Source organism: Electrophorus electricus, chromosome 15 (genome assembly GCF_013358815.1).
Source record: "Electrophorus electricus isolate fEleEle1 chromosome 15, fEleEle1.pri, whole genome shotgun sequence".
In the NCBI taxonomy this organism is placed as follows: Eukaryota; Metazoa; Chordata; class Actinopteri; order Gymnotiformes; family Gymnotidae; genus Electrophorus; species Electrophorus electricus.
In genome coordinates, this window is record NC_049549.1 from 18,607,869 (window position 1) to 18,679,591 (window position 71,723).

The 71,723-nt window shown below is 42.1% G+C and overlaps 5 protein-coding genes and 1 long non-coding RNA gene across 6 annotated transcripts in view; 5 read left to right on the forward strand and 1 right to left on the reverse strand.

Annotated features, from left to right (window-relative positions):
* LOC113587641 (odorant receptor 131-2-like) overlaps positions 1 to 4,315 on the forward strand; it is a 7,948-nt gene extending 3,633 nt beyond the window's left edge. The window contains exon 2 of the mRNA XM_035533983.1: positions 3,302 to 4,315. Coding sequence (XP_035389876.1) covers positions 3,302 to 4,315 — 1,014 coding nt within the window. The remainder of the gene's footprint in view (positions 1 to 3,301) is intronic.
* Positions 4,316 to 10,386: 6,071 nt separating this feature from the next.
* LOC113587640 (odorant receptor 131-2-like) lies at positions 10,387 to 11,289 on the reverse strand (the record flags this gene model as incomplete). Its single annotated transcript, XM_027026399.2, has 1 exon — positions 10,387 to 11,289. A coding segment is annotated over exon 1 (903 nt), but the record flags the coding sequence as incomplete, so codon positions are not given.
* A 13,244-nt stretch (positions 11,290 to 24,533) lies between these two features.
* diabloa (diablo, IAP-binding mitochondrial protein a) lies at positions 24,534 to 27,502 on the forward strand. The gene is made up of 6 exons (XM_035533922.1): positions 24,534 to 25,031; positions 25,152 to 25,287; positions 25,449 to 25,574; positions 25,793 to 25,903; positions 26,683 to 26,779; positions 26,876 to 27,502. The coding sequence occupies exons 1-6, from the start codon at positions 24,904 to 24,906 to the stop codon at positions 27,079 to 27,081; spliced, it is 804 nt and encodes a 267-aa protein (XP_035389815.1). The 5' UTR covers positions 24,534 to 24,903; the 3' UTR covers positions 27,082 to 27,502.
* A 4,005-nt stretch (positions 27,503 to 31,507) lies between these two features.
* On the forward strand, positions 31,508 to 51,326 carry nectin3a (nectin cell adhesion molecule 3a). The gene is made up of 6 exons (XM_027026419.2): positions 31,508 to 31,618; positions 42,758 to 43,105; positions 46,000 to 46,299; positions 47,967 to 48,084; positions 48,268 to 48,419; positions 50,366 to 51,326. The coding sequence occupies exons 1-6, from the start codon at positions 31,531 to 31,533 to the stop codon at positions 50,977 to 50,979; spliced, it is 1,620 nt and encodes a 539-aa protein (XP_026882220.2). The 5' UTR covers positions 31,508 to 31,530; the 3' UTR covers positions 50,980 to 51,326.
* Positions 51,327 to 69,030: 17,704 nt separating this feature from the next.
* LOC118240070 lies at positions 69,031 to 70,948 on the forward strand. Its single transcript, XM_035534382.1, has 4 exons — positions 69,031 to 69,424; positions 69,542 to 69,692; positions 70,292 to 70,461; positions 70,662 to 70,948. The coding sequence occupies exons 1-4, from the start codon at positions 69,154 to 69,156 to the stop codon at positions 70,910 to 70,912; spliced, it is 843 nt and encodes a 280-aa protein (XP_035390275.1). The 5' UTR covers positions 69,031 to 69,153; the 3' UTR covers positions 70,913 to 70,948.
* Positions 70,949 to 71,666: 718 nt separating this feature from the next.
* LOC113587638 overlaps positions 71,667 to 71,723 on the forward strand; it is a 1,941-nt gene continuing 1,884 nt past the window's right edge. The window contains exon 1 of the long non-coding RNA XR_004776908.1: positions 71,667 to 71,723. This exon is cut by the window's right edge and continues 192 nt beyond it. This is a non-coding gene — a long non-coding RNA (uncharacterized LOC113587638).

Sequence of the window (71,723 nt, forward strand, 5' to 3'; positions counted from 1 at the left end):
CCCTGCGACAAAATTTCAGTGATCTTTTTGTTAGCTCAAGAGAAAGTGTTAATGAGGACAAGGTAGCTGTTCAAGAATTTATTGAATCAACCATTTATCGAATTATCAACAACTTCAAGGAGAGAAGTTCAACTGCAGTGAAGAAGGCTTCAGCGTGCCCAAGAAAATCAAGCAAGCGCCAGGACTGTCTCCTAAAGAGGATGCAGCTATGGGATCAGGTCACCACCAGTACAGAGCTTGCTCAGGAATGACAGAACGCAGGTATGAGTGCATCTGCACGCACAGTGTGGCGAAGGCTTTTGGAGGATGGCTTGGTATCAAGAAGGACAGCAAAGAAACCACTTATCTCCAAGAAAAACATCAAGGACATACTAACATTTTGCAGGGAGTATAGGGATTGGACTGCAGATGACTGGGGTAAAGTTATTTTCTCTGATGAAGCCTCCTTCAGACTGTTTGGGATATCTGGACAAATGATTGTCTGAAGAAGAAAAGGTGAGAGCTACCATGAGTCCTGTGTCATGCCAACAGTGAGGCATCCTGAGACCAGTCATGTGTGGGGTTGCTTCTCATCCAAGGGACTGGGTTTGCTCAAAATTTTGCCTAAGAACACTGCTATGATTAAGGAATGGTATCAAAACATCCCCCGAGACTTCTCCCAACGATCCAGGAGCAATTTGGTGATGAACAATGCTTTTTGCAGCATGACGGAGCACCATGTCACAAGACAAAAGTAATATCCAAGTGGCTCAGTGAACAACACATTGAAATTTTGGGTTCATGGCAAGGAAACTCCCCAGATCTCAATCCCATTGAGAAACTGTGGTCAATCCTCAAAAAGAGGGCGGACAAACAAAAACACAGAAACTGTGATCAACTCCAAGCACTGATTAGGCAAGAATGGGTTGCCATCAGTCAAGATTTTGCCCAGAATCTGATATCCAGCATGCTAAGGCGAATTGCAGAAGTGTTAAAATAGAAGGGTCAACACAGTAAATATTAAGTCTTTGCTTAAACTGGATGCATTTGTCAATAAAAGTTTTTTTTTTAACCTATGAAATGCTTGTAATTGTACTTCACTATACCTTATCTGACAAAACGATCTAAAAAAAAAAAACTGAGGCAGTAAACTTTGTGAAAACCAAAATTTGTGTCAGTCTCAAAACATTTGGCCACGACTATACATGCTCAGCCCAGGTTGTGCTGTAGATGACATCAATATATGCAGCTGCAAAGTCATCCGTGCCTTTGAGCACCTTGTTCATTAGCCGCTGAAATGTCACTGCCACTACATGTAGACCGAAAGGCATAACTGTGAAGTGACACGGGCCACTTGGTGTGCGGAATTCCAGAATTTCTTTCACTGCAGGCATCAGAGGAACTTGGCAATAGCCCTTATACAGGTTTAACGCTGTCAAATACATCACGCTACAATGTCTTGTTGAATCTTTCAACGAGGCCGTTGGTTTTTGTTCGCTGCATGTTGTAACATGCATCTCTTCTCTCCAGCAGTTGACATGGTGATGGGACAGGTTTCTAACATCATCACACCATGGTCTTGCCTAATAAACTGAACACTTTTGAGCATATACATTAAATTACTAAGTAGCTACGCAGTATTTTCCACTAAGTGATCTAGACATCTCCAAAGTGCCCAAAAGCCTCTTCAAATGCACAGTCACTATACATTCTTTCTGCTAAAACACCACAACAATGTTCATCAACTTACTAAAAGACAAAATTAGCTTCATAGTTAAAGGCTAAAAGGTTATGTTGTGGGAAGATACTGTAATACTGTAAGAAGGTAAAGAAATAGTGTGCTTTCTCATTTAGACTTATTTTGTAGTTTGCATTGAGACTATTTTCTGTCCTGGCTCCAAGATGGTAGAATGACCTCCTACTTGCTGTCTGGACAGCAGAGTCCCTTGCAGTCTTCAAACGCAAACTGATGACCCATTTATTTGCAGAATATTTAAAGGACAACTGACCCTGTTCCCATATTGACTGACTAAATTAGCACTTATTGTAGGGTATTGTTTATGTTATTTAATAAACTCTAGCACTTACTGTTTATTGCACTTATCATTGTTCAAGATAGAGCTTATGTATTTTGTACTTCTAGGTATCAGCATTCATCCCTGTATAGTTCATTGGTATGTTGGACTCTAGCCTACTGTACTGTACTAGGATATATTCTATGAGTAAATGACAAAGCACTTTTGTAAGTTGCTCTGGATAAGAGCGTCTGCTAAATGCCATAAATGTAAATGCTGTAAATGTAAATTTCTTCCAGCAGTGAATGGAAACATCCAGAGATTTGCGATGCAAACACTGTAGCTAGTCAATGCTAGAAGCCACTGAACTGTCCCTCCCCTTCCAGCTCATAACTGCACCCAAACAACTCCACATAATCTTCAGCTAAAATAAGGCTCTTCCTTTCCATCATGTCCAATAGTATTGCCAATCAAATCATTAAAACTATTTCTGTGGCTGCACCAGTTTCACCCGTGTCACAAGATGCACTTTATCTGATTACAACATGCAAGCGATGGTTTGCTACATGCTGTAGCTGACTAGAAGGGTAAACAAATAAGGCAAGTGAGGAGTCTACATTTGCATCCAAATGTCCTCTATTTGTTTAAATAGTTGCCAGTCATGCAGTTTGTACCTGGAATACATTTGTGAAGAAATCTGATGTTTAATGTCAATAGATAGATTTTTAGAATATTCGGTGCCGTCAAGTGATTTATTTGAGTAGGCTAGAGCTTGCAGGTGCAGTAACCAGTTAATGAGATGACCATAATTACCATGCTAATTTATTCAGTTGGGGCTGCTGGATCCCCACCATGATTACTCTGCTGTTTGTAATCCTAAACCTCCCAGTGGTATGGAGGACATCTTGGTCCTACTTTCTGATTAGGGCCTTTTTATTTTTAACTCCAGATCTTTTCCAAAAGCGTCACGCCCCCCAGTACACTTACCTATTGCTGGTAGGTACATAAAGCTTTGCATATGTCAAAAATTATATATTAAAATCAGTCCACACCAACACTATATATGTTTGCCCACAGTCTGCTATTCAACTAACTTCATTATTCTACAGGTAATGCATTAATGACAATATGAGTTATGACAATATTCTCATGTTTATTGTTATTATGACTTAAATGTACATTTGCATAGATATAATACATTTTATTTGCATACAATATATAGGATGTTATTCTCTTTACCTTACTGGCATTTTTCTTTCTTAAATATCTGCATAATTTTTGTGAATGTCATGCAACAATATTCTCAGGCTGGTCACTTCTTTTCTCCCATAGATATGTGCACAGCTGAGTGTAACAGCAGCCAGGAAGCCAACAGCAGCAGTTATCAGCTACAGCTGGTCAGCTCCACACCTTTGAGGATCAATTTATCAATGGCCATAACTCAGTTCCTCGTGTGGCCTTTTATATACATTGATGTGCTCATGCTTGTCACTTTCTCCAGGAAGCAGGCCTTCAGGACTGAGACACGCTACATATTGTTTGCCCACACCTTACTGGTTGATTTGATTTTTCTTTTGCTGACTGATTTTGTGGTGCTCATATCCTACAGTGATGTCCAGATGCCCATGGTGTTCTGTATTCCTGTGTGCATGCTTATGGAGATGGTCACTATATGCACACCTATGATTATCACTGCCATGTGTGTAGAGCGCTACGTGGCCATCTGTATGCCTCTGAGACACAGTGCTCTCTCCACCTCCAGCAAGACCCATACTGCCATCCTCATAATCTGGACTGTAAGCGCTGTAAAGCCGCTCATGGATGTGATCATCCTTGCCTGGACTGTCTCGCAAGCTTATCTGTCACAGCTCACCCATTGCTATTATGAGATCTTGATTCCTGATACATGGCAACATTACATGAGGGGCTTCCTTTGCATCGTCAGCTTTATAATAATTTTTCTTGTTGAATTATTTTGCTATGTGATGATTATGCTTGCTGCCCGAGCAGCCTCTGTTGACAAGAAGTCTGCAGCTAAGGGGCTCCGTACTGTCTCAATGCACATGCTTCAGCTTACACTGTGTACAATGGAGGTTATATGCCCCTATATTGAAGCTGTGGTAATAGAGATTGACATCCAGGTATATCTGTCAGTCCGCTTTTTTAACTTTGTAACATTCAGTGTCATCGCCAGGGCAGTCAGTCCACTTGTCTATGGAATAAGAGATGAGAAATTTTACACTGCCTTTGTATACTACATGCGATGTGGACAAAATCACATATCTTCTGAACACAGACAATCAAACCCAGCACAAAAGTGAAAAACATTACTACTTAAGACAGAAAACCCTCCTAAAAGGCACTTTAAAATGTGCTTGTTGAGTTACTTATTTCATTTGTAGATACATCTATGTAGTTCCTCAGTGGGAGGTTACACCATGTTTAGCATTTTACCACTGACAAAATGTAATCAAACACTAATTTAAAGCTGTGAAATAAATAAAAAAATTAAAATCTTATTTCAGCTATTTTTTGCAATGTAATGTTCTTTTGAAACTGTTACCAAGCAATCACAAATTAAGAAAGTGAACTTGTATTTTTCATATACATTCATAGTAGACATGATCAGTGTTTCTCTTCATTATCATTATCATCACAGGCAAGACTATAAAATTTAAGATTCATGAAAATCTCACGCATACTGTGGTGACTACTTCCACTATGCCACCCTGGAGTGCACAGGAGACATAAGGGCCTGTAGCCTGTGCTTCAATTATATGTTCAGGACTCTGCATTAGGCATTTTCATGGTTGTATGTATAGTTCTGCCTGTGTCTTACAATACTGAGAAATATGGAATTGCAAGAGGACTTGAGAACTTTGAAAACTACTATGTCAACTGGACAGTGAACATAAACCACCCAAGATTAATTCTTTATTAGTAGGCTGACAGTAGATTTGTATTAACCTGGTAACTCACTCACTATTAAACATACTGTTTAAAAAACTCTCTTACATTTTAACAGTTTTGTATGATGCTGTTTTGGCTCTGTAGTATGTACCCTGTTAAAAACAAAAGTAGCTCAAAGTTATGTGTAAAACTCAAAGGTGAAATGAAAGAAAAGGTAGATGTACACGTCTCTCCGTGTACATAGCCCCGCATGCTGTTTTTCCAAGCAGCCCTACTAGCTGTCTGTCCATTTGCACACAGCTCTACTTTTGTGTGTATGACAAAACTACAGGGGGAGAGATTATGGGATTGTTTTTTGCATGGCCTCAAAAAAATGTCCTCAAATGTTTTCAAAGCAAACTTGTTGCAAAAGACACCAGCATGTGTATGCAGGTATATTATCCATTTCTTCCTATTGTCTTCTCAAAATGTGTCAAGCTCTTTATAAACCTTTAAAAAGCGCTATAAAAAGAATGCTTATTCTTTTGTTTACATTCATAATCTTTTTAATATAAACTCAGTATGTAAAAATCAAATAACTGCAATGTTTTTAAGTTATTTAATAGCAGATTGGAAACCTTACATCCATAATGATAAAAGAAGGGTATCATGTTCACCTTCCCATGTCTTCACCATGCAGGTGTGTTTGCTTTGGTTTTGACACCTGCTCCTGCCCTCATCATGTGCAACAAATCACACTAGATTTCTCTCAGGTGTTTCTTGTTTTTGTTTAATCTCTCTGCATTTATTCTGGTCTCTGTCAGTTCATGTAGTTGTACACCACGTCTTGCTCTCTCTGTTTTTTCCCCACTTTGTATTTATTGTTCCTTTGTTTCCACCCTTATAAATACAACATCCACATGCAGTTGCATTCTTCCTTTCACATCACCTACATTGTTGCAACAAAGGGGTTTTGGAAATGGAATACATAGCAGTCTACATATCTGTTGGTCTTGGCATGATTTTCTTTCTTAATCCATAAAATGCATTCCAGAGAGGGAAAAACCTTTTCATCCTTCAGTCTATGAATGTGTAGACACAGACTCCACTGGACCTCAAATTTTCAGCTTTATGGCCATATTTCTTTATGCAGTGCTCTAGGTCATATGGTACCGCATGAGGACGAGAGCTGAGATCAGCCTGAACATTTTGATATAAAACTTGGGTATCACGCTACAAGAACATTTAAAGTGAATTTACGAAAATATGCAAAAACAGAGGAAATGCCCTTAGACTTTGGGAAGTTAAGGAAATGAAACGTAACCATGCACAAAAACTGAACTAAACAAAGCCAACAGTTAATGACTGACCATCGGTCATACTAACACAAAAGGCACTCCGACCCATGTCAAAACCACCAGATCTGTCCCTCAACACAGCCAAACTTCCAGCAGGAGTGAGCCAAATTAGAAAATTTTATTCTACCCACATCTGAGCCTTATATGGAATGCTTATACGGCCATGCTCCATTAACGTCTAATTGGCATTATATGGCCCATACATAGTTGTTAGAGGCTGTTGAATTTAGACCAAAAAACTGTATTCAACCTACATCAGCCCACAGCAAGACAAAATAAAATCAAAACCACAAAAGATTATTTCGGTGAGCAGCCACAGCTGGACAGTAGAGGGTGCTAGGGCTCAGCCCTCCTTGATGAAAAATTTATTATTTTTGAAATATCCAATATCTATTTATTTGAAGTATGAACATGTTAAGAAATGAACAACAACATATAATAAATAAAAAATATGGGAAATTAGCTTCTTGTTTACCTCCCCCCCCCCCCTTTCTGAGGTGACAGAAATATAGTCCAGTCAGTTCGGGAGCACAGCCAATAGCTAACAAGATACGCACATACCAACATACATTCAGCATCCTCGAATTTGATATATAAGGGCCATTTTTATGTCCCAAGCTACGTCAGTCAGGGGTGGAGTAGGGACAACTGACCTTATCGACAACGATGAACAGATCAGTCACCCTCAAATTCAATAAGACGTCTTTTCCAAAATACATCCAAGAGAACTTTCCTGGAGAAATGTCAGAGAGCCTGGAAAATATACACATGACAAAATCACAAAAAGTAAAACGTACAAGCGAAGCTTCTCCCCGTAATCGTTACATCAGAAAGGCTCTGCTAGCTGGATGTAGTCATGTTAACGCTAAAATTACTTAAGTTTCCTCTCCTTACTTTTTATAACGTTGGGGACTGTTAAAGGAGACATGAAATATTTAGCCATCTGATAAGAATTTTTTTTTAAATACGAGGATACACAAGGATAATACCGTTAAGATAGCCATGCTAAGTTAGAGTTACCATCGATACGCAACTGGCTAAAGGCCACAAGATCGCACAAGTGTGGCTGCAGATCGTGTCCCTCAGCTCCTCGACCAGAAACCTGCGAAACTGCGACAATCATACCTGACTGACATGGCATTACTACTTGCTAAGCGGAACTGATAGCCATTAAACAAACTTTTAAATATTTGGGACAATTTAATCTGATGTAAATTTAATGTTTTCCTACTTACAGTTAGGTTTGTTTGCATTAAACCCAAGTTTGAACTAGTGATGGCTAACTAAAACCGCTAACTAGCTAAATTGTCTGTCGGATTTTACAGTAGCAGTGAATTAAGATAGCTAGGTTAGCTATATATTTGCCCTGTCGTTTGTATCAAGTTGTACTGGTATGGTAGCTGAAAATGACTCGATTTTACAGAGTCCCACCTATAATAATTTTCACTAGCGTCCACGATCAAAGAGACCGTTTATTTTGAAATTATATGTGCAGGAGTTTACTTTCCTCTGTTTTAATTAGCAGTTTATTCACTGTGTGAGGCAAGGCCGCAGCTATGAACAGAACATTGTGGGGGACCAAATCTACCTGGGGACAGGGAGTTCACTAACTCATGGGATGAAATTATTATTATTAGGGACTAAAAAGTATAACCATAATCATATAAACAGAAATCTTTTTATTGTTATATGAAGACATGTCCAGATATTATGACCAAGGTTTAGGAAATGTATGTTTTTATTTACTTATAGGTACACTTGGGAGGGCATCAGGGACATCTGCTCTGCTCTCCTCTCATTTTCACCTCTCAGCTTATCTTCTCTCCATTCCTCTCTCCTCCTCTCCTCTGATCCTATATTCTAATCTCCTTTTTCAGTTATATCTTGTCTTTCCTGTCCCCTGCTCTCCAGTCATCACTTCTCTCCTTTCTGTTAGTTCTTTTCTGCTCTCCATGTATTTCTTCCTCTCTGCAGGTACTATCGTTCTCTTTTCTTCCCCAGTCATCTATTCTCCTCTAATTTTTTTATGTGTGTGTGTTTAATTTATTTTATGTATTTAATTGTAAATTTGTAAATTGTTTTTTATTTCAAATTATGGGTTTTCCTTATCACTCATATTTAATTTTAATCTATTATTATTATTACCTTCTCCTTGCCATAATTACTTGGTTTTAAGCATCAGTATGTGCTCCTTTTCTCACTCACCTCCATATCACCTGCTCTCTGTGACCTGTCAGTATCTTCATACTCTCTACTTCTCTCTCTTTACCCTGAATGAACCAGAGTGGACAGGAAAGAAATATCATCCCTAAACCTTTGACAAGAAAGAATCTTGATCCATATATGAAGGCTAACAGTAGTCTGTACATGAGGATGAGACTAGTGTAATGGCATTATGGAATCTTCACTATCAATATTTGCTCCTTTTCTCACTCACCTCCAAGTCACCTGGTCTCCCTCACCTGTCAGCATCCTCATACGCTCCCTCTCTTTCTCTCTCTGAATGAACCAGAGTGAACATAAAACACATACTAACTGTAAACAAATGCTATTTCTTGCCATGATGTTCAGGAATGTATTATTGACAGTTTCGTATTGTTAGTCAGTGTGTGATGACTGGTCATTATTACATCAGAAAACGCTGAATTCTTGTACAACTCTCCTCTGTACTTATATCATCTGACTAGTATTCATTTTCTCACAGCTTACTTTTCTTTTTTTCTGAGGTTTCTCCAAAACTGCTGAATGTCATTGCCACCCTTTGTCACATTACGGCCCCTCTCCCCAAACGTCTCCCTTTGTGTACATGTGCGCGTGTGTGTTCGTCTGCATGACCACGCCCTCCTTGTGTTTCACACCTGCTCCTTATTGTGTGTCATTAGTGTGTATGTATATAAGTCCTGTGTCTACGTACAGGTTTTGTCGTTCTTTGAACCAGATTAGCTTGCTAACCATGTCATTGTTTATGTGTGTAATAAAAAGTTTCGTTGTGTTAGACACGGCCTGTCCCCGCATCTTGCTTTGCCTCTGAATGTTTCACCCTTCCTCTTTATCATGAATTGCTGTGAATGAAAGCTGACAAAAGCTGACCAATACAAATCTGCTTTCACTTTAATTAAACAAACAATAATGCCATTTATCACAAGCAAGCACAGCTACACAAGATACTTATCGAATATGAGGGGACATTGTCACTGAATATTGGGGGAACACTGAAGCACAATTTATCCATGTATATACTGTATAATGTATTATTGCATTATACATGTATATACTGTATAATGTATTATTGCGTTATCTATGTATATACTGTATAATGTATTATTGCATTATCCATGTATATACTGTATAATGTATTATTGCATTATCTATGTATATACTGTATAATGTATTATTGCGTTATCTATGTATATACTGTATAGTGTATTTTTGCGTTATCCATGTATATACTGTATAATGTATTATTGCGTTATCCATGTATATACTGTATAAGGTATTATTGCGTTATCCATGTATATACTGTATAATGTATTATTGCGTTATCCATGTATATATTGTATAATGTATTATTACGTTATCCATGTATATACTGTATAATGTATTATTGCGTTATCCATGTATATACTGTATAATGTATTATTGCGTTATCTATGTATATACTGTATAATGTATTATTGTGTTATCCATGTATATACTGTATAATGTATTATTGCGTTATCCATGTATATATTTTATAATGTATTATTGCGTTATCTATGTATATACTGTATAATGTATTATTGTGTTTTTCTAAATATACCATCATATATACATAGAAGTCCCTTTGCCAAAAGCAGTCTGGCTTTTGCCTGAAAGACCAAACAGTTCAATTAACCCATTAATTTCATTTGTCTCCAATGAAATATTGCATTTTTATTAGAAAAGGTTATACAAATGCCACAGAAGGTCAAAAAAAAGGTGAAAGAGAAGTAGTGCACGGAAAGTAGTTCATGTTTTTTTGGGGGGAAGTGGAATGTGGAGGTGTGAATGGACTTGTTCCAAACCTGTGGTGGAGTTCCTCTAGTGGAGAACAATGTTTTAACATTTATTCATTTGCAAACTATTACTTGAAATTACATTTGTGTATGTCTATGTGTGATTTTCTTTCTTAATCCACAAAATACATAATATTTCACGGCAGAGAAAAACTTTTTATCCCTTAATCCATAAACAAGAGGACACAGACACCGTGGAGCTAAAATAAATGCAACATAATCAAAATATCTCACAAACACATACAGTTCAACATTGATGCTCAGCACAGCTGGTTCCACAAATGGAGTCCAGAACTGAAACAGACCAAGAAAGAGCTGCATGCCATGCAGAAGCACTGTGTTCCGACCCTTGGTGATGGATTTCTTATGGCCTGATGCTGCCATTTTCGCAGCTGTCACGATTTTAACGTAAGTGAACAGGATAGTACATGACATGATCAAGAAGTAAAACAGAGAGATAGCAGATCTAACATAGCTCTGCCACTTGAGAACAATGAGCATTTCCACCATGCAGACTTTATACATCATATAGAAGCTGTGAGAAACAGAAGCAAAGAAGATAGAAAGCACAACAAAGATTTGTATAGAGCTCAGACCATGGATGAAGAGTATGCAGTAGATAGTCCTGCGGCTGGTGGAGATCTCAGCATGGCGCAGGGGCAAACATATGGCTATATAGCGCTCTAAGCTCATGGCTACCATCGTGAGTGGGGTGCTGAAGGTTAAGAGTGACATCAATATGAGCAGGATGATACATATCCAAGCAAACATAGGCATACTGAAGTAGGTCAGGATTAGCAGAATATTTGAAATAAATAGATATATCCAGTCACAAATTAAGGTGTGGACAAAAAACACATAGCGCATGCTGGTGCGAAAATACTCTTTTTGGAAGAACGTCACTATAAGCAGGGTGTCGATGTAAAGAAAAATAGACAGCAGGAACTGAACTATGATGACTTGTACTTTCTGCCTTGCTGTGACATCCACGTATTGAGTTGTCGAGTTGTTCATGGTGTGTCCAACAGTTCATGTCAAGTGGCGTTGAATAAGAGAAGGAGCAAGTTCTTCTTCCCCTCTCAGTTAAATCAAAGGCATCATGCTTACCAAATTTTATTTAGCCTGTTTAAATACATGTAATGAGACAACACCCAGCATTAAAACTCATATAGTATTATCAAGCTCTTGCATAATTTCCATTAGGAATTTAAACTGTAAGTGGAGGTTCAACAAAGAGTAATTAGAGTAATTAGGAAACTGTTCCCTTGACCCCTAAATGCTTTTGTTTTCCTGCAACCACAGCAGACAAACTACAGCAAGAATATTAACAAGAAAATAAGATCACATTAGACCAATTTTAGCATCACTCCACTGGTTGCCTGTTTCTTTTAGAATTAACTATTAAATTTTATTACTAGTTGTAAATCTAATGGTTTAGCACATTCACATATCTCTGAGTGCCTGGAGGATTATGCTCCAAATCGTGGCTTCAGATCTAACTAGTGCTAGCCTTCTTTATATCATATGTATGAATCAAACAGAGCAGTTTGCTTTTATGCACCAAAGATGTGGAACACATGTCTGTGACTGATTTTTTTACAAAAAAATCTTAAAATATATTTCTATTATTTAACAACTATTTTTAAAATAATTCTTATTTATTACTTGTATATCATTTTATTTTTGGCCTGGGTAAATTTGAACTATTATTAATATCCCCCTTTTATTACATTATTTTATTTGTTGCATTTTTATTCATTTTATTTCTTGACTATCTTTCTTCTCTTCTTTCTCAGATGTTTTATCTTGTACTGTAAAGCATTTTGAGCCGCACTGTTAGTGTATGAAAAGTACGTTATAAATTACCTGCATTATTTGTAAACTTGACAAGCAGCTGTGCATCTGTTGCTACTCAAAGGAAAAAGGTTTTAATTGCATTGTGAATTTTCCATTCTAATGCAAAATGTGATGAGATATAGAAAAATCATATTTTAATAGTAATCAGAGTAGCAGTTCTTCCATCAAACCACAACTTTCTTGTTTCTTACCTTTTGAAAGAAAGTTACATTTGTTGAAAGTTACATTTGTTTATTTGCACTGACACACACCAGTATTTTTAAAGGAATTTTCTTTATAAATGTAAGGGTCCAGTCTGTGCCACCAGCAACAAGCAGGGGGCCGAGCTGGTGCGCTAGTACCCCTTTTCGAGCAAAATCACCCTGGTTCTTGAACTGGTTCTGTTCAGGCTTCTTAGAACCTTTGTGCTATTCAGAGAAGCAGCTGTGTTAGCAGCAGTTTTTATTGGCGCCAAGGATGTGTCCTCAACAGAGGGCATTGCACAACACACAACGGAATGAAACAGTAGTAACAAGACAGCAGAGTACATAGATTACCTGCGAGCATTTTGCTGTTGTTACAGCTGTTTGTTTTTTCCAAAAAGCAAACTATTATTGACACTGGTGTTTTCTCTTTCCTCTACAACTTGACACTCCCCTGGATTTCACAGTTCACGCTGAAAATACTACCATTCTTTGGATCCAGCTGTGAACAAACTTTTTGGGTGCTGGATCCTATTTATTTTTTGTGGAAATGCACTGAACAGTTTCAAAATTAGGTGCGTGAATGTAAGTCACTGGAATGGAACCCGTTGCACATTTGCTGAAAAGGGTTATACGAGAGCAAGAACTCCAGTCTTTGGGCTAATCCATGCTGACCATTAGTCAGTGCTGACTACGCATACCTACTGGGCTCTGAATTTAAACCCCATGAGAAGTAGCCCAGTGTCATACCTTTGTAGAGGTGTGATCAGTACAATACTTTAAAGAATAAAAGGTAAGATAAAAGAACTAACCTTGAAGTGAAAAAAGAGCCAAAAGAAAGTAAAAAAAGGCTTCAAAGAAAGTGTTTAGTTGTTTATAATTTTTTGGGAAAGCTTTGTTTGAGCATAGTATTTTGGACTGTTCTCTTTCGATAAGCTTGAAAAGTCAAATTTTCATGCATCAATGGTGTCCTTGGTCTTTATAGTTTCCAAAGGCACTCTCCACATGGAAATGGCCAAAATCAAAGCTATTGCTAAGTGGCCCTGTCCCACCTCTCTCCAGCAGGTCCAGCCCTTTCTGGGATTTGCCATCTTCTTCCAGCACTTTGCGCAGAACTTCAGTTGTGTGGTGGCATCCTTCACCGCCTTCACTCATAAAACACCAGGACAGTTTTACTGGATGCCCAAAATCCAGAAGGCCTTTGAAGGTATTAAGGAGTGACCAAATTTGACCCCAGTTTTCCAGTTACCAGATCTGAAGGATCTGTTTATTGTTGAAGTAGTCACCTGAGATGACCGTGTGGGAGAAATATTCTCCCAATACCAAGGGTCAAATAAAAGGCTACTATTACAGTATTGGAGACAGTAAACTAGTTCCATATATCCCTGGATTTCATGACAGGTCTGCCCTCAGACAAGAGCTTGTCATCCTGGTTGTTGTAGACCACTTCTCCAAGGCATGTAGGTTTTAGGCCTTGCTTAAACTTCAGTCTACCAAGGAGGCAGCTAACTTGTAGTAGATCACATGTTCAGAGTGCACAGAAGATGATTTTTTAAATGCACATGTATATTTCATGTCACATCAAACATTGTTTTGTCAGACATTGATTTGATTATATCTCCATGTTGAATAGAATACACAGAAGAAAAATACGATTTTTTTGTTGATGTTCATATACATGTAAAAAAAAAGGAGTATATGATTAATGATTAATCAATTGCTTTGAAGTAGTTAGGGATCATTCAAGAGCTTCTTGAAGAGGTGGGTCTTCCATCTACATTTGAATATATCCAAGGACTGCACTATATGTACAGGTACTGGAAGGTAGCAAAATTTGCACTTGCATCCAAATAGCAGGTGGTGGTTCAAGCTAAGCTGCACATGAGGCATGAAGGGTGTAAGGTACACTGTGATGAGAGACAAGTGCTTCCAGCTAGGAGAGCTGAGGTACATTTTTGGCTTTGTTGGCAGGGTTTTATATCTGTTGTGATTACAGGAATACAGTGGAGGAAAGAGGAGTGGAGTCATGGTGTATGAACTTTGAAAAATTTAACATGAGTCATGCAGCTGCATTCTGGAGTTGCAAGAGTCTAGTAGCATGTACAGAGCGGCCTGTCAAGAGTGAGTTCAATCTTGAGAAGACAAGGGACGGAACAAGCAACTGAGTAGCATCACTGGAAAGAAATGACTGAATCCTTCTAATGTTATATAAGAAAAACCTGCATTTCTGGGTGTAATTGGAAGCTAAATCAACTGACCTTACTGAGAGCATCTGACTGTCATTGAACTTTAAGTGGTCAAAAGTCAAAATATCAAAAATATGTAGTTATTAAAAACATGACGAAAAACCAAAATGGGCCAAGAACTAGGTGAACTTAACACAGGATCACAAACAGTAACTACCAAATCTTTAGCAATGACCCACAATTAAGATCTCAGTAAACAGGGTATATATACGTACATAAATTAAGTAAAACAAGACAGAGGTGGAACTCATAAGTGGCAGAGATAAAACCAAAAAAAAGACAAGTTGTATAACTACAAATTAAATGACAACACAAACAAAATCAGAACCAATCAGTCACCAGGTCACATTAGTAACATGGACAGAGAATGATAGCTGCTTGTCCAGGACCATGCCAGCATCATCAGTCCTTTGTTTGCCACTAATCATCCTAATTTTAAAGATTGTCTCTCATTCCTTTTTTTTCCAAAGTCATCCCATTCTTATTGTTGGTTTGAAAGCGTTTTTTGGTTTGCTGGTTTTATTGCTTATTTTGTTCTTATTGCGCTGTCCAGTGTTGAACAGAGGAGGATGGATGCCCCCTTTGAGTCTTCGTTCCTCTCAATGTTTCTTCCTCATACTTTTCTTTGCTATTATTACGTTTAGCTTGCTTACTGGGGGCTTGGTCCCAGACATCTGTAAAGAAGAAACATTTAGTATAAAACACTGGACAATTTAAAAAATCCATTTAGTGCCATCTGCATGTTTATTTTATACACAGGGGAATTTACAAGGTCGCCCCACCAGAACAATTTGATGGTAAGACAATAAACCATAAATAGATGAAGCACATGAGATCATTTAGAATGAGCAGAAGGCCTTCATCCACACTCACAGACAAGTAAGTAGTTACTCAGCATTTAAGCATCATCAATCGATTCCTCCTATCAAAACAAGAAATGTAATGTCCTGCTAGACCACTAAGTGACCAGAGGGAGGCACCAAGCCACTACTCATTGTCACCTATGCTTACCCTTACTTAAGAACAATTCACACTCCTCAGTGTCACCTATGCATTCCCCTACTTGAGAACAGCTCACACTGCTGTGTGTTGTCTTGGATTTTAGTGACCTGGCACAAGAATACCCAGTAAAAGCCCTCACATGGGCAACATAAATCTAGAGAACCAACCACTGTATGCTCCTCCATAGATCCAGTTTGTGGAGAAGAAGCTGAATAATCTATGGAGTTGGGTACACATAACCTTCAAGAGCATGACTCCAGCATGAGCCTGGTAGGTGTCTGTTCTGGTCATGGATGACTGGCTCACCAAGGCTAACAAGTTCATCGTTCTGTTTAAATTCTCATTGGCCAAGGTTACAGACAAGCAGCAACAACATGGTCTTGGATCATTGCCATTTTGTCTTAGACAAGTGCCATTTTGTTATCCGGTTCTGGAGAGCTTCTGGAGAGTTTTCTGCCAGCTGCATGGTGCCTCATTCAGCTTGCCCTCCCATTTCCAAAAAAAGTCAACCAAGACCTCAAGTGAGCCCTCTGGTACCTGGTACCCACCAACCCCTCCTCCTGGGTCAAACATCTGCTCTGGGTGGAGTATACCCACAACACATTGTGACACTCATCACTGCTCATGTCTCCTTTTGAATGCCAGTTTTAAGTATCCTTCCCAGAAGGCCATGACAGCAAGACGCTGATTGCAATTGGTGACTGGGGACCATATATTTCTGGTGCAAGGCTAGCCAGTAATAGTAGTAAACATTCTAGAGCATTACTCTTGGGTTTTGCTTTCTCTCAAGTATGCCAGAACAAATCCCTCAGGCTTGTCTTTATGGCCACCTGGGCAGTTGTCTTTGAGTTGGCTAGTGATGTCATAAATGGATACATTTGAGTATACATTTATGTGGCATTGAGTCATAGCCTTTCTTACAGTCAATCCATGCAATGCTTAAGTTGGTCTGTGTCTGTTTTTTCCAGTCCCCTTCTGGACAATGCTAATTTTCTTAAATGGTCATATATGCTCAGTTGGTTTTGTGTTGCTGTTGGTTATTGGTCTGTAGTTGGATGGTGTTTGTTCATTGTTGGGGAAGCTAACAGACAGACCTGCTTCCAGGGTCAATGCAAGCATAATCTCCTCTCAGTAAAACAAGCTCAGTGTTTGTCTCCTGAGACAGTGACACAGTACGCTACTTTTGTAACCAGGTACCATCTTTGATCTTTACATCTTCTCAACTGTCAACTGGCTGAGTTTTCTTTATCTGCTCATCCATAGTTCTCTCATGAACATCATGTAGCCTCATTAATTTGGCTTGCTCTTATAAGAGCATCCCATCAGCTCCACATTACCTAAATGTAAACTGGGGGAATCTGGACTAATAATGTAATTTGGCATGTTCAAGACTACTCTGTGTGTCACCTATGCACTTTAATTAAAGGAGTCGACTTTTCTTTATTTTGGAGTTAAACCAAAGTCATCATGCTTACCAAGTTTTATTTAGCCTGTTTAAACACCTGTAATGAGACAACATCCAGCATTAAATAGTATTTCAAAGTCTTATGTGATACCCTCAGAAATGTAAAAGTCTAAGCCTCCTTTTATCCTGTTGTAGTTGTTTTAGCTGCATACTCTAGGCCCACACTTTTAGACTTAAATTTGACACTTATTTTACTGTGCACTGTTACACACTTTCATGGAGTCATGTGGCTAATTATGCAGAACCAATAATTTCATTAATTATTAAAACATTTTCTTAACTAATTGCATAATTATATAATGGTTTGTACTTATTTTTTAGGGAAGCAACTGGTGTGAAAAATGTCACTGAGGACATTACCTTTGCCAATATAAACCATAGTTCATAATCATCTGCCATCACTTTAAACAGCAGCCAAAACAGGACAACAACAATTTCATTTATTAACCTTTTGCTTAGTCTTGAAATGATTAAACCTCTGAGAGACCTATAACAATCCTGTTAACACTGTGCCAGTCAAATTATTAAAAAATTAAGACACATTTAAGTATATGTTGCATGTCACATGCAGACTTAATCTTGTTTAATGGATGACACTGGATATACTTTCTTAACTCTCCAGTGTTTTATACTAATGTCAGTTACCATACAGTAACAGTAGCTGTAAGGTCTGACATTACAGACAACACATCCTGTGAACTTGGCCACAGCAGAGACTAATCTACATCATCTACACACAGAGTTTGCCTTCTTTTGAAACCTTAAACATCTGAGGGACTCTAATTTTTTGGGGTTTAGCTCTGCATAGATATGTAGAAACATTTGAGCTTATGCCAGTAAGGTAAACTACCGTGTTTTGCAGTGTTGGTAATCAGTGGACCCTTGGACAAAACTGGCGTGATCAGTAAGACACTATGGCCCAGCTATCCCCAGATGCTAGTCATTTTATAATAATGAATATTAATAATAGAATATTGCTTTATGTATTTGTAAAAGGAAAATTCACCTAGAAATCTCTTCTTTGTAAACAGGTAGTTTGCATGTTGTTTATGTTGTGTTCAGATCAAGGCAGAGGTGATACCAGAGCTGAGAGTACCTGCTAAATGCTAACAGAAGTGTTAATTATTAACTGAAACCTTTGGGATTCTGCTTTATTGCATGATACTCTTTGCTCTGAGTGCCAAAACAAGGTTAGGCTAGGCTAGGCTATGCTAGCTGCTTTCGGGAGTTGAAGGAGAAAGAAAACAATTACTTTCATTTGCTTCCAGTCTTGCGTCACCAGTGAACACAAAGCCACCCTTTTACTGTAGTGCACCGAACATGATACTTATCATATTGATAAACGAAGGCCAATGGTACTTTTTTAAGTAAACACATTAAACATCTAATTATACTCTCATTTCATGCTCAAAAACATTCCTATATACAAATATACTAGAATTCCTAAAGAGTTCATAGGGATTGTTTCCTGTTTTCAGTGGCTTGCTGGCCCATAGTTTTACACAAGATGGCATTTCTATAATCTTAGGATATAGTTTCTTATTTTCTGTTTACAGTGGCCAAAAAATAGGCCTATATTTTGACTACCCAAGAAATATTATTTTTCACATGACTGAAATAAAATTTGTAATATGGCATTTTAAAAGGAGTCTTGTTATTTCTTAATAAATCCTTAAAATATGTTCCTTAAAATATTTTTAATTTTTGCTTATTTTAGTGATTTTTCATGATTAATACCTTTTGGAATTATTTCTTTCTTCTGCTGATTTGTAAAAGCACGTTGAGCTACATTTCCTTTATGAAAAATATATATAAATAAGCTTTTTTAAAATTTAATTATTATTCTGTTTCTTCATTCCCCACAATTTTGACACTGGAGGATTTTTTTCCAAAAGGAAATGCAGACCTATTTTTAAAAATACATGTCAATTTTGAATGCATATATCTTACACAGACACTCCTGCAAGTAAAATGATGGAGTACAGACACCGGAAGGTGATGAGGCTTGAGTCTGTCTCTGAATTTGACTCTACACCTCTAGCACATTTTCTGTTTATCTTTATGCCATACAAAGCAGTGTGAGGTGTTCAGGACATACTGACACACACTTGGTTAGAACATGTTATCTCTCTCTCTCACTCACTCACTCACTCTCTCTCTCTCTCTCTCTCTCTCTCTCTCTCTCTCTCTCTCTCACACACACACACACACACACACACACACGCACACACACATAAACATTGTACCCTGACCAAGGCTAATGATTCTGAATTGTGAGCTATTACTATGAGCACAAACACAATCGTTTATCTATTAATCTGAGCTCCGACTATAAAGTTCTGACTATATGAAAAGCTGTAATAACAATACTGGCATGCATACCTGGCTTCATTGATAAATCATATAGATTGTGATTATAAAAGCAGATTACACACACACACACACACACACACACACACACACACACACACACACACAGTCAGGTGTTAGGCCATTCTTTTAACCCTAATATAAAATAAAATAAATATTTTTCATCAATATAGTAAAATTTTAAAAATTGACGGATTCATATAGGCTAATTTACATATTCTTGGTTATCACAGGATGCATTTCTATTCAAGAATGGTACTAAAGTGAAACAAAAACTGCTTATTAATTTGCCTGCAGGGACTCACTGCTGTGTACATACCTATGTGCCCCTTCTGGCAATATTTTGAAAGGTTTCTGTAATGTATGTCTGTCAGAAAAAAGGTCTGACCAATTAAATTTATGATTTCACTAAGGGGACAGGCCTACAGCAGCCTGGCCCTTCTCAGAAGTGGCCGACGGCATTACTGGTAAAATGTACATTCCGTCTTATCCAGTGAATTTCGAATGGTGATTACAAGTGAAACAGACATTTTTTGCAAACCTAATTGGAAACACTTCATGGAAACCTCACAATGGTTCAGCAAGGATAGCCAATTTCATCTATAACTCTTAACTAGAAAGTATCTGTAAGATATATTGTGAGAGGTACGCCTCGCTAACTAGCCTGCAGCATACATGCCACTTTAGTTTTGTCAACTGTGTATTTTTACTGCATTTTGAGGACTGCTGAGCTGTATTTTGGAGTGCAGAAAAGAAAGTTGAGTTTATTTCTTGGGAAGGGGGGCTATGAAAAATGCATACCAACTTTACGCATGACGCGCAGAAGAAGAATCTGAAAATGAACCAGAAGAAACACCAGAAGATGCTATTTTCTGCTCAATGTACAGTACTTTTATTGTAAGCGGGCTTTTAAATCACACAGCAAACAAGCAGAAAGAATACTAACTTAATGGAGAAAACGGGGAGAAAAAATACGAACTGGGAAACGTTTCTAAAACGCTAAAGTGAGAACACAATTAAACAAACCAAGACATTCACAAAATTCAAGTGACAACATTGTACTCCCCCATTGATCCAACCCTACGTCCGGTGGCTGACAGCACTCAGCCCTCCCCTCAAGGGTCATCTGTTACAGCCTGGACAAAGTCCCTTAGGCACACAAGCGTGTGTCATTCATGCTGTGGCCTCCATGCAGCCAAAGACTCAACCTGCCCACTATCTTGGCACCTCCAGTCTCTATGCACCCACTATCCTGGCACCTCCAGTCTCTATGCACCCACTATCCTGGCACCTCCAGTCTCTATGCACCCACTATCCTGGCACCTCCAGTCTTCATGCACCCACTATCCTGGCACCTCCAGTCTCTATGCACCCACTATCCTGGCACCTCCAGTCTTCATGCACCCACTATCCTGGCACCTCCAGTCTTCATGCCCCCACTATCTTGGCATTGTGCCCTGGTGACTGTGCAGTGGTCACCCAACAGTTCATTAACAGGCCCTGGACAAGGCAAGCTAAGCTGTGCTCTGCTAGGAAATGTTCTGCTGGAAAATCTTGGATCCTGACATTCATGTAGATGTTACTTTGAAATGTGCCACCTAAACATTGCTGCAGAGCAAGTACACCTGTCCATGGCAATTATATTACCTCAGGGCAGTGGTGCATTTCAGCAGGACAATACCACACTGCACAATGTGATAGAAAAACAGTTCCAATCCACAGAGGCCCCACCTGGCAACTTACAGGAGGAAAAGGATCTGCTGAAAGGGTGCCATGCAGTATTAGATGTAGGTGTGTGTACGTTGCCTTCAGAAGTATACTGACATTTCCTGCTCAATTTCTTTACACTGTGATTGGGCTAGAACATTTAACAGAAGCATCCTATCCCTGACATTATTTCACCTATCAGGGCATATTTAGGTTTTTAAATCACATTACATTACTTAGAAATCGTTCAAGAAAAGCTCTTTCCAAAACCTTTTTATACTTACATGACTATAATTAAAGTGTTCTAACACTGATATCAGTGCAAAATACTAAATCATACAAAAAAGCCAGTGTGGTCAATAGTGTGGTCAACACAAAAGCATTTGTGTGACAACTTAGAAACTAAATTGCATGCTGGGTATTAGGAGGCTTGCTGTCAACCTGGATATCAGGTGTACTCTCACCCACGCCTTCATCCCACATCACTGACACTCAGGAGTTAACTGACTCCCTTAATGCTGATTCCTCAAATCTTATGTGGCTAATTATAAAATCTGTTTTGAGAATAATTAAGATAGTCATCAATTATTAAGCACTCGTTCTTATGCAAGTGTATGATTGGGTTTCACATATTAGCTTGGAAAATGTCACAGAGGATTGTTGGGTAATATGAGACTCAGCACACCATCATACCTGTTGTAATTAGATCAAAGCAGAATGGAAAAACAAATCTTTGCTTAATGACTTTAGTCTCTGATTAGCCCCTGGGAGAGATAGCCTCATCCCTCATATCACCATACCATTCATTTAATGGTCTAAAGTTTCTCGACAGTATCTTAGTTAGACAGCATTTGTCTCCTAGAGTGTAGGGTCTGTTTATGTGAATACAAAATTGGTTATGTAGCACCATTTCAGATTCACACCATATAAACATTCTGTACAAGGCAGCATGTGAAGTCAACTCAGTTCAATGTTGTGTATGCATTTAAAATGGGTAACACAACCAGGGCAACACAGCCAGGGCAACTCTGTTTTGTGCAGCATCTCTGCTTTGCACAGTAAAAGATATGCTAACATTGCAGAACTTGTATCCATAACAGGAACTTCATCTGATGATTAATTTCCCAAAATACTGTTAACTAATATATAAAAACTCCACACATTCATTTTAAATACATTTTATATAATAAAAAAAAAATCTTTAGTTAATTGTGGAGTTATTAATACCTTTGATAAAGATGGATATAACTCATATATGGAAAATGTATGCTAAAGACATTTTGAACAATTTATGTCAAAGAAGAATAGTGGGTTTTTTTTCTTTAACATTTACTTTCAGTAAATACATTAGGAGTGCACCGTTACCCCAGACCCTTTACACATCTATTTGGTCTTTACATCTGTCCTAAGAACTACTGTCCTTAGTGCAGACCAAATTCAGACCAAACTGTCTGAGATTAAAGGTATCCTTTCAAAATGAAGTTTTTGTTCTCAGTGATTTTGTGGAAGTACATGTGTGTGTGTGTTGGGGGGGGGGGCTGAACTTAAAAAGGCCTATAAAGGAAAACACTAAAACATGACCCACAATCCCAGCTGTGTGTTTATCAGTTTTTACCTTGTTTGCAACTCTTCTAATATATTAATAAAATATCCACTGCCACAAAATTAATATGTTTCAAACATAATAACTTAAATCCAAGCCTCAGTGACCGTTATCTTGTTACTGCCAGTAACAGCTCCAGGTCTTTCCAAACAGACTGCTCCCAGGAGAGGTAGCCTGGAATCCAGCGGGTTAAACCAAACACTGCAGGTCACCATAGACTCTACTGAGCCAAAACTGTCCCTGAAGAGTTTAATCTCTGGTTCTGATTCCATAAAACCAAACGTTTTAAAAATTTTGTAGCCTGCATAAATGTGACATAGACTATATGCAAAAATATTGAGCATTTAAGAATACTGTGTGTGTCTGGAGTTCTTTTTGGATTCAAATGCAAATAATATTATAAATGTATAACAGTCAGTCTGTATTTTTAGCTCCAGAAATGTCCATACTGATTTTGTATATGTGTATCTGTATTCATGCTCAAAGTCCAGAAAGTTAGGAATACTAAAGCCCTGACTTTCTCTGACAGAAATGTGTGCATCCTGTGAACATGCTGAAACAGTGCATAACTGTATCTCCTTAGCTAGTGGCAGGAGGACTTTTAATTTGACATATAAAGAAAGTAAATAGCCAGACTAAATGAATGCACAGCTCACGCCTGAGTGATGTAAACAGAGTCTGTTACCACATTACTGGGGCTGGTAGCGTAATCTCCACAATACATGGAATAGTGAAAAAAAAACCAAACCTGTTTGCTTTATATATTTGCTTTATTGCAGAAATGCCCCCTTTTACACTATTTCTCTGGTGACTATTAGACATGTTATCTTATTTGCTTACTCATTTGGCTTTCACTTTATTCAATTTGCTACTATTGGTGAGAGCAAAAAGTAAATGGTGGTTTTCATGAACATGAGTTATTCTATACCATGCTGTAAAGCAATGAAAACTTTAATGCCATGCTAAAACAATTTACGTGTTAATATCAGTCTGTGGTAACACTGATTAATATAATCAATCACTAATCAACATCCAAACAATATTAATCATCAAATGACAAAAGTCTACTGAAATCTGAAACTGTATGGTATCCATATTTATTACAAGAACAAACAAAAACTATGTACAGTAGCACACTTCTGTTACTGTCCTCTGTACAATAACACACTTATGTCCCCATGCTGGGCCTGTGTGAGAAAGCAGTGATTTACCTTCATCAGCATACAGTGGTGGATCTGGGTTTAATAAAGCTGTTATAGCTTTTGTTTAGGGAAACTACTGCAGTGGATTTACTACAGATCACATACAGCTTTGTCACAGAATTTTTATAAAACTCAAGGAATCATTTTTGTACATTGGTCTTCCTCATATTAACAGAAATCTAATGCAAAAACCAACAGCCAGCAACACACAGAACAAGGATTAAGGCTTTGAAAGTTCAATAACAGAAAAATACACATGGGTTTTAAAATAGATTTAGGCTTTTAAATAGATGCACATGTACATAAAGTATAATCTTTATGAATCAGTAAACCTTTCCTTTTAAAAGGTTTTGCAAATCCATCAGTCTGGATTATGAAAGTAAATTGTATCCTGGGACAGACAGACAGTATGCAGGAATTACAGCTAGGTACCTTCCAAATGTCAAGGGTCAAACAGGACCGCCCCTTAACCCTTATCCTACATTTGCTCTTTGGCTTAAGGTATTTGCACGTAGGCTTGTATGTGTTGTTTTGAGTGCTGTGCATTGTCCGTTAGTCAGGCCTGGTGTTACACTAGAAGAGAATGTTCATCAGCCTTTGTCCTCCATCTGTTTACCAAACCCCCGTCCCGTTCGCGTCCACCAACCTTTCTGCTGACGCAGTGGGTGGGACTTGCGTCAAAGCACGTCTCTCCTTGAACTTAAATCCTCGACTTTCTGATTAGAGTTTTTGAGTACACTGGTCAATGAACTACCTGGACAGAGTACAATCTCGCCTAACCGTATAAATACACGCATGTCGGGCTGTCGAAGTCACTGAACCGCTGAGAATATCGGAAGTTTTAGAACCTTTTTAAACACATCACACTGAGCACAAACTTTACTTTTACTTCATATTAGGCGAATGCGATACTGGTTTATATTACACACAGGCACGACACATCTGACAGTGTGAAGAAATAGCGAATTCATCTGCAAGAGGGAACGCAGATAAAATGCAAGCTTTGAGACACTGCGGGTTGTGCATGTCCAGGGGCGGATCTCTAAGCCGGACCGACTTCCTCCTCAGCGACGGAAACATGGCAGCGATTCGTCGCGTAGCTGTTTGCTTAAATTTACTCCGGTAAAAGTCACCCTGTAGTTTATTAAAGGAAATATTACACATTATACAAATAATACGTGAATAAAAACTACATAAAGTATATTACGACTTCACTAACGGGCTTTACATTTTTCTACTTAGGGGCACTGCCAGTACCTCCTGCAGTAACAGAACACCGGTGAAGCAGCTCGTTCGCGCGGCCGCAGGTGCGCGGGGTGGCGTCGTGTCGCTCGGCGCAGGCGCGGGCGCGGGACTGTGCGCCCTGCCTTACGCTCAGGTAACGACCACAAAACCGCAGTGCACGTACAGTCCACGCCTGTTCGCTATATGTCAGCCTGCAGTTCTTAGATCAGGCAGTTAACGGGACAGTCGGTAATACCGATATTAGTGTAATTATAGAGCATATGGGCTAAATATTCAAAACCTCTTTTCTTGCAGCAAGTGGAAAACCTCTCACATGAATCTCTGGTTCGACGGGCATCATGCCTGGTCACAGACAGCGCCAGCACGTACCTTTCTCAGACCACCCTGGCCCTGGTGGAGGCTCTCACCCTGTACACAAAAGTATGTATTTCTGTTTTACGGTCCGGTACGCTTTGTGCATTTTGGGGAAAAATCTGTTGGGTTTTTCTTTCTTTTTTAAAGGTGTTTAGTATATGAATAAATACGAAATATATCACTTGGGCAACATGTATTTGCAGTGTGCTTGTCTTAGTTTTAGAAGAACAGTAAAATGGGATGAAGTTAATCTCTCTTTCTCGCCCTCACTCTGCCTCTCCCAGGCTCTACACACCCTCATTGCTCTTCAGAAACGCTATTTGAACTCAATTGGAAAACTCACGCCTGCTGAAGAAGACAGCATTTGGCAAGTGATCATTGGCCAGCGAGTAGAGGTAACGTCTAACGGGTGTGGTGTGGGTGTGGTCTGGGTGTGGTACTAGGTAAAAATGAATTTAATTAATTTAAACCATGTAAAATTAAATGTAGTTAAGTGCATGTCAGTATTGGACAGTGCTGGACGCAGTTAACTGGTTTATTTTATTATTTGTCATAGTCACCATCAGCCAAGCTATACAGATTAAAATCATGAGTAGATGTCAATGTTTTTGACTTCTTTGTCAGAACTGAACTGAAGTCACCTATTGAATTTTTATTTATTTTGATCATGACCCATCTTCCATCACTGGTGCACCACGTCCTGATCAGTTAATGTTGTTTCCCACCATCAACAGCTGTTAAAATATAATTAAACAAACTAAGGGGCATGTTCATTTAAAGTCTGGGGCTTTGAGCAGATCTGTAATAACAGCTGTGTCATGCAAATATAAATATACCTTTTAAAAAAATACTTTCATCTAGGTCAGTTACCTTCACGTTTAGTCTCAGTGTCAAACACCTTGAGGTATTCAGAGTTCTTACTCTGGGATTTTATATAGTGCTATCTGGTTGTAATAACTTAAATGATTTATGTAATGTAATTTACTTCAGTCAACAAGCAAAGATGTCTTCTCTAATCATTTTTTAAACGATGGATATTAAAGGAACACTTTGTTCTTTCTGGGGTATAACTGAGTAAATCCATTAGGAAAGAACATTCCATAACAGTCTATGTTGTGCTGACAGAATTGTATTGCAGGTTATGTTAATTAATTATTGTGTATCTCTTTATCAGGTTGGTGACAGGCTGGATGAATGCAAGCGCTTTGAGTCGAATTGGATGAATGCCATCAGTATTTGTGAGCTGTCAGCAGAAGCAGCCTACAGATCAGGTATGTCATCATGATCTGCACGTTTACCCCGTGATTCTGGGGCAGGTTCTTGTCTATTGTGCTTTGTCAGTTGATTCTCTCCTGGTGCTTTTGCAGGAGCTGAACATGCATCCATTGCGTTAAAGACCAGCCTACAGGTGGCGCAGTCTAAGTTGGAGGAGATGCGTGGACTCCGGGTGGCTGCTGAGAAGAGTCTGGCTGAAACTAAAGCAGACGAGATACAGAGAATGGCTGAGTACTCCTCCAGCCTGAAGATGAATGACCTGGAGGACCTTCCTGAAGCCTATCTCCGCGAGGACTAAGAGAACTCGCAAGCAAAAAGAAAAGACTTCTCAGACTTTAAACGGCCTTGTGCAGAGCTTCACACAGCCAGCAAGCTGTCTGGTATCTTAGGAAACCAGAGTGTGAACAGTTGGAGCCAACTCTGTGGCACCGGTTCAAATGTAAGGAGCGAGAGAGAGAACAGTATTTATTGAACATAATTTCAAGATGGGTGTAGGGAGATATACTTGCAGTATTTTTTCTTTCTGTACGGTTTAGTTTGTGTCACTGGAGAAATGGTACTTTATGCTCACTGTTCTAACTGAAAATTTCAAAATTTGAAATTTGTAAAAAAGTTTCAAAATGTAAAGAATGTAATTGAGTCAAAAAAAAGTAATGCATTTCTTCTGTCCTTTTGTAAAGGGATGTAGGTGCTGTCTGCAAAAAAAAAAAATTATCAAATACCCACAGTTAATCGTGAGTTAATCCCATTCAGTCTAGTACTCGACTTGGCCTGAGGCACAGAGGAATGGTTGGTGTGCATCATGTTCTGTGATTGTATAACAGAAAAGTATGGCTAAAAGTTTATACAAATGTAAATAAAGCTTTTTTTTCCTAATGTTCTGTCTGTCTGCATTAATGTACTATACACTAGCTAAAATATCTTTATCTTAACCCCTGTGTCCATCTGTTGATTCAGTCAACATGTTTCAAGGAATCATGGCCATAAATCAAGTGTATATATGTTTTGTCATGGTTGTTATAGAGTGGTGTGAAAGTGTTTGCCCCCTTCCCGATATCTTTTTTTTTTTTTGCATGTTTGTCACACTTAAATGTTTCAGATCTAACAAATTTAAAATTAGAGACAAAGATAACAAGTAAACACAAAATGCAGTTTTTAAATGAATGTTTATTATTAAGGGGAAAAAAAAAAACCCATACATGGTCCTGTGTGAAAAAGTGATTGCAGTATTTTGATATATTTAAACTGGCCCATGGTGCCTGGTATGCGATAAATGGGTCCGACTCCAAAGTATGAGAAACATCTCAAAACCGTTATGCTTGCACCTCCATGTTTTACAATCTTCACAGTGTACTGTGGCTTGAATTCAGTGTTATGGGTTGTCTCACAAACTGTGGCCCCAATAAGAACAATCTTGCTCTCATCTGTCCATAGAATGCTCCACCACTTCTCTTTAGGCCAGTCAATGTGTTCTTTGGCAAACTGTAACCTTTTCAACACGTCTTTTTTCAGCAGTGGTACTTTACGAGGGTTTCTTGCTAATAGTTTGGCTTCATGTAGGCATCTTCTGATTGTTGCAGTACTCACAGGTAACTGAAGATTTTTGATTTCCCTGGAGCTGATCATTGGATGCTTCTTTGCCATTCTTGTTATTCTTTGATCTACATGGATGGTAGTATTTCTTTTCCTACCATGTGTTTCGGGTTTTGTTTGCCATTTTAAAGCATTTGAGATCATTTTAGCTGAGCAGCCAATTATTTTCTGTACTTCTTTATACATTTTCCCCTCACCAATCAACTTCTTGATCAAAGTTCTTTCTCCTTCAGTACAACGTCTGGAATGACCCATTTTACTCACTGAGCAAGGGCTAAAACCAGCAGATACTTTTGCTGCCCTCCTTCTTTAAATAAGGGTCATAACTGACACCTGTTTCTTTATAGAATGAATGAGCTCACTCATTGAACTCCACACTGCTATTCATTTGAACACACCCCTTTCATTAAATGAATCAATTACACCCAATTAGCAGCATGCATGTCATGACTGTTGGCGACCCATCGCTCCCATCACACAGTAACCCATGCTTTGTTTGTGATGCACAGCCTGTGTTAATCCTGGTTTGTGGTTTCTCTGCCTGTTTTGAATGTTAAATGTTATGCTTCCTTTTTTTGTCGTCGTGTGTTTAGTTCCGTTTAGTTAATCATGTATTCTCTTGATCTGTGTATCGGCTCTATGACCCTCATCTGTTCCGATGATTTTGATTTGCCCATAATAAATCTCCCTCTTCTCCGCACATGCATCTGCCTCCTAAGCGCTCAATGTTACATCCTGTATGAATGTGACCTGTGTGTATGTATGTATGTCCAGTGATGGTTGGTGCTCTGTGTGTGTGTGTGTGTGTGTGTGTGTATGTCCAGTGATGGTTGGTGCTCTGTGTGTGTGTGTGTGTGTGTGTGTGTGTGTGTGTGTGTGTATGTCCAGTGATGGTTGGTGCTCTGTGTGTGTGTGTGTGTATGTCCAGTGATGGTTGGTGCTCTGTGTGTGTGTATGTCCAGTGATGGTTGGTGCTCTGTGTGTGTGTATGTCCAGTGATGGTTGGTGCTCTGTGTGTGTGTGTGTGTATGTCCAGTGATGGTTGGTGCTCTGTGTGTGTGTGTGTGTGTGTGTATGTCCAGTGATGGTTGGTGCTCTGTGTGTGTGTGTGTATGTCCAGTGATGGTTGCTGCTCTGTGTGTGTATGTATGTCCAGTGATGGTTGCTGCTCTGTCCTGGTCTTTACCTCCTCTCCTTCTCCTGAACTGGTGCAGTCCCCCAGGGGGCTGTGGTTTCTGATAGAGAGTACACTGTGTGTAAATTGGCTGCTGCTTCTCACCAGTGTGTGAGTGATTGTAAAAGCTGATTTCTGTCTCTAAAGCATCCTTCAATTTGAGAAAGATGCTATATATTAATTATATTAAATTAGTATGCTATATTTAGGTCAACTCAACCAATCAAATATTCATCATTACCATCACCATAATAATAATAATAATTATTATTATTACTTATTATTATTATAAATATTTACTACTATTGCTACTACTACTAATAATAAAAATACATTCCCATTTATTTACATAGTATATGTTTTTATACAAGAATTGGTCCAATAGCAAAAATGCAAGTAAGAAAATAAATATTTTTCCTTTATCAAAGGTGAACAGGGTTTAAGCAAACCATTCCTTAAAAATTCTAATTCCTATTTCTACATAGTTAAAATAATTGTAGCATTTACTGTTAGCATGGAGACAATGAAGCATTTTTAATTAGTACACAGGAATGTGTAATAAATACTGTAAATGTGAATGTAAATTATTGGTTACACTTGACTACTGGGTCTGCAGAAAGTTTTTGGATGGTAGGCCTAGTAGTGACACTTAGACACAAGTATACAATTAAACAGATGTACAGTACTGGGGAATGAGTGTAGGTGCCAGGTGGGATTTTTAGAGGCTGGAGTGTATCAATTGAACCAGCAGATGGCGATCTCATACCGTTTATTTGGGGATTTTGTCATTGTTGTCTTTTTTTAAAGCATGGTATGTTATTTTGTGAGGGTGGAGTTAATGTATTTTCAGAGTGGAAAAGTCGAACCAGAAATTCATTGAAGAACTGGAACACACGTCTGGCTTGTGTTGTTCTGTTTTTGTTTTTGTTTTTTTCTTTTTCCTTGGACTGCATCTTATGACTAGCTATGAATTACCTTCTCCATAATAATTACGATCGACCATTCCGTTGAAATAGATGTTTCAGCATTATTTATCTATATTAATTAATTTACTTTAGTTTCTGTATGTAATCTATTCTCATTGCGCTGCAAGTTAAGAGAAATTTAAGCACTGAATAAAACAATACTTATACGGTTTAACACACACACCAATGTAGACCACATGGATTTGTTGGGGTGAGGTGCTACAAATGGCTAGGCTAATTTCCCATTTAAGATTGGCGATAGGCCTACAATGTCAAAAGAGAATGCGCCTACGCCAGCATTAGACTCAGAGTCTGACAGTCTGTTATTTGCTGACAGCTTTCAGCATATAACCAAAAGCGTTTTTAGATTCCTGATGCTCTTCTTAAACTGTTTCAATAAAAGTGATTGATTTGCGCAAATGGCGCCGCTCGGCCGGACATTTGTCTCTCTTTGAAAGGCATGAATAAAACAGTGGTTTGTGGTTCAAGCTAAGTGTTGGCTATGAAACTGAGCCGTTCAAATTCTTCGAGTTAAATTTTTTATGAATGAATTACATGTACGGGTGCAGCCGTATCAGACTGGACTATCTAACTGCTGTTCGTAGTAGTTCTCAGTCACCTGTAAAGCTTTCCTTGTGGCTGATAAAAGTATTTTAGGCTATTAGGCTATACGTCCCCCTTACATAAAGCAGCATATGTAAAGAATGTTAATATCTATTCTAGACGCGCTTCTACTTTTATTTTGGGTTCTGTATAATTCGTGAGCTAAAATCTTCATTTTCTCTCACACTCACAGCGTTAACTATCAGTAGTAAACTACTCGCTTGTTTCTGTGTGCTGCTGGAAGCGCCCCAACAACTAGACAAACTGCAGTCCAACAACGCTGATATCCGCTCCGGTCCGGATGAGGTGGAACCGGAGGACCGCCCACGCGCACAGCCCTCGGAGCGGAGCTCGCGCGCTGCGGTCACATACACGCGCGTGTCTGTAGATCAGGCAGCATCAGTATCGGGACATGGCAGGGGCAGCAGCGCGAGTGCCGGGGGATGCCTCAGCACGTCTCCCCGTGTCAGCGCGGCTTGCTATCCTGCTCGTCTTCACCGGTAGGCTGCGGTTTGTGCTCAGTGATTCTGTACTGTTTCTAACTTTCTAACTAAGATGAAGTTAGCTGGAGTTGGAGTGGTCTCGTGACGGACCGTGGCTTGCTCAGCTCCGTAGCGCCTCGCCGAGCTGCGTGGACGTGGCGGAAAGACTGGACAAGACTGGAAACTCTAAACCGCAGTAGCGATGCGGAATCAGGTCGCTTCTATCAGCGCTTAAGATGGTATTGACTAGTTAACGCTGGGAGCGTTACTGGGAGCGTTAGCGTAGAGAGCTATCCCAGCTCAACCATTAGCTGGTGTAACGGTGCCTCCGATCGTCGCTCATGACAAACATTTAACTAGTAGCTAAATATTTTCATGAGAATATAGTGAATATCATAAAATCGCACGTGTAGATGTTAAGCTCGTCCATTTTAGCTAGCTAGACAATGATAGTATGAAATATCGCCGTGGATGTAAAGTTTGTACGTGTGTGATGATGCGCAGACAGAAGTGCAGTGAGAGGACGGTAACAAAGCTTTTATTAGGACCGGATCTCTCATTAGGACATGATCTTTAGGAGCGGATCTCTCATTAGGACATGATCTTTAGGACCGGATCTCTCATTAGGACATTATCTTTAGGACCGGATCTCTCATTAGGACATTATCTTTAGGACCGGATCTCTCATTAGGACCGCGAAGGTCGGGGGACACGTCACCTCTTACTGCGCTGCTGTCTGTCTTGATGAAGCAGTTTCCACTCTGGCCGCGGCAGTCGAAAACTGAAAACAAGTGATTTGCCAGGAATTTAACTAAGGCAGCAAATGTAGTATGTATGTAGGTAGAAATGGAAGGGAAGATGATGTGCTGAGCGGAGGGTGGGAGAAGTCCATGCAAAGTTCAGTTCAGCGAAAATACTGCGCAGCAGTCTGGATGTATTGACCTGTTTTTGGGCGCTTCGCCAACTGCATCTTTCATTTCTGTTGTCTTTACATAAGTTTAAAATTTACTGATACACCGAGGAGTCAGAGAATGCACCATCACGTCCTGTGCTCAAACAGGGAAGATTGGTGGGTGGGAGAGCCTGTATTATACAACTGGTTCAGTTAATTAGGGGTTTCAGTAACAAGTGAATGTCGGAGACATGTTTGGTAAGTCCGTTTAAGAAACTAAACTGTAGGCAGTCAGTGGGCCTCAAAGATGTCGAAGGTTCAAAAAGTGCTCTGCTGTGATTTTGGATCACCCAGTTAGTTTTACAGATTCATTCTGCCTGCTAGTTTGAATGGCAAAATCTGTCTTATACTTTCTGAACATTAATATGTTGTACATGTCTGGTAGACGTACCTCACCTGACTGGTTAACACTGGATAAACACTACACACTCATTCTACCCCAAAACAAATACTAGCCTATAAAACAGTGCATCATTACATCATATGTATGTTAGGAAGAAATAGTGTCTGTGTGTCTGTGAGTGTGTGTGAGTGTGTTAGTCCGTCCAGACTGTGTCAGTGTGTGCCTGGTGATCAGTGTCGGAGACAAAGGAGCAAGGACCGTCTCTCTGGTACTGTCAAGTGTGCAGTTGAGCACTACAGTAGGGCAGCATGCGGGCTGGGTGGGTCGCACGTCCACCTCTCAGCACTAGGGTTTCGGCTTCGAGTCTCTGTCTGGGTGGTGTTTACATGTTCTCCCTGGGTCTGTGTGGGTTTTCTCCCACAGTCCTAAAACATGGAGGTTAGGTTGATTTGGATACTCTAAATTTTCCTGTGAGACCTTTGTTTAAGTATATATATATATATATATATATATATATATGACTGTTTGTGTGCATGTCTAGTGATGGTTGGTTCTCTGTGTGTGTGTATGTCCAGTGATGGTTGGTGCTCTGTGTATGTGTATGTTCAGTGATGGTTGATGCTGTGTGTGTGCATGTCCAGTGATGGTTGGTTCTCTCTGTGTGTGTATGTCCAGTGATGGTTGGTGCTCTGTGTGTGTGCATGTCCAGTGATGGTTGATGCTCTGTGTGTGTGTATGTCCAGTGATGGTTGGTGCTGTGTGTGTGTATGTCCAGTGATGGTTGGTGCTATGTGTGTGTCCAGTAATGGTTGGTTCTCAGTGTATGTCCAGTGATGGTTGGTTTTATGTGTTTCCAGTGGTGGTTGGTTCTCAGTGTATGTCCAGTGATGGTTGGTTTTATGTGTGTGTCCAGTGGTGGTTGGTTCTCAGTGTATGTCCAGTGATGGTTGGTTTTATGTGTGTGTCCAGTGATGGTTGGTTTTATGTGTGTGTCCAGTGATGGTTCTCTGTTCTGGTCCTAACCTCCCCCTTTTTACCAGCAGATAAGCTGTCACTTCTTATTGGTGTAACAGCTGATTTCTCCCTGTAAATTGTCCTTGAGTTTGAGAAAGGCGCTATATAACTGTAACTATTAATAATACTGTTTCTCATTTGGTCACAATTAAATGTTCATACAAATGTCTGTGGTCATGTAAGGCTGCATGCAGAATGAATAGAAACACTTTTGCACTCTGTCACAAAAGCAACTGGGTGACTGCAGCAGGACTTTTATGTTTAATAATTAATGTACATAAAGCCGTAGGGCAAAAGGCAATAGACTAAGTCTAGATTTATAATAGTGCCAATTACCTGTCCCATACGGGTTCATTCTGTCGGTCATTGTGATGGATGAATTACACTTTTCACTCAGCAAATACGTTTGTCCTCTTTGTCGGAACTAAAACGCAGGTTTATCATAAAAAGTTGAACATAAATTCTAAACGTAAAATAAGTTGCTCCAGTCTTGCTCTCAGAACTTTGTGTTAGATCCATCTGCTTGTCTTTGTACTTTAATTTGATTTTGCCCGTGTAGCAGGCTGGAATCCGCCAATCCCGTTAAAAGGCTCTTTTGTATGAGGCACATCAGTAAATGAGTGTTTAGGCTTCACTACGGCCTGAGGAGGCTACAGTCTCACACAGTGGCCAACCATAGACGCGCTTTGCTGTGCTTATGTCTCTTGTCTGGGACATGGACACTTAAAGAACATGAGGTGGGACATGAACACCTCGGGTGGTCGTTATTGTTTTATTTGTATATTATCTTTGTGGTGAAACTGTTCTGGGCTGTTGGCATGCTTTTCGATTTTTGAATGTAAATCTTGTCTTACAATTTTGCTTCCTCTATATGCAAAGCAGTGTCAGTGAAAAGGAAAACATTGCTTTCCTTTATTTAGATTTTCGTTCACTTGCAGTATAGAAACAAAAATACAGATCAATGAAATATTTGAAATATTGTTGAATAGATACAGGTTAAAAAAATGTAATTATTAAATTCATTGCATAATCTATAATTCCAATGTAGGTATTTTGTTTTACCTTACCAAAAATCACAGCACAGTAGAGCTCTGAAATGTCATAGTGTTTGCGTAGAGACTACATTACCCAGAAGCATACATTTACAATCCAGGAGCTCTCAGCAGAGGTTCACCAGCTGTGTCTGATGAACCTCTGGCTGGCATACAAACTCAGAGCGTTAGCACTGTGGTATCTTTTCTGAGTTGCTCTAAAGATGATTTTTTTCTCAGGCTTCAGTGAGGACCGGAAACCAAATGCTGCTCTTCAGTCTGTGTGTCTGTACAGCTTTATTACAAAGTGAATTTGTTTGTGTCACTCTGAGTTCTGATTTGGAATTCCTGAGCAGGAACCCTGAACATGAGCTGCTTTGTTTAAGAGGTTTATTTCTGCTATGAGACACTCATCAGTTTGTCTCAGTAGACTAGACTAGAGATTGGCTAGCAACTACACCGAGTATTATTCACTACTGTAGGGTTATACACTACAGTAGGGTTAGGGTTATACACTACTCTAGGGTTATACACTACTGTAGGGTTATACACTACTGTAGGGTTATACACTACTCACTCTAGGGTTATACACTACTCTAGGGTTATACACTACTGTAGGGTTATACACTACTCACTCTAGGGTTATACACTACTGTGGGGTTAGGGTTATACACTACTCTAGGGTTATACACTACTCTAGGGTTATACACTACTGTAGGGTTATACACTGCTCTAGGGTTATACACTACTCTAGGGTTAGGGTTATACACTACTCTTGGGTTATACACTACTCTAGGGTTATACTCTACTCTAGGGTTATTCACTACTCTAGGGTTAGGGTTATTCACTACTCTAGGGTTATACACTAATGTAGGGTTATACACTACTCTAGGGTTATACACTACTCACTCTAGGGTTATACACTACTGTAGGGTTAGGGTTATACACTACTCTTGGGTTATACACTACTCTAGGGTTAGGGTTATTCACTACTCTAGGGTTATACACTACTGTAGGGTTATACACTACTCACTCTAGGGTTATACACTACTGTGGGGTTAGGGTTATACACTACTCTAGGGTTATACACTACTCTAGGGTTATACACTACTGTAGGGTTATACACTGCTCTAGGGTTATACACTACTCTAGGGTTAGGGTTATACACTACTCTTGGGTTATACACTACTCTAGGGTTATACTCTACTCTAGGGTTATTCACTACTCTAGGGTTAGGGTTATTCACTACTCTAGGGTTATACACTAATGTAGGGTTATACACTACTCTAGGGTTATACACTACTCACTCTAGGGTTATACACTACTGTAGGGTTATACTCTACTCTTGGTTTATTCACTACTCTAGGGTTAGGGTTATTCACTACTCTAGGGTTATACACTACTGTAGGGTTATACACTACTCTAGGGTTATACAGTACTCACTCTAGGGTTATACACTACTCTAGGGTTAGGGTTATTCACCTCTCTAGGGTTATTCACTACTCTCTACTGAGCCAAAACTTGAATAAACTGAAGAGTATTTGTGTGCTCTGCATATTTACTTCTGATGAAATGGCTTCTCTGTATACTTGACATTGCGCAGTCCGCATCCACCCCAAATCACAGCCTTGTGTGCAAAATTATCTCCCATTAATCCTGTGGAACTTTTTTGTAGGTATCTCTCTCTCTCTCTCTCTCTCTCTCTCCCCCTCTCCCTCTCTCCCTCTCCCTCTCTCCCTCCCTCTCTCTCTCTCTGTCTCTCTCTCTCTCTCTTTCCCTCCTCCCTCCCTCTCCCCAAACTGAGTAGTTTGGAGATTTTGGGTTTTGAGACTAGTGTTCCCCATACTCAGGCCTTCAGTATTAACGTTTCTACTTTGCGGATTAAATAACCATGTTGCCTACACACAGGCCTCAGCCTGACGGACGAGGTCTTCTCTTCACCAGCAGCATTTGTCCAGTTTGTGATTCCAACCATTGTCAGGCTTTGGCATGTAAACAAACCTGGTGTGTGCTGTGAAGCTCTCAAGGTGGGTGGCATTGTGTGTGTGTGTCTGTTGAGCACTCCAGTGTGCCATCATGAGGAGCAGGCTAAGTGGGAGATGAGGGTGTGGTGGGAATGTAAACTCTGTGTTAGTGAGAGGTGCCTGTTAGTGCTGCACTGACCAAACCGCGGCATTTCCTCACCCTGCAGTTCACTGGCGCGGGGACACATTGCTTTCTTTGCGCCTTTGTTTGACCGTTCAGCCTTGTGAAAGCACAGGAGTCCCATCTCTGCCTTGCTTCACATTAAAACATAAAATGTAAAAAAGCTAAAAGCTATCCCACAGTGCTCTTTGTTGAAGTGGGTCTTGATCATTAAAGCATGAGAGCTGATTTGAATTGTAGGAAAAGTCCCTGGTTCACACGGGAATACTGTCCATTTCCCTTCGTCAAATACTTGATCATGGCGCAAATGTCCCTCATGACGGTGTTTAAATACATGTGATCAACTTGCTTTCAGATTTGTTAAAAGTGTTTCTGTTGTACTATATGCTGGATTAAAGTGTCACAAAGTGCTGCATCCAACAACCAGGTCCATTTACCTCAGACAGGCACACCATCAACAGGCCCAGTACACTGTACACTGTCTCTGTGAAGACTTGCAAGTAAGGTTGCACATTACAGTTAGAAAATTAAATAATATAATTCACTCAGCTGCATAGTGGCGTGTAGCCTACAGTCCTATAAAATCAGTTTGTAAGGACAGCCTGTACTTTTAAGTCCTTACACCTTGAGGAAACCAGGTGTTTTGAGGGCAAAGGAAAATAACTGTAAATCTGTGTGATGCAGTGTTAGAAAGTTTCAAGGTGCTGTTAGCTGCAAAGTTTAGGAACAAGCACATTACTGCAGCCACACATTACAGTTTAATGAATCCCAGTGCAAAAGCAGAAACAATCACAGTCGTCCGAGCTGGTAGCGTTCATGACCTGGCTGTTAAGTTCTTCTTTGACTTCTGATAATTAGCTCCCAGACTAGCCATTGCTCCTCCACCCAGCAGCAGAATACCAGTGCCTGGGAGAGTCAGGCACCACCGCGTGTTTGCCTTGGCCCCTTTCTTTTACTCAGTATTGTGTGTGTTATGGTAAATGGCATCCCAGTGGCCATGTCGGGGTGATTTGCTGGCACTCTTTGTAGGCTAAGTTGTTTTCAAACAACAGAGTTGAGTAGTTTCATTGTGTTGCATTGTGCTGTGAGGGGCCTGCTAGCCCTCTGACAGCTGTAACACCAACACCATGGAGGACTTCCTTTAAATCAGGAGTTCCATGATGGATGGAAGGAGCAGGACCGAAAAACCTGAGGGAACAGTGTGTCCTGACATCTCCTCTCATGGCTCATCAGGCCGTTCTTTGGTCTATAATGTGCACTTAGCAGTGATTATTTTAGCTATATAATACCATGTTCTAGTATCATTTTATTCTTTGTCCTATAATTGTTTTCAGTTGACATTAGCTGTGGACCATCATCACATGACCATCACTAGCATATTTCAGCCATCCTCATTCCCTTTATTCTCATAGTGCTCCACACAATGACAGAGTAGGTGATGGCTGCAGTAGGTCACCCAACCCAACCCTAACCCTAACCCTAACCCTAACTCTAACCCTAACTCTAACCCTAACTTTAACCCCAACCCAACCCTAACCCTAACCCTAACCCTAACTCTAACCCTAATTTTAACCCCAACCCAACCCTAACCCTAACCCTAACCCTAACTCTAACCCAACTGTAACTCTAATTCTAACTCTAACCCTAACTCAACCCAACCTAACCCCAACCTTGATTCCAATGAAAGATGGATAAAATATGCTTGGAGGATTTCAAAACATCTTTCTTTGGGCTTACTGTTGGGTCTCAGCTGTGTGATGGGCTGCACACTTCAAGCCTTGACATGGATCGTTCCCGGCTGGCTGACCTGCCAATAACCAGCATAGTTCAGCCATCTCTGTGGCTTCAGGACTGGAAAGTTGAACTGGACATGTTCTCATTCTAATGAGTTCTTAATCACTTCCTTACTCAGCCCCTGTGAGAAATAGGCCACTATTCACTCTTATCAAACAGCTTGACCTTAAATCGATATCCGCATGTGTCTGTCATTAAAATAGAATACACCAGCGTGACCAGGATTCCCTTAAGGCATAGTGGCGTAACGGCTTTAGATTCCAGTGATCGTTGTACTCGCTGGTATTTCCAAATATGCCAACCCCTGTGTCCACTATGGGGCTAGACAGGGGTGAGGTAGTGCCTGACGTCTTGATGGGTTTCTGCTTTTGAGGACTCTGGTAGGACTTGAGTCCCGCGGCCTCCTGTCCCCGCACCCGCTCAACACGTGGGACTTTTTTACAGTTCTGATGGGACAGTGCGGAACTCAGATGCAGCTGAGATGTCTCAAGGCACGGCAGAGTCAGAAGCAGAGCTGGGTTCGTGCTGGGCCGTTTGGCTAGTGTCGTGACCGTTGGAATGCAGAGTGGAGCTCAGGTTTACTGAGGGAGCCTGTGGACATCTTGTTGCATTTAGTGATGTCAAAAGGGAGAAAAACAAACACAGACCCTCACTTCAAAGAGAGAGCATATCTGTAGCAGTCAGTCCTGCATTGTTTCCTTCCGCTTCTCCTTCCATTCCGCTCAGTCCGACCTTTCGGTGCACCAGTCCCCAGACATGCTCAGCCCGTCTCCACGGTTCTTCTGGGCAAATCGGCTTGACTTACATCAGTCACATTCTGCATTACATTTTCATTTCTTTCTGAAGACATCTGATGCTTGTCATGGATCACCAGATAATAGGTTCACAACTGTAAAAGTAGGAATTCATGAGAACAGTACAATAATGATTATATATTCTTGTCCAGTGAAAAGTACATTTTAACAGGCTCATAGACTCCTTTACAAAACACAAACACTTTGCTTGTTTGTTTTTCAAGGCTAGAGGATGTTTTTGTCATATATATTTTTCATGAGTCCTGAGGGATCTGTTGCTCTCCATGGTTAAAGCTGCTCTGGCCTGCATTTAGGTGTCTGAGGCAGAAGCCATCTGTTCACACTGGGCTCTTCTCTCAGAAGGAACAGCGTCCAGTTGGAGTCTCGCTGGATGGGGTGGGTGTCGTGTGCCACGTGCCATACAGGAGGCGGGGGGAGTGTGTAGTATCTTTGGCTGGACGCATCGTCCAGGCATGCCAAGAACTCGAGCAGGCTGGCGTTAATGCAGCGGGCACTGCGCCGGTGTCGCTCTGCCTGCCACCGTTAATCTTTGTCCTCAGCGAGGAGGAGACATTTGTGCAGCATTTGTCGGTGGTGTGTGTGTGTGTGCTGGGAGAGAACAGGTGGCAGCTGCTCCGGTGCTCGGGGGAGAAGACAACAGAACGCACTGTCGTCCTGATTACGACAGTCTGCCTTTAGCGGGAGCTACAGAAGCTTTAATTGGTCACACATTGTCTGTTACACGTAATTATTGGGGCTGATTTCACCACATATGAGTGACGTTAGTAGACTAAGTTGGCGTGGCTTTGAAAAGTCAGAACTGGCTATTGCTGCTTCCCAGACCACCGTAAAGGACTGTTAGCTGCGTCCCTCCGGTGGAAGTGTCGGTTTGTTCGCAGTCTGCGAGGACGCTGACGTGCCGTGTTCTCACGGGCATGGTTGGCTGTAGTCAAGTTGATTCATTTTCTTGTTTTTGTTTTCCACATGCCTTCCTGTGTCATGGTTTCCTGGAATTTTGTAAGGAGTGTGGCAAAAGCGGGAAATGCTTTGTTTCAGAATAAACACACAATTAATCCGCAGCTCTGGAGTGATCCCGGCCGTTCAGACCCAGTTCTGCGGTACGGTTGAATCTGAACCAAACACCTTTTGGTTCAGTTCCACTCCTGCACAGAGTGTGAAGGAAAACGCACTTTGTCTGACACTCACCCTTTTCCCTGTGCGTGCGCGTATGCGCGTGCGTGTGCGCGTGAGTGCGCATGTGTGTGTGTTTCTTGGGTAGGGAAGCAGAGTGGAGGAGGGCTTCAGCACACATCTATATGAGATCTAGTAGCCTTTAACACTCGTACCACCATGCCATGGTCGCAAAACAAATCAGCTTCCACGGTGAGCCATGAGGGTTAGGATAGACTAGGGCTCTCTGCAAAGTCCAGAAGTCTAAAAGTACCTTTATGGGTCTTGTGTCTTGTTTCATTAGTAGTATTCTAAGTCTGTTGAATGGACAGAAGCAATCATGTAATTAGTTCACATCTAAACTTTGACAAATGTGGGCCTAATGACACACTGAAGTGACTTAGATTTGGACTGAACAGTTTTGGTCCCAGAGTATGTTTTACACAACCCTCAAACTACAGCCTGTAATGTGTTCCCACTGTTTTACTTCTGTTAGGATTATCCCCCTTTTACAAGAACAGAATTGCTTCCTTCGTGTGATTCAAATTTTAGTTTTCAGTGTATTGTTGTTATGGACCCCTCTATGTCACTTTCACCAGTTTACATTTGTGCTAAGAGACTAAAATAATGGAGAATGGAAGACAAGTAGCTTCACCAGTAAACACGACGGGTTTTCCTAACAAACCCTTCTACTTGATCACTGAAACTGATTTATTTCATGACTGTCTAGTTTGCTGGCTTTGGATCTGATTTATAGGGCTTTGGGCTTTGGATCTGATCTATAGGGCTTTAGGCTTTGGATCTGATCTACAGGGATTTGGGTCTGATCTACAGGGCTTTGGGTGTTGGGTCTGATCTACAAGGCTTTGGGTGTTGGGTCTGATCTACAGGGCTTTGGGCTTTGGGTCTGATCTACAGGGCTTAGGGCTTTAGGTCTGATCTACAGGGCTTTGGGCTTTAGGGCTGATCTACAGGGCTTTGGGCGTTGGGTCTGATCTACAGGGCTTTGGGCTTTGGGTCTGATCTACAGGGCTTTGGGCTTTGGGTCTGATCTACAGAGCTATCTCCTTTTTGTGTCTGATCTTCATCAATGCACTCCCCCTTTATTCAATTACTCTGGCCCAAACTACCGGCTCTCCAGACAATCGTGCCGACATGTTTCCTGAAATTACCTCTATGAGCAGGCAGCGTGAGGAGAAGATCAGCGGCCCCTCTATTAAACAAAGAGAAAACCCACCCAAGCAGCTGTGAATCTTTAATCTCCTTCCAGAACTTTATAATTCGAGGTGCTCAGACAGAGAGCGGGGAGGACAGGGAGCGTGTCCCATGGCGAACCAGCAGGACATGCGTGTGAGTGTGTGTGTGTGTGTGTGTGTGTGTGTGTGTGTGTACTGTGGCCTCCTGCGTGGGGTGTAATTACAGCAAAAAGCCTCATTACCTGCCTTAGCACATCTGCTTCAATTCTCTTCTTTTGTGACCTTCCCAGATTTCCCATGAGGGATGTGGTGTCAGCAAAGCTGCATGGAGCGCTGTGTTTTAGTGCAAGCGTGGACACTTTGGTTAGATGCGTGTAGGAGGGTGGTGGGTTAGAGCTGCCTTAAAATGCATGAGGTGTAGCTCATGTCCTGTGGAGTGGTGTAGTGGGAGGGGTTTAAGACAGAGGTGTTCAGCATGCATCATTCTTATAGCTCACAATCTATCATATAATAAAACCATTGTGGTGTCAGCAATATGCAAGTAAAAACATCCCAGTGCCTATTTGCACACATTACCAAAATGATACGTCTGCATAATTGATTTCACCCTGGTCTTCTCCTGCGTCTAAGCTATGTACAAGCTCCTTACCCAGCCTGCCCTGCTGTTTGAAGTGCACTGTGTTCCATTGTTTTACTGGGAATCTGGTTTGGTTTGCAGGTGTGTGCAGTAACGAGGTGCTGGTGCCCAAGCGTGTCAGCGTGGTGCTGGGGCAGAATGCCAGCCTAGGCTGCCATGTGGAGGTGGGCACCAACCTCAGCCTGACCCAGAGCTCCTGGGAGCGCCTCTTACCCACCGGCATGATCACCGTGGCCGTCTTCAACCCCCAGTTCGGCATCTCCGTGGCCAAGGAATACCGAAGTCGTGTGCGCTTCCTCAACCCTTCCGTGGAGGATGCCTCCATACTGCTAGAGGGAGTGGGCTTTGCAGATATCGGCCCCTACACCTGCAAGGTTGTCACCTTTCCACTCGGAAACACTCAGGCCTCCACGACCCTGGATGTCATGGGTATGTAGAGGTCTCACGATCACCTGGGCCAGCAGACCAGCTGTACATGTACAGACTCCTACGCTCATACATGTGTACAGATAGACTTGTATGTTTCTGTCTGTTAAGCATCCTTGAATTTGAGAAATAAAGAAATTACTATATAAAGGTAAATAATAATAATAATAATAATAATAATAATAATAATAATAATAATAATAATTTGCCTGTGCCTTCCTTATGTTGATCTGCTGAACCACCATGTAGACACATTTTTGGATGGTTGTGGCATTTAAGGCTTGTGGAGAGAGAATCCTGCCATCCCTACTCTGCTAATGTCACACAGCACTGCTGGAATCCGAACCTGTTTAAGGCAGATGTGGATGTAGCAGCGGTGATGGAATGAAAGACCAGTGGCAGATCCAGGCTCTGGACTCCAGGACCTCCTGGATGTCTGATTAGGTTATGAAGCAGAGAGGAAGGAGATTGTCCAGAAGCTGCCATCCATGCGCCTGTGTCTGACTGAGAGGCTCTGTAGTGCCTGATGAATGATTCATTACAGGCTGTCTGACGCTTGGGTTTTGTTGCACTGTTCCTATGGCTTACACAGATCTTATAATTGTTATTGTTGCATTTGTAAGTTTACAATGAACTGTAAAGAAACAAAACTGTTAGTGGGAATTATCTTACTTTTATATGATGTTAATTTATAGTAGTTTTAATGAGAATCACCTGTACTCACATCCACCACTACAACAACCTAAGGATGTCTGCTCTCAGCCTAACTACCTTTTGACTGCATTTCATTTTTACATTAAGGTAAAATAGAAACCTGGACATGTGTCTGTATCCCCTGGCTGTCGTGCATGGTTCATAGTGTTAATGCTGGCTTCTCGTCCCCCGTGGAGGTGTGGTGTCTGAGGCACTGTCTGTTTCTGTGCCATCTGTTAAACACCACTCTGTGCTTCCATTAGTCAGCAAACTTTGGAGGTGAGATTTATAAGTATCACAGGGAAGATGGTAAAGTTGCATTCATTGGCATGCAGATGCCTCTAATGTTTCATGAGAATCATCCAGGGAAGAAATGTGCGGGACTTTACAGTCGTTTTTGTGCGGGACTTTACACCTGTTTTTGTTTAAGTGCAAAACACCCCCATGTAGGTATAGAAAGCAGTAACAGTTAGTAAAGGAACAAGTACTGGAATGTGCTGTTGTTGTAAATTGTAATTCACGTTCACACGTCCACAATGGAACCCTGTATAGCATCATAGTCTTATTGCTAGGGTGTCCTGGTTACCTGTTTGACATCCACGATGGGTTTGAACTGTTTTCTCCTTGTTTTATGTGGTAGACATAACCCAAGACATTTCAGAAAGTAAGACAAGTTTCTTCAGTAAAATATCTTTCCACAGAGTTTAGTGTTTCACCACTTCAATAACAATAAGGATGACTCCCATTCTAGTTAGTCCTGTTAAACCACAGCAGTCTGATATAAATGACTTTTGCATACACGCATCGCTTTTGCCTGCCATAGAGAAAAGTAAAAATTCTCTTTTACTTTGACTATGAAGCCCATCAGATGTGACACGCGTCAGGCTGAGTGAACCGTGTCAGATGTGACATACACGTCAGGCTGAGTGAACCATGTCAGACATGACATACACACCAGGCTGAGTGAACCGTGTCAGACGTGACATACACACCAGGCTAAGTGAACCGTGTCAGACGTGACATACACACCAGGCTGAGTGAACCGTGTCATGCCTCTCATGTGCTGTGTTTCTCTCCATTGGACATCATTTAAACATGAGGACATTTATGAGTGAATGCAAGCCCAAGGCCACACTGGTATATGCTGCTGTCTCAGGGAAAAGCCCCAGTCCTGCTCCCTGTTTCAACTGCTGATGGGAAATCGTTATCCATCTCCCCACTATCCCACGGCCAAATCTTGCGCACACACGCACGAACACACACACTGTCAAATTCAGCTTTCCTCCTTGTGCTCTTTCAGATGCATGTGGGCAAAAAAAGCGTGACGTTAGCACTATAGCTGAGTGGGGGGGGGGTGATCGTTAGGCTGGTATAGGGCAGAGGGACGGGGACGATCACGAGGCTGGTAAAGGGCGGAGAGTTGAAAATTGCATCCGGCGTTGGGCTATATTTGGAGCAGGGGCCCTCAGGGCCAGCTGGCCTGTGGGACAGGGGCAAGTTGAGTTTCCTGCACCACATGGCCAAGTTGTTGGAGGAAGCAGCACAGCTGCAGGGCACACAGAGGAGGACAGGGGATGCTCTGCAGGGACGCCATCCTGCTTAGCAACGAGCTTGGAGACTCGCAGGCTGTTTAACAAGCTGAACTGTAGCCACTAACACGTTTTTAATGAGGGACATTTCAGGAGAAGGTTCATTCAGACTTGCAGATTGACTAAAGTAGCCATATGTGATTGTGTATGACAACGCGTGTGTGTTAAGCTTGGGTGACTCTGATGTGACCGGTGTTTGTTTTTTCTTCTGCGCTTGTCAGCACACATGGGTGCTTTCATTACCCCATTGCTGAGCGTTCAGGATCACTCTGCCGTTCTGAATCAGTATACGCCTGAAACAACTGCAGATAGTTCACCTCACGAAGACCTGGCCCAGAAAAAACACTCGTCTACCACTAGTATAAAATTAATTACCTTTGTCAGCACTACTTGAACTTGGTAAATTCACTTCTGCATAATAACGTAACACAATAGCCAATAGCATCATGCAGGTTTAAAGGGGGTCAGTCAGGCCAGCTATACCTGTCTGCATTAGGCCTGTTACTTACTCATCGTGTGGTACAGTGGGTCAGTGTCACTAACTCAGTTTATAACGGATGCTTTATCTCTCTCTCTCTCTCTCTCTCTCTCCCCCCCTTACCCTATGACACTCAGTTGAGCCAAAGGTCTACGTGTCAGCAGGCTCTGTGCTGGTAGATGGAGACCAAGACGTTGTCGTGGCCACGTGCACAGCTGAACGAGCTCTCCCACCAGCCTGGGTCTCCTGGGAGACGGAGTTGTCGGGCCGCTTGAAGGAGTTCACCCAGGAAGAGCCCAATGGCACCGGCACCACCACGCAGGTGGGCTACGTCTGGTCTCCTCACAGAGATGCTCGCGGACATGCCCTCATCTGCGTGGTGCGCCACCCCGCCCTCGTCACGGAGCTCCGCATTCCCTACGTGCTCGACGTGCAGTGTGAGTTGGCAGGACACGTTCTCCCCTCTCAGGGCTTCAGCACCTGTCCAGGCTGGGTGCAGCACTCTGAATTATGTTGGTTGTAGCTCATGCAAGTCTGTTTTGTAATTCCAGCCTGAATTTCTTGCTGCTGTATCTCTGATTCGTTTGTATCACTACAAAGGGGTCATCTGATAAGGAGCCGTGTTTAAAGGAACTGATTATTTATAACCACCGTTTGGAAGCTTGTCTGTTTAAAACTGTTTAGGAGTCATTAAATTCCTCATTGTGCACTTCCTCTGGCATCTAGAGCTCTCGGCCGGTGTCTGTTTGGACAGAGTGTTGCTTAATGGAGACGGTTTATGAAATATTGATCAGGGCCTAGAAGGGCTCGTAGCAGGTGCAGAGCCATATCAGGTTAATGCACAGCATTAGTGCTTAGTAAATGCTTTCAGACAGAACACTCCCTTATCCACAGAACACTCTCTCACCCACAGAACACTCCCATACCCACAGAACACTCCCATACCCACAGAACACTCCCTTACCCACAGAACACTCCCATACCCACAGAACACTCTCTCACCCACAGAACACTCCCATACCCACAGAACACTCCCATACCCACAGAACACTACCTTACCCACACAACACTCCCATACCCACAGAACACTCCCATACCCACAGAACACTCCCTTACCCACACAACACTCCCATACCCACAGAACACTCCCATACCCACAGAACACTCCCTTACCCACAGAACACTCCCATACCCACAGAACACTCTCTCACCCACAGAACACTCCCATACCCACAGAACACTCCCTTACCCACACAACACTCCCATACCCACAGAACATTAGGATATACACACTGGTAATGTGTCAAGCTGGTTATAAAAGGATGATGGTTGAGCGACGTTTAGGATGAATGTCAGTACATGCAATTCTTACAGTTACACGTACAATTACAAAACTACACTCACTGCATGTTGCATGTTAATTAGAGGTCTGTTATCACACACATCTGTTATCTGATATACATGTTTCACAGAGCTTCTGTGGACTATGGTGCGGCTGCAGTAGTTGTGTCTGTACAAACACGTCCGTTACAGCAGCAGTTCTGGAGATTTAACATGTTTCAGTGTCACCAGCAGGGCTGCCCACTGACCACAGGCTGGAAGATGGCAAACACAAGTTTGGATTTAGAGTCTCTGGAAAATGAGACAATGTACCATGTGTTTCACGTGGAAGGTCGGCAGTGTCCTTGTCTTGAATGAACAGCAGGAGTAGAATTTGGGCACAGCTGAAGGTCAACGTTGAGTTAAAGGAACGCAGGGCAGTTTATCCAGCATCCGCATCCGGAGAAGCCCGGGGTGTTCAATCTTGTAATGACATTACGTTTCTAGTGTGTACATGTGTTTCAGTTCCCTGGGTAGGGAAATGGTTTATATGCAAGAGAGTGACTGTTTCAGAGTTTAAGCTTGTCCTGTGGGTATAGCTGCATAATAGATTCTTTTTAAATTTCTATTACACTAAAGTCATTTCCGATACTGATCTGGTACAAGGCTGCAGTCTCTAGTGTGTGACTAAGGGCTGTGATGCTTTGAAACATTCACTTCAGAATGATTGACTTATTGTCTGATTGGTAACTGGGTTGATTTTCCTTGACATTATTTGTTACAGTTGCTCCAGATGTCCTGGTGGAAGGCCAGGATGAGGTTTGGTATGTGGGACAAGAGAATGCCAAGCTGGACTGCAGAGCGGATGCCAATCCTGTCCCTCACGCCTTCTTCTGGACGAGGTGACTGCAGCGCCCACCACACATCTGTTTGGCAGGAGCTGCAGGACTGTGACACACTCAGCCATTAAGTGTTTGTCCCATACTAGAGTTTTATTTACCTCAGTGTTTTTTCCCAAGACAAGATTTAAAATCTTTTACAAACTCAGCATCCTAAAGGAAGCTGTGAATGTTGTGTCTTCTCAGGCTGGATGTGCAGATGCCAGAAGGAGTTGTCATAGCAAACGGAAGTCTGCGCTTCACTCGTCCTTTACGGAAAAACAATTCTGGAACTTACAGGTGTGATGTTCAGAATGCCGTTGGACTGCGCTCTCAGGAAGTAGACATCTGGATACGAGGTGAGCTGACCTTCTTGTCCACGCTCATGAATCACCCAGCAGCAGGAAGTCTGCGTGTTTCAGAGTGAAGTCAACATATGATTGATGAATTTTTGATTAAAATGATGTTGGAATTTTACATTTCATAAACATCCTTTAGTTTCATGTCATCTCCTATATGCTTTGTAATTATGTGGAAATACTTGTGGAAAATTTCAGTCATTTTCATTGGATTAAACAAATGCATTGTGTTGGAAGTGTGCTGGAAGGAGGTCCAGGACCCAGATGGTGGGCCGTTGAGAGCCAGCAGCACAGAACCTAAAACCCAGTCAAGTATCCCAGTTCTGTGTTCCCACCAGCAGGTTTCTCTCTGCTTTCTCAATATCTTTTTACAAAAACTAGAAGCTTCACCAAAGCAAAGAGCACTTTGGAGGTTATGTTCAGCGCCACAATGTCAGCCAAGTTTATTTTCTTTTTCTTGTCCTCTTTTGAAACTCCTTTTCTCCAGCTGTGCATGCGGAGAGTACGAGGTTTGTCCAACCCCTTCTGTGAACCTGGGAATAAATTACACATCAGTTTGGTTCATTTCTGTCAGTGTGCAAGACCAAAACTAGTTTGATAATATGGTACAGATTTTTTGCAGTGTCCATGAAGTGTAAGAGTTATAGTTAACTTTTTCTCTCTGCATGACCATCAAGAAACCCTCAACCATGGTGAAAAATGAAATATTCTCAGCTCTGTTTACAGAGTGAGATAAATAATCTCCAGAACTATGATAAATATTCTCAAAGTCTCACACTCTTGTGTGACTTTTTTGTTTTTTGGTGCCACATGTACTGAAACATGAGAACTTCTCATCTTCCTCTTCTCTGTAGGGTTGGTGTTGTTGTCATCCTAATCCAAACACTACTTCAGTTCTTGTACATGAACTACCTTGATTTGTGTCTTGATAATTTACGGATGAGTGTGAATCCAAAGTGAATTCCGTGGGTGAGTATCCGTCTGGACGTGTGTGGTTGACCCCGTTTAGGACTTATTGTCCTTGAGGAATGTGGACACTGTTGCCTCCTGCTGATCACGTTTAGACATAGCCGGTCACCGACGCCGTCTGATGGCTGATAGTCGGGTCAGTGTGTCCCTCGCATTAACCGTGCCTCTCTGTGTCTTGGCCAGACTGGTAAAGCTGTGTCTTCATATGCTTTGAGGTTTTGTAATTTTGCAGATTTAATCTGCTGTTTTTCTCATCACCAAAACTCAGCCCAAACAGTACAGTATTCTGTCCAGGTCCACATTCTCATTAACATGGCATATGAGTTCAATGTGAACTTACTGAATCTTGGGAGAAAGACCATGCTCTGAAGGTCCTCCCCTGCTTCCTCCTCACCCCTGAAACGTGCTCCGCTCCTCTGCCATGGATCCTCAGAGCCCACCTCCTCCTTATGCGCTCACTGTGGTTCCTCTTTTCTAATGTCACTGCATCCTCTGTAAGGGAAACAGGACTTCCTGTGCCAGCAGAGGCCTGTTGGAACTCCCAGCACTCACATTCTCCAAGTTCTTCCCCCTCCTGTAGTTCCTCTCTCTTCACACCTTCATCATCATCATAGACTCATCCTGTTCACTCCCAAATACAATATTTTTCATCTTTTGTTGACTTTTTCCCATCTAGGTGGCTGTTATGTGGTTTCAAGCAGAATGAACCAGATGAAGTCCAGCTGTTATGGGATGGCTCATGTTAACTAATGACTGCAGAGATCAGCCCATAGCCCTGCAGTGTGGGGATGACAACTCACTGACTTCCACATGCAATGTGTCACACGTTTCAGTTGTTTGTAGAGTTGCAGTTCTGCTGATAGGCTGTTTAATGTCTGCTGATGTGTTAACAGTGCCGGCGATGCACTTCGGTCTTTAATGGTCTGTCTGTCTCTCGTTTTCTCTGCTCTGTCTACTCTGTCCACTCTTCCTCTCAGAGCGTCCACCCACCACTGCCGTCCCCACCACCCGTGAGCATGTCACTATTCGCTCCTCCAGCACCTCCCCCGCCATGCGCCAGGCCCACTTCACCTCCCCGACATTGGCCTCTCCACCAGCTGGCATTGTGGGCGGGGCCGTGGGCGGCGTCCTGTCTCTGGCGCTGCTGCTGGGGTGCGGGACGCTGTGCTACGTACGACGGCGCCGGACGTTCCGCGGTGACTACTACACCAAACACTACACGGGCCCCTGTGACATGCAGAAGGAATCCCAGCCGGACCAGATCCAGTCCCACCAGCTTCTCCACGTGTTCGCCAACGACTCGGGACATGGCAGCCAGGACCTGAAACTCAAACCTGATGGAGACGTCATCTACCCCAATTACCCCAAAGACGAGGGCGGGTGGGGCGACAGCCTCCAGAGGCCGTGCACTTATTATCCCGACGATGAGGATGAGCGCCACCACAAGGTTAATCCGAGCAGGCCGCACAGCCCCACACTGAACAATGGCGCCCCCTACATTCAGGATGATTGCTACGATAACTGCACGGATTGCGACTATGTGTCCCACACGGACGGATCTGTTATCTCTCGCAGGGAGTGGTATGTGTGAAAGCTGGAGAGAGGAGCATTGCTTGAAGACAGTCATTTAAAAGCGAATAAAGAATACAGTATTACCAAACCGACAAGAATGAAAGAGCGTATGTCCTGAACATTCAAGGCTGATTTATTAGCCGCCATATTTGAGGAAAATCTGAAGGACATCTTTCACTGATTTCTAGTCCACATTAAATGCCTGTTATTTTGTATTTCTAATGTAAGGGGAGAGGTTCACGTTGCTCGTGATCACAGAGTAGCCCAGGCAATGAAAACAAGCTTGCTAAAATTAAGCTTCTGTGTGTGTGTGTGTGTGTGTGTGTGTGTGTGTGTGTGTGTGTGTGTGTGTGTGTGTGTGTGTGTGTGTGTGTGTGTGTGTGTGTGTGTGTGTGTGTGTGTGTGTGTGTGCGTGTTTGTGTGTGCGCGTGTGTGTGTGTGTGTGTGTGTGTGTGTGTGTGTGTGTTCATGCCAGAGACCACACTGCATGTGATTTAAAGCTATAAACCAGGTGGAGTATGCTCCTGTTTCCATGCTGCCGCTTCAAGCCCCTTCTGGTTGTTTAGACGTCTTCATGTTCCTGGTAAGATTGAGTTTTGAAGTTGCATTTGTGATTGGTCTGTATGATTACAGCTACACTCCGTACCAGTTCACCTGCACTGCGCACCTTCTAGGGAGTCGCAAAACACGGCACAGCCAACAAATTTACCTGGGGACTGAAATGTTCGCTTCCACTGGACTGTAAACACGAGGGGAAAGTTTCTGTTTTAAGTGTGTTATATAAGATTTTTGTAAATTATTCATTGTTGTTGAATCTAAAATCTAAAAACAACCTAGTGTTCAAGGTGACATGCCAGATTTATTTGATTAAATAAACTTACAGTTACACAAATATCAATTATGACAAGTCTGCTGCATGAAGAATAAACATAATATTCTAATAAGTTCAATATCCACAGTACATGCTGTTAAGTTCAATGTTGACCTCTCAAGGCCTTTTTTAAATGAATGCTAGATTTTGTGAATTGGACTGAACAGTCTTACTGTCAGCAGCAGTAAAGCTCTGGTTTACTGAGCAGATCACAGCAACCACAGCTGGCAGAAGGGCTGTGTGTGGAGACGCTGCTCATCACTCTGTTTGATTCCGATCCATTTCCCTCTTCTCTACCCTGGCTGTCTTTGTGCTCCCACTCATTTGCTGGAAGGATCACGTTTCCCAGAACGCACCACTTCTTAGGCGGCCCATCTGTCACCATGTGCCACCCAGACTCTGAAAGGCAGCGTTCACCTCAGAGACGCAGCTTTTTAATTAGGGTCCCCCGCCCTGAGTCACCCCGAACCTCCTGACTTTCAAACCGAGTCCAACCTCAGCCAGAGAAGAGCTGAGCAGATGTTTACCAGTGCGCTCTGAATATAGCACATATCCAGCTGTGTGGGGAGGGGAGCGTTTTGCACACCATTTCTGTTACAATATTGTCATTTTCTGGTTATTCAGATTTCCCTATGCAGTTTTATTTGTAAATGCTAATTTAAGAAGCACACCATACAGGTCAAGGAATGTCCTTCACTGTAGGAAATGAGGGAATAGAAACATGCCAAACGATGTTTTTGCTGGACGTTCTTTCACTTAATTTAAATGCTGAAAGAACAAATATTATTTATATTTTTCTGTAATTTGTTCAAAATTATTTGTTACAGGAGCAAACGCGTTTTTGACAGATTAGTGCCTTGGGTAGCAAAACACTCCTCATCACGCGTGTTACGGTTGGGTTTGGGTGTGTGTTTGCTGGTGTTTGAAATGTTGAACTCTCACTGGATATTTTGTACAGTTGTACTGTGAAGTACGAGATTGTAGTAAATATTCTTGTATGTAAATATCCTGGCTGGGATTTATGTGTCATTGGAATAAATCATATTTTTCTATGAAGTCATAAACACTTGCGGAAAGTTGTGGGCCTTGTATTCATAGCCATCTTTTTTCCTCTCTCCTTTTACGTTTCTTTGTAAGAGTTGATCATTTTGGTTATTATTTTGATTGTTTTGTACATATTAGGAATATGCTAATGACTGACATTGTGAGAATGCCGAGCAGATTCACGTTGATTTAAGATGCCTTTTCTTTCTAATAAAATGTATGTATTCTTTACATATGTAAACGTGTCGGTGACTTCACAGCAAAGACGCCCGGCACCTTGAAACTAAAAAAGGTTTTAACAGCAATGCAGAAATTTCTTACCAAATGTCGCACGTATAGAATGCATTCTTTATGTCATGCCAGTAATTAAACAGCAAAACTCAAGTATTAAAGAAAACCAGCAAATAGCTACAAGCCATCATGTGTATGAACACCACTTTATAACTCCTGCAAGAGTGCAAAGTGTGTTTAAAAGAATTTAGAGTATTAGAGTCCAGCAGACTAAACCATGAGACAGCAGTGAAATCCTGAGGGCAGAACTGAAGCCTACATGCCCCACAGCAGTGCTGTGTCCTCGGCAATCTCTGCTCCGCTCAGAAAAGAATCCAAATGCAAAACTTAGAAACAAATCATTTATTCATGTATCATGTCACCAATAGTGGTGGCGGCGTGTGTTGATCTCAAAGCCAATGTCATTTAAATGCACTTTATTCCACGATTAAAGCATGTAACATAAAGACAGAAAACCAGAGTGAACGTATAAGCGCTTGAGAGTGTTTGTCCAAAGCATTACAGGAGCCCCAAACGCAGGTGTGTGTCTAAGTTGTGTGTGCTCTCCTGCTCTATCCACTGTCTCCTCACACCTGTGTGTGTCGATGGCCTCCCAAATGCCCATGTTCCCCTTCATTAGACCCTAGTCAGCACCTACTGTATCACTGATCCTCAGAGCTGAAGACAGATCGAGCTCCTCAGCAGCACCCTGCTGTGAAACGGGCGGCCTTTTCTCCTCCGTATCGACACTCTGCCACTGCAGACACACTCTACTCTGCTCGAATGATTTCTTGCTTTTGTTGCTGGAAGTGTAATGATCTCTGTGTAATGAAGCTTCCAAGAAGCTTTAGAATTTCAAAATAAAAGGTTCCTTTCAGATTTTTGAAGGTTGTTTTTTGGGGAAAATGTATTAGTGCTCTCAGTATTGGTAATATAGATTATGTCTCTTTATGTATCAATACAAATGTTTATTTATTATGTATCAATACAAATGGAACTTTATGTATCAATACAAATGGAACTTTATACAGCATATAGTTTTACACATATTAATGTGATACTCTACTGCAGTTTGCAGTCTAGTGCAAACAGGAGAAAAGTTACTACTAAATCATCTTTGATCTCTAAAATCAGTGTTGCTCTGGCCCTGGTTGCACTTTGGAGGTGGCCACGATGCCCTGTTAAAACGCCCGTGCTTGTGTGCTGACATATTTCCTGATGGTCATTAGCCTCATGCCTGTCTGTCATTTGCCTGGCCGGCGGTGAGTAGCTTTTGTGTCCAGGATAGAGTTCCTGTGTCTGTGTTTGTCTGAGAGCTAATCTGTACTCACATGCTTATTGGCCCAGTTCATTTTTTCACGCCAAATATGTCAGCGAGTGTGTAGGGACTGTGACTCCCAACATTGGGCTCATTACCCACTCTGAAACGTCTCGACTGGTGGGGGTGAATACCTCTGCCAGATCTACAGCTGGCGTGGTGTCTAATACACTTTGTTTAGAAGTGAATGGTGTGACTCGTGGTGTCTAAAATACTTTGTTTAGAGGTGAGTGGTGTGACTCTTGGTGTCTAATATACTTTGTTTAGAGGTGAATGGTGTGAGTCATATTTCCTCTGGCTGTAAATCAGGACTCCTAAGGAGTTCAGTTACTTGAAAAAAAAGAAAAGAAAAAAGTTTATGGTGTAGGCCACCCAGTGTCCTGTTCACCCAAGAAAAAAGGAGACAGAAAGATCAAAACTGTTGTTGGCTAATGTGCATAAACCAATCAGCAGGGCCCACACATCAGTGCTCGGGTTTGGAAATAACGCAGTGCTGAGAGAGTGGGGGAGCAGCTCTGCTAATGAACAGACCCCATCGTCCTCTTTATAGTGGGGGGCCCCAGCCTGCACCCCCATGAACAGATTAGTGCTGTGGGTCTGAGCGTGGGACTGTTTTTGGAGGAGGGGGTTTCTTATGTTTCTTTGCCAGTTCTTGCAAGTCACTGCTTCACTGGTATAGGTCATTGGTGTAGCCACAGAGTCACTGGTATAGGTCACTAGTGTAGTCATAGTCACTGGTGAAGATCCTGCCCCTGCAAAGTCACTAGTGCTGAAGGGAGCAGAAGCGTTTGCCTGCGTCCCGTTTTAGGACTCCCTTCTGAGCTTACAGCCACGTGGTTCAGATGAGAAGGGTCAGGGTTCAGCTCTGGGAGGACCAGGCCACTCTGATTGTTTTCCAGTTGAGCAGTTTCGTCTCTCAGTGAGAACACAGCCACAAACGTTTCTTTGTGTTTCGAACTCCTCTGGTACTGAGAGCCAAGACAATAAAATGGTTTCACCGACACGCTTCATTGTGCTCTATTGTTGCTTGTTTTTATTTGTATTTTTTTGTAAACTTCTCCCTGGTTGCAATTTCATTATCCGCCTTTCTGGGTCATGTGTTACTAGAGGAAACCTTAAAGCAAGCAGATCTCTGTTTCTGCTGGCATATGATACCTCAGTAGAGGTGACGGCTGTGACACTGCTCTACAGGTGAGCTGCTGACCCACCCACAGCCTGCAACCTGCCGCTCTCCAACACAACTCACGGCAGTCCAGGGTTTGGCCCCGAGGACACGTGTGATTTTAACCCTATTCCATAACTAGGATCCTAACTGGTGTCATGACACATTAAGCCTGTGAACATAATGGTTGGGCAATATTTTATCTAAAACCTGATGTGACCCCACCCCCACCTCCAACAAAACCTTATGTGACCCCACCACCACCTCCCACAAAACTTGATGTGACCCCACCCCCCACCTCCCACAAAACCTGCCGTGACCCCACCCCAAAACCTGCCGTGACCCCACCCCCACCTCCAACAAAACCTTATGTGACCCCACCACCACCTCCCACAAAACCTGCCGTGACCCCCCCCCCAAAACCTGACATGACCCCACCACCACCTCCCACAAAACCTGACATGACCCCACCCCCACCGCCCACAAAAGGCTAAACAAGAAAAATCCTTAATGAATGTAAATCCTGTTGAAGCAACTCCTGGGAAAAGTTTTATGATGTTGAAGAAGCACGAGGGGGTTTAGGCCATATCAGTGGTCCTGAGGTCTGCCCTGGGCTGGGGACCCATGGACATCTGTCACGTGTGTGAGAGGTGGAGTTGTGTGCCATGTACTCTTCAGGCTTTGTTCTGTCTCCCAGCCCCACGGACTCTTCTGGGGCTCCGGTGTTGTCATAAGCATTTCGGTGTGTTTGTTCCACCTGTTTTTGTAACAGGTGGTGGCAGGATCACCAGAGACTGAGTGGCTAGAGAACCAGAGAGTTCACACTGCAAACCAGCGCGGAGTCGGATGACTTGGTTTACGAGATTATGTGTGTGTGTGTGTGTGTGTGTGTGTGTGTGTGTGTGTGTGTGTGTGTGTGTGTGTGTGTGTGTGTGTGTGTGTGTGTGTTTGTTTGTGTTTTATTCTGATTATAGAGACAAAAGTCCACAATGATTAAATCAGAATCAGGGTTTTTTTTATTTCTTACTAAATGCAGCTTTCTTTTGAATCTCTTTCATTTGGACCAATTTTCATTACTGCAGTTAAAGACTGATTTAAGTTTAGGTTTAAGCACAATACGTAGACACAGAAATACTTCCTTAATTTTAAAAAGAGTGTGTTTGTCCTGGGTACTGCTTTTCCCCTGTGACTCAAATATTAGGTTTTTTTTAATAATTCAGAACTTTGCAATCAGTATATATCTTTAATCGGAAAATATCATAATATCATTGATATTGTAATAGTAATAATTATTTCATAATTAGAAAAGACAACTGGAACTACATTCTAACTAATTCAGTGATCAGTACACCTTTAAAAGCATAAGTGGTATGTCAGTGGAATGAGGTCTGTGTGTGTGTGAATTTACACTTTAAGGGTAACATTACACCCATAAATGACTTTGATAAATGAATGTCTTGCCCATTAAGACTTCACTGCTTTTCTGATCCAACTGTTCCCCGGTTGGTGAGAGGCAGGTGAAATCAGCCAGAGCCTCGTTCTGGTGCCAGAGCTGATAAACTGCATATGATTGAACTGGACGAGTACAGAAGGCCTTTTAAAGCTATTAAACCCAGGCAGCATGAAGTCCTAATTACAGGGACTTAGCACTGGCATGTGCAGCATTCCCATGGCAACGGGCAGGAAGTGGAGCATGCTCCTCCCACCATGTAGCGGAACCGTCATGGCTCTGTCGGCTCACGGCCGGGAGACACCAGCCACAGTTCTGGAGAATTCAACTGACCTTCTAGAAAGGGAAAAGTTAGGAATGTGAATTTAGTCCTCTGAATTCCAGATTGTTTCTATTATGTGAAGACATAAATTTCCACTTGAGTTTTATGAAAACACCAGTGTGTGTGGTGCTGAGGAATTCTGTAACCAGGGCTGGGAATCTCAGGCCTGTCTCCTCCCGGGAAATAGATCTATCTCTGGGCCCCATGATTCAGATTCCAGGGCAACAGTTGGAAGGTTGGGAAAGGCCCAGGACACTGGCAACACCTCTTAAGATTTTTTGCCTCCCGAGCAGCTTCCTTCCTAACAGCCAAACATCGAGTTCAACTCTCTTATCAATATTATATTACAAGCAAAGTTAGATAACATGCTTTGAAGTAACATTATCCTCTGGCTGTGTTGTCTGACTTTAAATGTAATTATAGTCTGGGAAAATGTTCAAAGATGGAAACAAAGACAAAACATGTACTGTGTTTCTTGTTTGATTATGACATTGTTTCAGGGGGCAAATTCAAAAATGTTTATTACACAACACAGCTGTGGATGAACCCTAACCCCTAACCCCTAACCCTAACCCTACAACAACTCTGAATAGTGGATGAACCCTAGCCCCTAACCCCTAAACCTAACCTTATAACAGTTCTGAACAGTGGATGAACCCTAACCCCTAACCCCTAACCCATCCCTACAACAGTTCAGAACAGTGGATGAACCCTAACCCCTAACCCCTAACCCTAAGCCTACAACAGTTCTGAACAGTGGATTAAGCCTAACCCCTAACCCTAACCCTACAACAGTTCTGAACAGTGGATGAACCCTAACCCCTAACCCCTAACCCTAAGCCTACAACAGTTCTGATTCGAATGCTACTGGGTTCTGTTGCATCTTTGCAGATGTCTTTCATTCAGTTGAAACACAGAACGAACTTCACGTTGGTTCAGTTAGTATGTTAAGTGTGTGAATATTATCAGTTAACAGGATGCAGTCAACTGGAAAAAAAAATCTCCATTTCTTTTTGTGAACAAAGAAACAGGAAATAATGGTTGAACAGCACGACATGGTTTCTGTCTTAGCACTGATACCGGGGTCCCACGGGTAGCATTTCATTTACGGAAAACTTCAGAACTTAAATCATTGCAACAGGCCCGAGACCTTTAGTTCATGGCTGTGACCCCACTGACTGTAACTCAAACTCTAATATAGTGTTTCCAATTAGGTGTGTGCGTGTTTTGCTGCTCCGGAGGCTGCTGAACAAAGGCCGGTCGGCAGTGCGCCGTGTTCACAGCAGCAGTGATGTCTGGACACTCGGCCACATTATTAAATTTGCACCGCTGGCACTGCTGCCTGGAGAGAGAGAGAGAGAGAGAGAGAGAGAGAGAGAGAGAGAGAGAGAGAGAGAGAGAGAGAGAGAGAGAGAGAGAGAGAGAGCATCTGTGTCACTGCAGCGCCAGGGATCAGAGACAGGAAGGCCTGACACTGTGCATTTTCATTTTGACCTGCTTGTATAATAGCAACTGCAATAAAACGTCCCCACGTTTGACTCCAGCCAGACATTTTTACTGACCCAAAATTCAGGCCCCTGCAGATTATTAGGAGGAGACATGTTGAGCCCAAAGCAGAATCCTCAAGCTGTTGTGCCAAAGTGTTGGGACGCCATTTAGCAGCTGCTGACACAGGAAGTGAAACCTGTAGGTTTTAAAAGAAAAGCAAGTAAAACAGAAGCTCCCATAACGCCTCTGAACTCTACATCTGAACTCTACATCTGAACTCTACATCTGAACTCTACATCTGAACTCGACACTTTCATATTCATCCTGGCATTTGCTGATTGATGTCTGCACATATGAGTATTTCATTTTGGCTAGTTCGTAAAGGTTTATAGAGTCATTCTGGTTTTCTGGCCGGTTCTTTTGCTGGTTGCTGGGAGCACTGGGAGAATCTGCTTGACATGGGAGTACCAGACTTCCCCGCTGTGCCAGTGTGTCGTTATAAAAACACTGAGGAGAGTGAAGACCGCAGATCTCATTCCACAGGAGTTTCCTCTCGCTAACTGCACCAGATTGAGAAAATTATTATTTCTGTTTATATTTGAAGCTTTGACATTTCTTTAATATATCCCATCTCTGTTCTTTCTTTTTGTAATTACTGAATGAGCGTATTGAAAAAGCTGTAATATTTGCCAGAAAACGATATATGATGCATGAGAATGACTCATTTATTGCAGTTAACCAATGTCCATTTCAAAAATTGTGCAATTGTGGAGAGGGTATATGGGTATATGTGCAGACCTATAGAAGTGTAAAGAAATGTGGATATGCAGTCAAGTCTCAGCACAGTCAACTCTCAGTCAACTCTCAGCACAGTCAACTCTCAGCACAGCTCAGCACAGGTCAACTCTCAGCAGAGGTCAACTCTCAGCACAGCTCAGCATAGGTTAACTCTCAGCACAGTCAACTCTCAACACAGATCAGCACAATCAACTCTCAGCACAGCTCAGCACAGTCAACTCTCAGCACAGCTCAGCACAGGTCAACTCTCAGCAGAGGTCAACTCTCAGCACAGCTCAGCACAGGTTAACTCTCAGCACAGTCAACTCTCAGCACAGATCAGCATAGTCAACTCTCAGCACAGCTCAGCACAGTCAACTCTCAGCACAACTTAGCACAGGTCAACTCTCAGCACAGCTCAGCACAATCAACTCTCAGCATAGATTAGCACAGTCAACTCTCAGCACAGCTCAGCACAGGTCAACTCTCAGCACAATCAACTCTCAGCATAGATTAGCACAGTCAACTCTCAGCACAGCTCAGCACAGGTGATTTAACAACAAAGGAAATGAGAGAATCGTGGAACACCTTCAAAACACCACCGAAATGTTTCTAAGCAGTGAAGCTACACTCTACTGGTAGGTAGACCATGATGGCAAACTAAAAGTGAATGTGTTCAGAGTTATTTTTAAGAATCCAGTAAGGTGTATATAGATTCCAGTTATATGAATCTAGAATCGATTCAATAGTCGATTCAGTTGTTCAGTAGTAATATGATTCATATTCAATAGTCAGTTCAATAGTTCAATTGTAATATGATTCAATACCATTGACATTCCACAGTGTCCATGAATGTTGCAGTGCAATGCTATCAGTCATCATCACACTTTTTGAAGTCTTTTGTTTGCGTTGAGATTTGGAGTAATATGGAGTGACCCTTTCAGTGTAGTTATTCCTGAAGTGACTGAACACCCAGACTGAACAATATTTTGCAGGTCATCCATAATTCCTCACAGAAATGACCTCATCATCCTTTTCCAGTCATGAATATGTAAACATCATCCCTTGGCAGAATAAATATTGCCCTTCGTGCACAGCAGGTCTCTTCTGACCTTTAGGGGTTGGCTTTGGCCTGATTAAACTTACATCAATAATGCAAATATTTTGACTAAACGCTTGCCGTAGCGGAGATCTCACAGTGGTGCAGTCTTACATAATCACCCAGCCTTCTTTCAAGGATATATTCCAGAGTACTTTACAGAAACTGGGCTGAGTCTAGTTAGCCTTAGCGTCGGCCTTTGTTTCTGCTTCATGTTTTAAGCAAGGTTTTAGCGCCATCCCCAGGTTCTGCCGCCGTGTTTTCTACTTTCCTCGCACCATTAAAATCACTGCTGCTTATGTACGTTAACACCTCTTACCGCTAGATGGCTCTCTGAGCTAAAGGTTGCACAGCGGATTTTAAAAAATTTCTACGGCTTCATTTTTTTACGCATAAGCCGATCTAAGAGCAGAAACAAACGCGAAAAGGATGTCTAGAATTAATTTAACTATGGCCATAATCAATGAAACAGCTCAGCCTAAATGTTCTCATTGAAATGCGCATCTATATGGCCAGCAACTGGAGAGTGCTGACTAAGTGTGTGTGTGTGTGTGTGTGTGTGTGTGTGTGTGTGTGTGAGAGAGAGAGAGAGAGAGAGAGAGAGAGAGAGAGAGAGAGAGAGAGAGAGAGAGAGAGAGAGAGAGAGAAAGTGAACTGTGAGTATTTGGAATTAAATTGGCAACACTGTTAACTCATTTCCTGATCTGAATGACTGACACCCTTGATCTTCGCTTTGAACATAAATCACACTACAATACCTCACACATGCATCCCAACTCATAAGGGTTTAGGATAAAAGTATTAACATAATTCTCATCCATTTTTATGGTTTTCTCGCATTGTTTACACCGCGTGTGCCTGTTGTGTGTTACAGGAAGACCGTGTGCACACTTGTTTGCACTGGGACAGTTCATTGCCTGCTCATCCCTTCAACTAGGACACAAACCCAAACTGCATGCAGTGATTCTTTGCACATGCACCGTGTGCTTGCGGGAGCAGTGGCTTCCTGCCCTGTGTGAGCACGGTCATGACGAGCCACTCCTGCAAAATCCACCACCCTGGCTCATGGCACGCACGGACATCCTGCGTTAGATTTCAGTGTGATGGTCTGGGCCAGGTTTGCCGAAGTTTAGGAGAAAGCTCTGTGGCATGAAATGGCAGACACTTCAGCCAGGCACGGTGTGGAGTATCCTGGCCCTGTGGGCGGCTCGGACTATCACGAAAACTCCATCTGCCACAGGACGGGCACTGCGCCAGCTGCTAAAGTCTGTGTGTAAACGCAGCCTCATCTGCTGCCCAAACACATACATGCTATGTTAGATTCCACTAACAGAATCCCATCAGTGTGTGAGGCAGAGGCTAGGGTCAGAGGCTAGGGTCAGGGGCTAGGATAAGGGGCTAGGGTCAGGGGCTAGGGTCAGGAGCTATGGTCAGATGATGGGTCAGGGGCTAGGGTCAGGGTTTAGGATCAGGGGCTATGGTAAGGGGCTAGGATCAGGGGCTAGGGTCAGGGGCTATGGTTAGAGGATGGGTCAGGGGCTAGGGTCAGGGACTATGGTCAAAGAATAGGGTCTGAAGCTAGGATCAGGGGCTAGGGTCAGCGGATAAGATCAGAGGCTAGGGTCAGGGGCTAGGGTCATGGGCTATGGTCAGAGGATGGGTCAGGGGCTAGGGTCAGGGGCTAGGGTCAGGGGCTAGGATCAGGGGCTAGGGTCAGGGGCTATGGTTAGAGGATGGGTCAGGGACTATGGTCAGAGAATAGGCTCTGAAGCTAGGTTTAGGGGCTAGGGTCAGGGGCTAGGGTCAGTGGATAGGGTCACAGGCTAAGGTCAGAGAGTGTCTGCAGATGTGCACAATTTATTAGATACAGTCCATATTCACGTAGTAACACATAATATTGTATGCTGTCTTGTTAAGGCTTAATTAGGTAATAAAGCATATCATTTTTAGAGTCATTAAGAATGGTTTGTACACTACCTTGATATCTGATCTGCATAAAAGCCCCCTAAAATCTGATTAGATATTATATTGTCATAATAGTATTTATAGACAACAATATAACAAACAAAAAAAAGATTTTAAATTGCCATATCTTTAACATATGGCTATAAAAATGAATGTTAAAGATAAGAATATATGCAAAAATACTAAGGCAATGACCTCACCTCAAGGTTAACCACTATGACCTCACCTCAAGGTCATTGTTGCTGGCTGTTTCAGTCAGTTCAGGTTTGGGTTGGACATTCCTGCTCTTAATAATGGAAGGTAGTTCGTATTGTTCCTAGAAACAGGCAAAAACCCACAGGGGCACACTGTAGAGACCACAGACCAGTCACAGACCTGCCGCAGATCAGTCACAGACTTGCCACAGATCAGTCACAGACCTGCTGCAGATCAGTCACAGACCAGTCACAGACCAGTTGCAGAGACCCCTTTGATGGCATTCAAGGAGATGCTGGCATCTTCTGTCCTGCAACATCTGTGTTCATCAGTCTATCACAAGACAAATCCCTGCACTAGGACAGGGTTCATTGGGACCTTATCAAACACTTAATCTAGATGCTCTACATCACTCTCAGAGCAATTCTTTAGATGAGACAAATGTTGAATGTTTTAGTAAACTTACACAGAATTCAATTTAGTGACACACTGTATATATTCTGCCCCGGAGCATGGGAGCTTCTTGTGAGGTAAATGAGATGGAAGTAGGATAATACGCTGGGTCTGGATCCAAAACTAACACCAAGAAACTCTAGAGTGTCAGAGGGCTTTTGCCTGTGTTCTGTCTCGAGGCAGTCAGCATGACAATCCAAAAGACAGTAAATCAGCAGTGAGGCTTGTGACTCGGTTAGATCGACCCAGTCAGAGTCCTGACCTCAGTCTCGCCCAAGTCCTGTGGCATGGTCTGAAACAGGACATTCATGAATCCAAACAATTTCACATAAATTGCAATAGGCTCTACCAAATACATCTTAACTGTTAACATGTGATCAGCACATTATAACACAAAGCTGGTTGGTTATTGCAAATAAAAGTCACTAGTTACCTTAATATAAAGGTTCCAGGCTTTTCCCAACAGTGACATGTACTGTTAAAATAGCTTTTGTGTGTTTATGTGTATATGCTGTGAGTGTTTTTGTATATGTTGTGTGTGTTTGTGTATATGCTGTGTGTTTGTATATATGCTATGTGTATTTGTGTATATGCTGTGTGTTTGTGTATATGCTGTGTGTTTGTGTATATGCTATGTGTGTTTGTGTATATGCTGTGTGTTTGTGTATATGCTGTGAGTATTTGTGTATATGCTGTGAGCATTTGTGTATATGCTGTGTGTTTGTGTATATGCTGTATTTGTGTATATGCTGTGTGTGTTTGATGAATATGCTGTGTGTGTTTGTGTATATGCTGTGAGTGTTTGATGAATAAGACCTTAACAACATGCAGGCCATTCTACAGGATTTACAAACTGTGAGCAAAAGGTTCTGTGTCCTCAGTCTCCACTCAGATGAGAGAACATCCAGGAATGATAAACACATCACACTTAGATCCAAGACACTGATTGAAAATGTCCCCATCAGTGGGGCCAGTGACAGCTACATGAAGATCTTATAAACACTGCCAGTCTAAAGAAGATCTCAGCAGTGCCATCGCAGGAACAAATCTGAGGTTAGAACCTGCCTCTGACTTTTCCTGTTTACTTCAGCAACTGTCAGACTGCGGATTGTGTGTGTGTGTGTGTGTGTGTGTGTGTGTGTGTGTGTGTGTTTGCACTGGTATGATGAATAATGCTCTTCTTGCATGTCAGACCTTCAGAAGAGGTTTGGCAACTAAACAAATGTTTTTTAGCCTTATAAGGTATTAGTAACATGTTTGGAAATATATAAATATATACTCACATACAAACACACATACACTCACTTTTTATCATAATAATGTGTATATGTGTCATTACTTGTTGTATTAATGTTTATTTGTTTATTTGTTGTGTTTATTTGTTGTGTTTTTTACATGCAAATAAATATGAGATAAAGTGTTTATAATTTCTTGGGTGGACTCAAATTTGGACAATACTGTGTGTTTCTTTCTAACTGGTTCATGTGTTTCTAATGATTGTATGTTTTCACGGGTGGATTTAACCTTCAGCAACAGTAACTGGGAGCATAAGATGCTTTTCACTGAATCAGTCACCAAATCGCTGCTGATTCAACAGCACATGCTGCTGTTGCATATTTGAAGAAAGAAACTGAGAAACCTCAGAACAAAGTTCCTGCCGTAGACTGAAACCGTCTCTTATTATTCATTGACTGAGTCAAGTTGTCGTTGGAAACCTCAGACTTTATTTCTCTGTGTAATGACTCAACAGTTTTTGCCTCATTTTGCTTAGACGTTCATTATCATAACAGAAAGAAGCTCATTTTGAAAAACCAAAGTGTTACATTTTTGAGAAGCTGAGGTGTATTGTTGCTGCTGAACTTATAAATAATGTTTGGAACAACACACACACACACACACACACACACACACACAGACACAGACACACACACCTACACGCACACATCTACACACACACACACACATCCAAGTCCTACCTCTTAAACCTTCTCCTTCACATACTCAGATTCAAACACACCCTTGCCAGTACAGCCTGTGTGTGTCACGTCTCTCCTCATTAAATGAGTCCATGGGGTTGCCAGTACTTGTGATAGTAGGAATTCTCATGAACATCCTTCAGAACCTACAGGCTCAAGGTAAGTGTGCCATGTGTATTTTCTTTCATGAAGAGCTATCATATCAAATGATTCTCATGTTTTAAAGATTTTCTAATCATTTCTAAGTGGGATATATACCTGCTAATATATGGATGTAGAATGACACATGATCTACATTGAGTGAAATCAGTAAATACATTTACCACTGAAATTTCAAAGCAACTTCTCAGCAAAAGGTACTATGACTTTTTTTTCAGCAGGATTTTCTGTGATTTGTGTCCAGTGCTTTCTCAGTTTAATACACCTGAATGTCTCACCGTAGCACAGTCACTGGTTTCTGTAAGTGCATTCATGACTGGTTTCTGTAATTCCCCTAATTAAATCTCTGCATAATGAGATGCTTGAAGGTGAACGTTTGAAAAATGAAGGATTACAACTGAACCCTTGAAACATCCAGAACTTTCTGGAATCCCTCTGACATTCCTGTTAAAATAATGACATTATTTTCAGTATTAAACCCGTCACACACTGGAAAAAAACCCCAATAAAATCTTTGCATTTTGTGCAAGGTCACAGATGGAGTTATACAGCACAAGAGTGTTTAGCAGATTATTGTAATGTGATAATTATAATGTGGTGATGTATTGTTAATTACATATGTGTGGATGTGATTATATCTGAGTGAATGTGATTGTATATGTGTGCATGTGCCTAAACACATTAAGTAATAATACACTAAGTAGTTGCAGGAATACACATATCCATATATGGTCATAGCAAATTCTTATAGTCAGTAGGCCAGAGCAGGTGTGTGTGGTTTGCTGTGTGAATGCCTCAGTAGGAAACCAGGTCATATCAGGCCTAACAGTCCTGCTGCACTTCCAACATCACTGTTTGAAGAGGCACATTCTCTACCATTTAAAGAAGCAGGTTGCTTTCTCAAATGGTAAACCCAGAAAGTACGTCTGGGTGGTAAATCTGCAAGATGAAAGAGTCTGTGAGCTTGTGAGAGCAACTCCTGACTACAACAGCTCACAAGCAAGCAGAAGAACCCAACACTCAGCAGGGGCAGCAGAGGGTGTTCAGGACACTGGAGAGGGTTGTTTTTATCTACAGGAGGAATCTGTCAGAATGTATTAAGAATCTTTAACACTAACACTCACCTTCATTGTCCTGGAGAAAGGTATGTTTATGTCAGTGTGTGTGTGTGTGTGTGTGTGTGTGTGTGTGTGTGTGTGTGTGTGTGTGTGTGTGTGTGATTCTGGGGTGGGGCCTAAGGCATAGAGCAAAAGCTACAGAATTCTCATCTCATGTTATTAATTGTAATACCACGTCATATTATTAATTGTAATACCACATCATGTTATTAATTGTTATACCACATACTAATGGATTCTTTCATTAAACTTTTGCTCTCATAGATATACCTCAACGCCATCTGACAAGGTTACACTTCTCAGTTTTGTCTCTACTTGAAATATTCAGAGACATATTGAAACATACTCTGACCTGTACTTCTGTGTCTCTTTCTCACACACACACACACTCTCACCCTCTTTTCATTTCTCTTTTAATGACTCTTTTCACATTTTGACATTTTGAATTAACATATGGATTTTGGTGATAAGATGCAATTTTGATTGGATCACTCAAGCAACACTTATCATGAATGAATGTTTGCATTACACACGAAAGAACGATATTTGTTTTTTATCAGTAAAATCTCACCCAGCAGTTCTGGCTTCTGTCTCTAGTTCTCACCAGCACTGCAAGACCTTGGTCTCCAACATAGCAATGTTTTAATGAAAGGAGTAACTGTAATCCACCTAAATAAAATACAAATATGTAACATGGACTGACATGAAGGTTCTGTTTTCTGACAAGGCATAGCCAGACACTCTGCATAGCATAGCAGTGTCTCTACAGGTCTGTACAGGTCTGTACCAGTCTGTACCAGTCTGTGTAGGTCAGTACCGGTCTGTGCACGTCTGTACTGGTCTGTACAGGTCTCTCTGTAGACCTGCAGACCTTTGCCAAAGACCTTCGCGTGACCTCTCTCACAAGCATGTGACCTCTCTCACAGGCGTATGACCTCTCTCAGGGGCGTGTGTGACCTTTCTCGGGGGTGCATGATCTTATCCATCTTTTTAACAGATCTGGATGGGAGTGACGTGCTGATTGAGACACATGTGACCGGCGTACTGGGTGAGGATGTGTACCTGAACTGCCAGTACACAGGCAAAAACGAGATTGAATATTCATCCTGGAATCGAATGGACTCGTCGAAGAGTTCAACAAGGATGGCAGGGTTCAAGTATGGTAGAATTTCATTCAGCAAGGAGAGCTTCTCCAGCCCTGCCTCTATCACCAACCTCACAGTGAAGGTGCATCTGGACAGCCTGGACATGGAGGGACACTATGCGTGTGTCTTCAGCTCAGACGACTGGGAGTGGAAGGAGAGCTTGTTCCTTACAGTCCTCGGTGAGTGCATCAGAAAAGCAGAAGGAGACGTCCAGTGCCTTTAAAGAGGGTGGTGTTGCGTTACCATCCCACCATCACTCTTCTGGCTCATTTTTTAATAGTATTGATGTAGAAAATAAGTCACACATCTTTATTTTCCTTTTTGAAGCCCAGCCTGACATAAGTACCCATGTGGATGATGAGCTTGTGAATGGGATCCCGTACCAAAGTGTTTCCTGTTCTGCCCTCCCACGGCAAGCCAGCGGGTGTGATTAGCTGGAGGTGTGCGCAGTTGGCGCTCCTGCTGGGTACATGCTCCCTGCCACCTCCCACCAACTCCACACATCCAGACGGAAACGACCAGCGTTGCCCAGCCGTCTCCGCGTCCCCGTCCCCTGAACAACGAGAGCAGTGCGTCACCTGTGTCGTCCAGCCACCCAGCTTGGTCCAAGCCAAGAACCTCGGACATACAGTTACAGACGTTGGGTACATTTTTCTCTTCTCTTCACCCTAAAACTACAGTTCTCACTGTTAACTTCGCTGTAGTCTTTGGCTTAGACAAGCTTCTTTTTTCTCTTCCTTCACCTCTCTCTCTCCAGGCAGGCACGTGTGTGTGTGTGTGTGTGTGTGTGTGTGTGTGTGTGTGCGTGCGCGTGCGTGTGTATGTGTGTGTGTGTGTGTGTGTGCGTGTGTGTTGTGTGTGTGTTGTGTGTGTGTGTGCGTGCGTGCGCGTGCGTGCGTGTGTTATGTGTGTGTGGTGTGTGTGTGGTGTGTGCGTGTGTGTGTGTGTGTGTGTGTTTCTGTCACTCTGCTGTCTGCATTCTGACCACACACTGCCCATGCTCTGTGAGTTCTATATCACATGTGTTTCCTGTTTATTTTTAACATTCACATCACCTGTCACCCCACAAATACCAAATACCTCATGACCAACCAAACTCATGACTGAGTCTCCACTCTGGTGAAGGAGCAGCAGGACAGTCTCACACACATTACTTCGTCTGTAATCATATATATATTGGAAGATCTTTCAGTCTCTTGTTTTTAAAATCCTTTACCATCTCCTGGGCTCTCTTAACCAGAGCAGCATATATAGTGATCAGTATACCAGCTCCCTGGTGTTGCCTGCACACTGGAGCTACAGGGCTACTACCACATCTCCCAAAATAGTTTTTTTTCCCAACATTTCCATCCTTACTGATACAGTGTTTCCCACCGTAAACATGGAAATGCGGCTCACCAAGAAAGAAGGAAAAGACCTGGTGGAGGTTGAGTGCCGGGCAACAGGAGGAAGGCCTCACCCAGACATCACGTGGTCTCTGCCCAGCTCTACTGATGCTCCGCCTCCTCAGAACTGTGGCCAGGGACTCCAGTCAGTGGCGAGCTGCTGCTGGTTCCCACCGTATCTCTTTGAAGGGGAAAATATCACGTGTGTCTTTGGCTACTCAGTTCTTTCTGCTGTACAGACGAGAACTATAACACTGCCAACCTACCGTGAGTAGCAAAGCCACCATCTAAACAGATCAGCATACGTGCAGAAGAGTGTAACTTTCAGACACACACACGCCTCTCTCATGGTGCCTACACTCCACATCTCATTGTGTCTTCTAGATCTCAGGTCTCTACAGCTGAAGCGAGACAGCATTGGAATGAACAGTGAAAACACTTCCATTGTGTTGACACTAGAACAAGGGGACAGAAACATCATTATCGGCATGGAAACACTAGGGAACGTACCGAGTTATGAAATCAGCTGCAGCAAGTGAGATACCTCAGTCTCTGTGTGCTACCTCAGTCCCTGTGAAATACCTCACTCTCTGTGTACTACCTCACTCTCTGTGTGCTACCTCACTCTATGTGTGCTACCTCAGTCCCTGTGTAATACCTCAGTCTCTGTGTGCTACCTCAGTCTCTGTGTGCTACCTCAATCCCTGTGTAATACCTCACTCTGTGTGCTACCTCACTCTCTGTTTGATACCTCAGTCTCTGTGTACTACCTCAGTATCTGTGATACCTCACTCTCTGTGTACTACCTCAGTATCTGTGATACCTCACTCTGTGTGCTACCTCAGCTTGTGTGCTACCTCACTCTCTGTGTACTACCTCACTCTGTGTGATACCTCAGTCTCTGTGTGATACCTCACTCTCTGTTTGACACCTCAGTCTCTGTGTGCTTCTGGTCCATTCTGTCAATGCAGCTGTTCAGTTTCACCTGTGAGTGTTGACCATCACACATATTAATGACCTACTTGTCTAAGTCTAATGTCTGAGGTCTTCTCCTCGTGGTGTATGTGTTACAGTAAATTATGATGTACTGGGCGATTAACTGACTGCTCAGTAGGTTCTGGTCCTCCCTCTCAGGGATGGTGAACCTCTGTCAGAAGATATAGCCGTGGTGGACAGCGAACTCTCCATAACAGGCCCTGTCGGCACAATCCTGGCTGGCCAGTACCAATGCCAAGCCTCCTACCACAAACATACAGCTTCCTTACAGTTTGAGATTAAAGTGAACCCCAGAATCCTGTTACCAGGTACAACGAAGTCTTTATATTCCTCTAAAGTGGTAGCTTGGGTTCAGATTCCATTTCAGTACCATGATACTGTAACATACAGTCAAAGAGCTATACACTATACACTGCATTTCCTTAGCAGTCCATTGCTCTAACGCTTTAGAATGCATAGATATATATGAATTATATATACATATGCTTGTATTTTTTTGTTCTTTCAGTGTCTTTCCCTCCAAACATAAGTGTAAACCTCAGGAAAGAAGCAGATAGTATTTACGTTGAGTGTTTAGCCCTGGATGCGACTCCAGCTGCAAACATATCCTGGATCCTTCCAGAAGACCTGAACACCACGGTGAAGTCTGACATCACTTCCTCTAACAGATCGCACTCTGTGAGAAGCGTCCTAACGTTACCTGCCTGCTGGCCCCAAGTTCTTACGGTCCAGTGTGTGGTTGACCATGTCGGGACCTAGCAGATACAGAGAGGCGCGAACTTTGTCTTTCCCCGTGTGTACGTGAGAGCACCAAACGCTAGTGTGATGGTCATCAGCACACATCATGGCTCTTTGTGAGGGAGCGTCTTCGCTGTATCGCTCAGGGTCCTGTGTGTTTGATTCCTTGCAGTACATGCCAGAGTCATGCTGATTTCAAGCAGAGTGTTGGAGAACGGTGTGGCCTATCGCAGTGGTGGAGTGCCAGTGCAGACAACGTAACTCCTGATGCAGCTATCACCTGGAGCATGCAGTGTCAGCGTGGGCTTGCTGCCCTGAGATCGTCCAGACCACAGCAGAGAAAAGGAGCACAGTCTGGAGCTCCACACGCCTCTCTCTTCTCTCCTATGCTGGATGTACTGTTACCTGTTCGCTGGACCAGGACGGACAGAAGGGACACAATGGAAAGAGCATTGATATCCCCTTAATAGGTACACCTCAATATCTACACCCACACTAAATCCCTGTGAGGAGCTTATTTTGAAAGGTCTGTTTTGTAGTGGTCTGTAGACTACACTATTCACTGTTCAATCAATACCAGTTACAGTATGCCCATAAAGACAAGTGAACTACTGAAATAACAACAGAGATGTTATGATGTAACAGAGATGTTATGGTGTAACAGAGATGTTATAATGTAACAGAGATACGATATTATGTAAGTCACTAATCACATCCTTTTAGGTCCCTCTGAGATTCATGTGAGTGTTGTCCACAGAGAGACCACCAACCCACACTCTGGGCTGCTGTGTGCAAGTACAGAGGTGATGCAGTCATACCCAACATCTCCTGG

Excerpts from the sequence above, each read along its gene's own strand:
- diabloa (XM_035533922.1), top strand. The coding sequence starts at position 24,904 with ATGCAAGCTTTGAGACACTGCGGGTTGTGCATGTCCAGGGGCGGATCT. Across the intron at positions 25,904-26,682 it reads TCATTGGCCAGCGAGTAGAG|GTTGGTGACAGGCTGGATGA; the intron begins GTAACGTCTAAC and ends TCTCTTTATCAG. Across the intron at positions 26,780-26,875 it reads AGAAGCAGCCTACAGATCAG|GAGCTGAACATGCATCCATT; the intron begins GTATGTCATCAT and ends GTGCTTTTGCAG.
- LOC118240070 (XM_035534382.1), top strand. The coding sequence starts at position 69,154 with ATGGAAATGCGGCTCACCAAGAAAGAAGGAAAAGACCTGGTGGAGGTT. Across the intron at positions 69,425-69,541 it reads TATAACACTGCCAACCTACC|ATCTCAGGTCTCTACAGCTG; the intron begins GTGAGTAGCAAA and ends TGTGTCTTCTAG. Across the intron at positions 70,462-70,661 it reads CCCCAGAATCCTGTTACCAG|TGTCTTTCCCTCCAAACATA; the intron begins GTACAACGAAGT and ends TTGTTCTTTCAG.
- nectin3a (XM_027026419.2), top strand. The coding sequence starts at position 31,531 with ATGGCAGGGGCAGCAGCGCGAGTGCCGGGGGATGCCTCAGCACGTCTC. Across the intron at positions 46,300-47,966 it reads CTACGTGCTCGACGTGCAGT|TTGCTCCAGATGTCCTGGTG; the intron begins GTGAGTTGGCAG and ends TATTTGTTACAG. Across the intron at positions 48,420-50,365 it reads AGTAGACATCTGGATACGAG|AGCGTCCACCCACCACTGCC; the intron begins GTGAGCTGACCT and ends TCTTCCTCTCAG.